Genomic DNA, 72,089 nt, shown 5'->3' with positions numbered 1-72,089 from the left:
GTTTTCTCTCTTTGACACAAATTGTAAAAGCAAGCTGTCTTAGAAAAAATTTTAAGTACCTATTTTGGAGAAATCTGTAAATTCCAGGGAGAAAAGTTGATCTATTTCTATGATCTAAAATTTCATTTATTGATACCCTCTTAAGACTTTTTAAATACTTGCTGACAATGTCTGTAGAACACCAGTTACTTTTAAAAATTTTGTCTAAATGTTCCATTTTTCTTTCTCAATATCTGGTACCACAGCGTATGCTGGAGTAAACAACCTTTTACCTCTTTTCTCCATCCCTCAAATGTTGTCTGTAGTGCTAAGAAAAATTCTTTTAAGTGCAAACAAGGTTGCCAAAACACTATTGCTTTGTTATTTTATTGTGGAATGACCTTTTCTTTCCCCCTTTCCCCCCCTCTAAGTGGCTGAAGCTGAGTGCAGCCATGGAGTGGAAGTCAGAGGTGTGGGAGATTCATAGCCTGATTCATAGCAGTTGGCAGTGCAGGGTTTGTAGCTTATGCTGATAGCCAGTCTTCTGGCTTCATGGTGCTGGTGAGGAAAACTAACTGAAACAGCTGTGAAGTTATGGATTATTATAGAGAGGTATATCTGTTTGTGGCTTTTAATAAATGTGTGACCCATTATGAAAGCTTTATATAAGCCTTAGTGTAATACCTTCCCTGGCCTTGAGGCTCTACCAGTATGCCATTAACACACTATTTTGTATGAACTCATAGAAATTCCTTCTTAGCTCCTGGGAAACCTTGTGAGCACTCCCTTCGTGCACTGTCCTCTTAGGTCTCATTTAAGCCAAAGAAGCTCTTCTGTTGTCTGATGTTAAGTGCTTGGAGAAATTAGATGCTTGGTCACAAATATTGTGGCAGGTCTGTAACCATCTCAGTTAGTTTACAGATCAGGACTACAGAAGACAATTACCATAAACTTAAATTTCTAAGGCAATTTGAAACAGTTAATACATGAATGCTTAATTTGAAAGCATCTGTGCTACCTCCAGTATATAAAGGACTATGAACTCTGATGCAGATAAACCACAAGTGATTTGCATTGGTGATTTGAGAGCAGCTGGGAAACGCCCGATTTAGAAGTATTAGTTGCCAAGAAGAGCTGATTTAATTGAATCAAGGCAAAAGAAATGGGTTTTGACCTTGAAGCAGCTTGTCAGGACAGACTTTATGTCCCCAAGGAGCTGTGGCCGAGCATTCAGCAGACAGAAATGATCCCAGGATCAGGTGTTGCTGCTTTGTGTGCATTGGAGCTGAGGGAGAGTGGCAGGGCAATGCCCAGGCCAGCAGCCACACACAGCAGAGAACTGTTCCAGAAATGGACTCAGAGCCTCCCAGACCTGTGATGTAAAACATAAAATAGTTAAATAGTTGCTTTCTATTTGTGGGAGCTACCCTGCTTTTTTGCTTTTTTTTTTTTTTTTTTTTTTTTTTTTTTTTTTTTTGGGTGGTTGGTTGTTTTTGTGAAGTGACTTTGCATTAATAGTTTTGGATTTCTGGTTGAATTTGTAATCTTATCAGGGAACCTGAGCTGTAATGAGAAATTAAGCCTACAGCTAGGAAATGAAGTAGAAAGTGCTTAGCCTTGCTGTTAGGCCAGCATAGATAATGGTTGTCTAAAGCAGGTATCAGTAGCAAGGAAGAAGCTGGTTCTTTATAAACTTTATTCAGAGTGTATGCCATGAGTCCTGTGCAGCTGTCAGTTTACATTATGGTGCACGACCAGGGTGTGCTTACTTCATGGATATGCTCTGTCCTGGAGCTAATATTTTGGAGAAATGTACCAGTATTACTACTAGTGGTAATTCCAAACTGTCAGCTTGCTAATGCACCAGGTCTGATGCCAGTAGCAATTAAACCAGGAGAATGACTGTATTTCCCCACTGATTTCCACACTGAATTTGTTTGGGCTAGGAAACAAGGAGCTCCTACCTGCCATGCTTTCCTGATGAGGCAGCAAAACATTCTATTTCACTTTCTCTTAGGTTAAAGTCTCCTGTGATATACTGGATATTGTAGTCACTATTTATATAATGTCATATAAGCCCTTCTGGACTCAATGAAATGCTGAGCATGTGAAATGGCACCAGCTCAGCCCTAAGCACAAGTGTTGTTGCAGATAAGAGCTCTCTTTCTTCTAGCTTTGGGATATGAATTTTTGTGTGGAAACTGGCTTTCCTGTGAGGTTCCAGATTCCAGTGGATTTCTTGCACAGATGATGTTAAATGAGGCCCTCATAGAGCAGTACCAACTTCAAACTTATTTCACCAGTCAACTGTGATAAATCCCATTCATTTGACTTTTGTGTTACTTAAGCTCCAATTATTTCAGCTTTTCACTGGTATTCCATATAAATGCTAGATACTCTTTTGCTAACAGTTTTCCACATCTCTACCACATCTGAAAGTCAGACTGCATTTAGCTGAACCAAAGATTAAGGACCGGGGGTAACCCAAATTTTGCACCTGATTGAAACTTCATGGAGAGTGTAGTTTAAAATCAGTACCAAGAGACTTGCAGACTTCTCATCTTTGGTGGGGATTGAGGAATGGGGGAAGGGTGGGGGAAAGTTTGAGGGTTGACATTTTATATTTGCCTGAAATGCTTTCAGAGAAAGAGCATCCAATATTCTACTGAGCAATCTGTTTGTAACATGGTTCAGTGTGGGGAAAATGCTACCTACCGATTTTTTTTTTTTTTTTTTTTAGCATAGTTTCCTGTATTGTCCTGACTTTAACTTAATTTTTTAAGCCAAGAAAGAGCATCAAGGTAGTCAGATTTAGAATGCAGCTTAATACAGTCTCATTGCATGGAAATGGAAGGATGGAAAAATTCTGTTTGATGCTGTTGCTGCTGATGTGAATGATTTTGCAGCCTTGCAAATAGAGTGAATAGAGATGAAGAAAATAATTAAATTGAGGGTTGCCATTCAAGCATAAAACAACATGTAGCTGAAATAGTGTGACTGGAGAAGGTGGATAATATTGTTTCTTTCTGTTTTGCAAGTTTGAAAACAGACAGTACTAAATAAAGCAAGTGAGTTATTTTTCCTTACTCCAGAGTTAGGATTTACAAGCTCAGAGCTTTCAGTCACTGCTTGAACAATCTACCTTCTGTTTTGGAACAGAGCAACTTCTGTTCGTTAGAAACAGTCAACAATAAATATGAAGAAATTTTCTGTAGTTTGCTTTGGAACTTGGTGTATCGGGTGTTATGGATACAACGTGGTTTCTTGTGGTTTTTTTTTTCTTTTTTTTTTTTTGAAGGCGTGGCAGAAAAGACATACAGTGGTTTTTGTTCCAGGAATGTTGCTTTGAAAGCTAACAGAGTGAAGACACTATTCAGCACAGATAATTGAAACACTGTTTTTAGGTGTCTTGTCTCATTGTGAAATTTCTGGTTTAGTAGTGTTAGCTGAGCAGTCATTTCAGTAATGATTAATGACGACTTGCTATTTTTTTTTTTTAACTGACTTGACCCTCCTGTTCTTTTGTTTTATTATTTAACTGTAATTACTTATGAAATGGCTTGTAGCTTTACCTATAGGTATGTTGGTAACTGTGTGTTTGTTTTGAGTTGAAGTGTAATTATTGGACTTGTGGCTCAGAGGTGTAAAACAACCAAGTGCCCGAAACTTGAGAATATACAACTGGGAAGACAGTGTTTCTGTATGGAGGGGAAAGAAATGAAAAAAAAGCTTTCAGAGCTACAGTAATCTTTCCATGAACGTGTAGTGATTTTTGTACTATAGCTATTAGAACAAGTAGCATGAGTGAATATGTGTGGGTGTTAAAAACGAAAGGAAAATCTGGGTAAGAGAGGCAATTAAGAGTTTTTGCTGCAGACATAGCAAACACGTTTAACTTTGCTTAAAAATAACACAGTGAGTACCTATTTTTAAAAACTAGTCCGCTTGGGAGAAGTAGTGAACTTCTAGAACATACATATGTTTAATTGAAGAGGAAGAAATGGAAAGAAACCTAGTGTTTTCATGACTGACAGTCTTTTGGTCATCTGGATGGCCTTGCATTACATCAGTTCATTGCTCTATTCAAAAAATTATTTTTCTATAGTGAAGAAACATTTTTTTTCTTGCTTATTTCTGAATATAGTTGTGGTGCTTATCAATGCCTTTAAGAAATCAAGGATAAGTTGTAATGAGGTGAGGAAGTTCCCGAGTGCATGTACTTATTCTTAAAATATTTCACTTAATTGCATTAAATAATTGTATTTTTAAGTTACTCATTTAAATTTGCAGATAAGTCTGTGTGTATGAGGGTGTGCAAAAATGATGTTATTGCTCTGCAAGAAGGAATTTTCAACTTTTGAACCAGAAATCTGCTGCCTTTATGTGGGCATTATTGGGTCATTTGTTGATGTAATGATGCTGCTGGCAATGTTTTTGAAACCAGCTGTCTCACAAAATTTTGCTTTTAGTAAAGTATGACTCTGGTAGCTAAACATTAGTTACAAATATGCTTTCTAAAAAGAGTTGACACCCACCACATTTTTGTTGACCAATGTACTTTTTACAGGCTTAGTATATTTGAGTATGTTGGGTTGATTGGTTGATGGCATACAAGAGAGATCCAAATTATCTCCAGATCCCTGAGCTGTAAATATGACTGAATTTAGGTTTGGAAGTACTCAGACACTGGTTTAGTGGTTTGGTGTTGTTTGATGGTGTTGACGATGTTTGCTGTTGAATTTTTTGCCTTTGTGTAGGTTTTTGTTTGTTTTTAATTCTTTCCCCTCTTTCCCCTTGGACCTAAATAAATGTTATTCTATAGCTTGATAAAGCAGCAGTGACTACAGTTGTTTGGGTGGTTGGTTAGCCTATATTCACTACATTAGTTTTGACAGTGCATTACTTTGTTAGCTGAATTCTGAAGCTAAAATTTCTGGAAGCAAACTGTCTCTAAGATACCAGCAGCACTTGTATCCTCACTCAGGGATACTAGGCTGCTGGGCTGTACACTCTTCAAAAAGGCTTCCTTAAACTTTTTTTTTCAATGTTTTTCATCTGAATTTACCTATAATGGTATTTGTTTAGCACATGTAAGCTCTGCTAAACATTCAGTCATACTGCAGAAAGTTGCTACGGGAAGAGTATTCCTTTTCCTCCTGCTGCTCTCATTACATAATTAGTACCAGGCTCTGGTAAGCTTTACCCCAGCAGTGTGACTCAGTCACTCCTTACAGCTGTGAGCCTCAGAGCACGAATGAGCAAGGCTGCTGAGTTTCATGCTAAAGCTATATTTTTGGAGTGAAAACCCCTCCAGAATTTGCAAAATAAATACAGGGTGTCATTCTCTTTCTTTTGTATGTAAGGTTGCTTTGTCCATGAATCCTTACCCTCAGAAGGATATACTTGTTGGCTTAATTGGCCTTCTTGTATCCAGAGAGCCATAGTTGGACACTAATCTGGGACCACACTAAAGGACCTTTATTTTTCCTTTTCTCTTGAATTTGTGACCTCTATGTTCTTTAAGTGCTGCAATCATCAGGTACTATTGTCACGAATTTTTCATAATAGTGATCTATACTATCTTCATTATTGTTGTGCTAGTGATTGATATGAACCACCACCAGTGAAATGGTGTTTCATACTTCTATGCATGAGCTTAATAGTCATAAAAACTAAAATATATTTTTCAGTAGAAACCTTTAACTTACAAGAATCAGTGCAGTTATAGTAAGAGGGACAGATCTAATACGCAGTTTAAAGGCAGTACTGTCCTTAATTTGCTTTGTGGATATTGGACTTGGTATATAAATATATGTGGAGCACAGCCATCAGATTGCAGACTGGTTGAACCCTCTGGTAAATTACAGTTTTAGTGATGTGGAGCAGCTATCCAAACCCATAGCCACAGATGGTTCTATTTCCCTGGGGTAAATGTTTTGGTTGCAGTTTCCCTTTATTGTGTATTTCTTGCATTGGTTCAGAAGACATTTCTTTGATTTCGGATTGGCCTTTTGGAGATGTTAGGTTCCCAGACCACCTGGGAAAGAAACCTGTTGTTCATGACAGAACCAAGTATTTGGGATGTGTCTGCTGTTCTGCCAGCTGTGGGGTGATATCCACAAGTGCTGTGTAAGGAGACCGAAAGCTGAAAGTGTCCACAGGGCTTTCTACCACTCAAATAAAAACTGAAATGACCTAGCACCTTCTGGAGTTCCTTTTTTCCCCTCTTATTTTAAGGGTGTTAAAGATTCTTGGGGATTGTATATTCAGAGTTAATCCTTAAAGGAGAGTTAGCTAGTGAGTGACCTGTTTCAGTGTATGTCCACATACTGCCATACAGCGTGGTGTCCAGACCTGGATCTAATGCCAGTCACACTGTACTGCAGCTGAGTGCTGTGTTTTATTATGCAGCAGAAATACTTGTTTTTGCTTCTCCTCTCAGAATGACTTGTTCTTGCTCCTTGATGGGGAGAGGAGTTGCTTCAGGCTAATCAGCAGTGGAGATCAGGTGACTGTGGTCCCTTTCAGCACCAGAGTGCATTTGACCCTTTCAGCACCAAAGCAGGTTTGACCCCTGATTGCTGTCATCGCTATTCTGCCACTTCATTGCATAATACAGGTGTGCCTGCTTTCCTATATAGTATGAAATTAATTTAGAGATTTACTTTTAGGAAGGTCTAACTAACTCTATCTTTCATTTCTTGCTCATAAACCATAAGTACTTCAAGTCTCAGTTCAGAAGTTATACTGTGCTGCATTTGCTTAGCTCTTGTTTTATCTTAAGTTATTGTATTATTATCTCTCCTCTACCTTTCTGAGAGAGGTGACATATATAATAATAAATGTCAAGGAAACCAAGTAGCACAGTAGAACAATTTAAAAAAAATCTGTTTGCCTTTGGAAAAGGCATTTCTGTTTAGTTCTATTCAAACTGCACTTGGATCTGGACGTGTGCCAGTCCTGTGCTTGGCAGGCATGTGGAAACTTATGGTAGTGCAGCTTTTCCATCAGAGATGACCTTTCTTGAACTAGAAATTAGCAAGGCCAGTACAAACCCTGCAATACAGTTCTCCCCTCTCTCTCTCTCTCTCTCTCAGTCAAATTTTTCTCAAAAGTTGTGGATTTGTTTGCTCACTAGAGAGTAAATTAGTTCACAATAAAACCACTCAAAGAAGGCTTGTGTGAATGCATTCTTTTATGTTATCAAGGAAGATGTTGGAGGTCTTCTAGATCTTCTGGAGGATCTGCTAGCCCTCCTGCGGGGGTGGTGTGAGGAAGGAGGCAAGTGGAGCAGTAGGAATTATATGAGAGCAGGCCTGGGTGTTTCCCCTCTGCAATTTCTGTTCTTAGCAAAATTGTGGGGCTGTGCCTGCCAGTGTGAGGATGCCATCTGCATTGCACAGCCTGCTAGGCTGTTACAGAATTACACAAGAATTAATCTGGAATCACACTGCTGAACTGTGTCCTGGCCTTGGTGGCTGCCTGGAGATACAGCTGTTGTATGGCTCTTCAGGAGCCAAGGCAGAGCAGCAGCCTGTGGAACTGCAGCAGCCTGTGGAACTGCCTCAGCCTGGCACTGCCAATGTCATCTCCAGCATGAACAGATAATTGGTATGGGAGCTGACCAGACCCAAGCTACTGAAAAGGGTAATTGTTTCATGAAATTAAATTTGTGTGTAAAGAAAAGGAAAAAAAAAAAAAAAAAAGAAAAATGATTGAAGAGTTTGAGTTTCAGCATATGGGAGAACTGGACAAATCTAATTATGGCAGTGGTGGTATATTTCCTTAATTTAATTTCATTCTAGTTTTCCATTTGTTGTTTTCTCATTAAAAGCAAACTGTAAGTGACAGCCTGCAGCACTGGAACAAAATATTGTCTGTGTATGTTTTTGAATAGATTTTTTTTGTTTGTTGGTTTGTATTACAGTAAGTTAGCTATTGAAAATATAATACGTCAGCCCACTTGCTAATTTTGTGGCTGATTTTGCTGCATGTTTTAAGTTAAGGCTTAATGGTCATATTTAATGGGTACACATGGTTGGAAGGGATGCTAATACCTCTTTATCAGTATCTTAATAGGACTTTGGAGTAAAATCTGGACCACGTAGATCCTGCTTAAGCTTTGCCATGGTCCTTTACTGCAATTTTTTTTTTTTTATATCCAAGGCTGTTTCAGGAAGTTTTATTCTCTGGTATTGTCAAACTTGTGTCAAAACGCCTTAAGATATCAAGAAGTTTTCAGGTACATCAAGTAGGTAAGTGTTAGTACATGTACAGAACAGGTACCTCACTTGTGCTTACCAGGAGGTGTAAGTTTAGGCTGAGTAACACCTGGGCTCTGGGCACATACACCTGCTGGCATCACTGGGCTCAGCACAGACTGTGGCAGCTTTAGAGAAACAGGGGAGGGAGCAGTGCCCAAATGTTATGTGAGAGCAATGGAGTTCCAGTAGTGCTCCCTGCCCTGGCTGCTGACTGCTGTGTGCTGCTGCCCAGGCACAGGGTGAAGCAGGTTCCTGGGAAACCTGGGTGCTGACCCATGGCAGGGGGGAAGATTTGGCCATGGGCTGGGTGGCTCGGCTGCTGAGTTGTGTCTCATGTGGTCACTGTAATTTGTGTGTGTATAATTGCATGTCCATTTTTCCGTTTTGATACCAGTACATGTAATACTGGTGGTTGATACCATTAAGATGGAGTTATACCATTAGAGATGCCTCTTCTCAGAAACTCTCTGTAGTTCGTGGTTGCTGGTGCAAACCTAAAATTTGTTCCTGCACCCTTTTTGCTGTGTTAACAGGAGATAAACCTGTAGTTTCTCATATGCCGGATCTTTTTTATCCTTAAAACCTTTTGAGAGGTGTAGTTCAGATGAATGCATCCAGACATTATAGTTGTGGTCTCATTTGAAAGTGTGGCTAATCACACAGCAAGATTCCAGTGTGTGCAAGCAGAAATACTGAGACATTTATGTAAGCCTAGGTATCAGATGTCTTTGAGATGAAACCTGCTTAGCTTTTTTTACTCCCTGCTTGCTCTGAAGGGAGTTTAATGGGAGTGATTTGATGAGTGTAAATTTAAGGGAGTAGGAAGAGGTAATTCTGATGCTGAAGTAAGAGTTGGAAGCTGTTTTTGTCTGGTTTTGGGCAGTTTTTGTCTGTTTTCCAGTTCATATTGCCTGCTGTGATTTGCTAAGTATTTTATTAGGTGTTTCTTAATTTAACATTTCATATACCCACATGTGAAACTCAATTGTGTTAAATTTAATAGGCTTAGTGAGTAAGAGAAGTATTTGAGAGCCCTGGGTTTACAGGTTAACTTGTTTCCTGCTCAGCATAGCACGTGGTTTGAATTTATGCTTTTCTGAGCAAGGTGAAAACAGCCCTTTCCCCACAAAGCCTTATTAATGAAAAAGAACTTTACATGGGGCTTCAGAGTAATCTTTTCGTACCAACACACAGCTTCTGGATAGTCATTGCAGTCTGAAAGATTAACCTATGATTATTTTTTCTGCTTTGCTTTCTGTAAAACAAAAATAGCTTGATTGCCCTTTTTAGATCACTCCTAGAAATTCTTGTGTGCCTATTGCTATTCTGTAGAGGTGCAGAGAAGGCATATGGTAAACACTTTGATTATTACCCTTTGTTAGTTTACAGTTCTTATGGAGATGCAAATTTAAATAAATCACTGGTCTTGTTTAGTATATGAAATGAGATTAAGGGGTGACGTGATCATATATGGTTAGAGATTGCTGAGGTAAAATTAAATAATGGAGAGGTTTATAAAAAACAGACACGGAGGTAAAACTTTAGTAGTTGAAAAGGAATGGGTGTCTATGTATATATACATCCTTATATATGCATGTAGTTATTTGTATAAAATATATTTAGATCACTGTGACAGCTTTTCATTCCTAGAAGTAAACTTAGGATACTGTTCAAAGAGATATTATGATATTATCTTGTTTAGGCATCAGTTCTGTAAAGCCTGATGTCTTGCATAACACAGGGTATTTCCCTGATGATGACTGTAGTCCCTGAACTGTATTATCTGAGCCTGTTCTAGCTGACAATACTTTTAGCAGAGACATTGTGCCCCTGTTCTACTGAGGGATTAGTTCCAGTACAATACAGTGCATTACTGTGCAACCACTGGCTGGTTTAGCACTCCCTAATTTGACAACTTGTCCCAGTGTGCTGAGGCAGGAGAGATTTAGGGGATTAAGTTTCATGTGTGTGGCCTGGAGGTGCTGTGAAGTACACATAAACAAGAATTGGGTGTGTTCATGCTTTGGAAAGCAGGAGAGGGAAGGATGTAAAGCAAAATGTTGTTTGGGAAGTTGCCACATCTAAGGAGATAGGATTGGAAATAGGCAGAAAACACCCAATTGTCTGCAATTAAGAGAGTAGCCTGAAAAACGGGTGGGGTGGGGCCATGTAGAAGACTAAATGGGTGAAGTCAAATTGGTCCTGGAGAAAAATCTCAATGGCAGTCTGCCAGACCTCAGGCTGGGCCAGGAGAGATGACCAGAATGAACTCTTTCACTTTTTAAAGTGTGGGCGCTGCCTGCTTTGCTGACAGAAGTGACCACATGAGACGTGAGAGTGAAAAATGTTTGGCTGTAAGCAGAAAGGAAAAAAAAATCACTTTTCCAATTCATGTGTGGGATGGAGAAGGAGATGTTCCTATAGGCAGTGCTGGAGCAGAATCTGACTTGCATGAGGACTTCTGTTTGCCGGATCACACATTCAGTGCAAATAGTAAGACTGAGAGTCTTGAGGTTTGGGTGATACACTCACTCTGTAAGTGGCCAGAGATCAGGTTGAAGGGGAAGATCTCTTGCTTACTCATTGAGACATCACATTAGCTTCATGGCAAACTTAACAAGACAGCTGCAGCTGTATGGATTTCAGAGCATGAAGTATCCCTTGAGGAGACCTCAGGTTGGGTAATGAAGGTTTCTTGTTTGCACATCTCTTTTTGGGAGAAGATGTCATTCAAACCCAATGCAGTCGTGATCTGTCTCTGCTACCTCTCAACTCCATAGCAGAGAGGGACATTGTTTAAGACCAGTGACAGAACAAGAAGGGAGTCTGTCTTGGGGATGAAGCTTCCCTGTTGTGGTGAGTCTTTGTTTTTCCTTTGTGTTGCATTAGTGCTGGTGAAATGCTGCTTTTTCTCCTAGCACTGCCTTCATATTTAGTGGCAAGTTGAGGAGGAAGGACAACATCATCAGTGCTGGATCTCTGAATGTTGTGTTACAACCCAGGGGAGGTGACTGAGCTGGTAAGAAGCTGCTGGCAGTGACACAGGTAGCCCTCAGCTCAGCTGGTCTGTGCTGTGGTGTCTTGCTCTGAGCTGATATGGAGATGCTTGCTGTTGTGCTGCACAGCTCTGGGAGGTGCTGCCTGCCTGCAAGGCAGGACCTGGCCACGAGGATTCCCATGGGAAGTCTCTGCCAGGCAACATCGAAACTGCTCACTTCACAGTCCTGTCATCACTGCAATAATTGTCATGCAAATCACTGATATTTTAGGCATGCTGTTCCTTTTCATGGTCACTCAGCCTTTACTTAGTAGTAGAAAGGAGACATTTATTTGGCACCTGTCATAATTGCCTCAGTTCATCAATGTAGAAAATTATTTTTTTTTTAAGCATAGAGTAAAAACATATGGAGAAAAACTTTTAAAAAAACCTTGTCAACTTCATTCTGCAAGTTGATGCTAAAAGCCTCTTGTAACTGGAGAGGAACTGGGATGCCCTAAAGCTTGCTTGATGTTGAGAATGTATTTTCCATCTAGATTTCTAGGGTTTTTTGCTCTGGAAGGCAATGAGACATACCTCTGGAGCTTTACAAGCCCTCAGAATTCCTTCTTGTAAGGACAGTTGATGGCCTCTGTACTATGTGGACTGGATTAGTGAAAGAATAAGAGTGCTTAGTCTGAAAAAGGAGCTTGCCCTCTGACTTCACGGCAGTAAAAGAAGGCAGCAGAATAACCTACTGAGTAGGCATTTTCTACATACTGTTTTAGACAGTTGGTTTTTAGCAAGCTGCAGTGTTTTACTTGCTCAACCTTCCAGTTGTGCAGAATGCTTTGAGAAAAGGCATATGATTAATTTTTCTTTAAAGACTTTCTCTACCTAGAAATAAAAGCTCTTTTGTTACCAAAATTTTCTTTAACTTAGAAGGAAGTAAATGTATTACAAGCTTCTGTACATATTTATCAGATTCTGTGTTTAGTTGACACAGGTACAAGTGGACCAAGTTGGTTCTTATTGAAGAAGTTAGGTAAACCCTGTACTACTTTCAGCATTCTTAGCATTCTTTAATTTAAAGAAAAAAGCTCCTTATGATGTTGTTAGAGATGATGTTGTTGTGACCTATATTACACACTTGGTGTCCTTAAATGCAAATACTTGCTGTAGAATATTTATGCCTATTTTGCACATCATACAATCTTTTCTTTAATGATATTTTTTGAACGTTTACTTCATTTTCACTTTACACTAGAGGGTAAGCTGACAAGGGTGGTACCTCCTGATCATTAATGAAGTTTCCATACTGGAATTAATGTGCAGAAAACCTTGCAGATAAATTAAGGTTAATTTCTAATGTCACACGTGGGATAGAATGAAAAATCTGAAAAATACTCATGTCAGCAATGCACATCCCTGCTTGAAAAATTCAGAATCTGCAATAAAAAGTAGGTGCATCATACTCTGTGAGATTTTTTTTTTTTTTTTTGAGCAGGGTATTTCTAACTTCATCTAACGTGTACATAATTAGTCTGCAGCAGTCCACTCAGTTGCTGGAAACGAGCTCTCTCTGTATCAGCAGATGTTGGCACAGTCACAGTAGATCAGCAGGTAGCTTTGGGCCCTTATGCTCCCATTAGATTTTGGAAGAAGTTTTGTGTGTTTGGAGTCGAGCATTTTGGCTTAGTTTGCTCTAAGGGCCAAATAAGTGGGGGGGCTATAAATTGTGCACACTGAAAGTTCTCTGTGATCCAAACCAACATGTGATATCTGAAGATGCTGGAGAATTTTCTTCAAGGCAGCACAGCTACTCTAAAGAGAGCATTAATGTGCATGTGGCCCTTAAAACATGGAATATTGAGATTAATATGTGCCTAAGTATTTAAGATCTGCATGCAGATCTTTGACCCTGTGTAACTGAAAGTAGCCACCCTGAAGCTTTTTATAATTTGTAGACCTATATAAAATATTCCATTATTTTATTTGTGTGTAGTTGTATTGCTGCTTTTTTATCATTCTTATGAGCCTTCCTTGTCACATCTTTTAAACTGCATACCGCACACATTTTGGTGTGCGTTTTGTTTGTTGAGTTTTAATTTGGGTTGTTTTTTGGTGCTGCTTTGGGAACTTGGAAATATTTTTTTAAAAAGGTAGCTTTGTAAACAAATTATTAGTTACTTACAGCTAGAACAGTGTGTTAAGTGGGCCAGAGTTTTTCTTCTTGATAGTTAATCATTAAAACCAATCGAATCACAAGCTTCTGCAGTCATTATTAGTCGTGAGGCCAGTACACAAATTCAATTTTGATGAGGCTGCAAGAATGTTAAGAATGCAGAGGAACTGATAAAATGATAGAATAGAAGAAGTTCAATTTATTTTGTAAAATAAGAAACTGAACAAACTGAAATAAAAGCTGAAATTTTCCTTAGAGGGGAAATAATGAGCAATGAGACACTCTTACCTCTAGAACTTGTTGAATATTGTTCCTTTCCTGTTGTCTGAAGGTATACTTCTTCTCTCAAACCAAACATTTCACAGAAGCGTTCTGGCTGTACAAAGAAGAAATGTGAGCCTTTTCCTTGCTGTCATTGCTCTCACAGCAAGGAGGCTTTCATTTAAGATAGTATCACAGAATATTCTGAGTTAGTAGGGAGCCAAAATGATCTTCAAGTCCAACTCTGGAGTGAATGGGCCGTACAGGAGCTGAATCCACAATCTTGGCATCACTAGCACCAGGCTTTAATCAACTGAGCTAGGTGTTGGTGGGTCCTTGCTTCCAAATTGCTATTTAAATTAACCTGTGTTTTTTTTTTTCACATTTAACTTGCTTGGGGAAAAAAAAAAAAGTAAAATCAGTGTTTTTACAATGAATGCATCCAGAAGTTTGATAAAACTGGAAATCTTGATTTCCAAGTCTGAAACAACGTATGGAAAGGACTCTCCAGTAATGCATAATATACATACAGAAACATTCAGTGTTCTGGGCAGGTCATCAGCTTGAAGTAGGTGAACCTTCAGAAAAGGTGGTGTCAGTTGCATGAGCAGTTTTATGTCTGGGGTTCTGATACAGTCAGTACTCTGGCTCAGACAACTGAGAACCTTCTGGCTGAGTGAAGAAAAATTCTGACTTTTCAGTCATTAAGGAATTCTCAGATCCTTATTTATATTATGTACCCTTCGTCTTTTTGATGATGATAATTTCTAATGGTTCTTTTTATCTATTCCAAAACAGAATTAGACCACAGTTAGCCAAAGAGAAGATTGAAGGATGCCATATTTGTACATCTGTCACACCTGGTGAACCTCAAGTGTTCTTGGGAAAAGATAAGGCCTTCACTTTTGATTATGTGTTTAACATTGACTCACAGCAAGAAGAGATCTATGTACAGTGCATAGAAAAGCTGATTGAAGGTTGCTTTGAAGGCTATAATGCCACTGTCTTTGCTTATGGCCAGGTAAGCTTCATTATTTTATTTTTAAGTGTTGATTTTGAAATAAACAGTTTTTTGCAACTAATTTTTCTCTTAAGTTTCAGAATGTGTTACTCTGGTTTTTAGCATCTTTGGCTTATTTTCAATGAATTATCCTGTAGGAGAGTGAGTTTATATAGATGTTTTTTTAGGCTGGCAGTTGAAACACAGAGTATATATAGGCCACAGATCTGAATGTAATAGTAATACTGAAAATAGTATCAGTCCATATAATTTCTGAGTTCACCTCAATGCAGCAATACAAATTATTGACTTAAACACTTGAAATTAGAGAGGTTGTACTGAGATTCTTTTCTGAGCAACTTTTCAACCCAGTGCATTTTTAGAGACTTTTGGGAATAGGAGCTTTTTTAAAATAGACCTTGGGGAACTTCAGGCCACGTTGTTTGCTTGTGGGCAAAATGTAGAGAACAGATTTCAAAGCCAGAGAACTTTTCATAGAGAACACACCCTCTTAGTACACTGGACACACTCGAAGCTGAGCACAATGCAGTGAATGTTTTGGTGTCTTCTGGAATATTCTCTCTACGAATTGATTGCATGAAATGTGGCCTTGGATGCTGAATTTCACCACTCTTAGGTGTTGCACCTCAAGTTAGCCAGGTGAAGTCTATTCCTAGTCAAACAAAGCAGTTTGCAGATCCAGTTTAGCAGATTATGTTCAGCTGTGTGATCCTATCTTTGTCTTAGACTTGACCCACTAATTAAGTGAAAACACTACACTACCTTGTTTTGTATTGGACTTCACATTTAATTAGATTATCTTCCTAGTGAAGATAGAGCCTGTATTCTTTAGTATAAAGTGAGAACAATGGGAATATAATACTTGAGATATTCAGACATCTTAATTAAGGGAGTCATTTGATCTACTTCAGTAAAGAATTGCAAATGCTGCTTTTACCTCCAAAATACATGCTTTAATTAACAGCCTTGGTTGGAAACATAAACTCATCTTTTGACCTAGAGGTGTTCACTCAAGGCTAATGCAAGCTGGTTAGGGAACCTTCTAGAGGAAGGGTTATGAAAGATTGAACTGCTCTCTGCCTTGCTGTATGTGATCTCCGGGTAAACAGTAGAGTTTGTCCAAATTCTGCTGTTTATCCATTTTTCAAAGCTACCTATTATTGTGTATGTTAATATTGTAAGGATGGCAGATTGATGTAAACACTAGTGTCACAAACTGTATTTCTATGATGATTTGCTATTATTAACATATTCTAGTGACTACTCCTTTCTTAAATTAGACAGGTGCTGGCAAAACATATACCATGGGCACTGGATTTGATGTCAACATAACAGAAGAGGAACAAGGCATTATATCACGTGCTGTTAAGCACCTTTTCAGATGTATTGAAGAAAAGAAACAAGTTGCTATAAAACAAGGACTTCCACCTCCAGATTTTAAAGTGAATGCACAGTTCTTAGAGGTAAATATGATCCACATTTCTGGGTGTAACGTTACATGGGTTTTTTGGTGGTGATTCTTGATTTTTTTAGAAAACCGGTTACATATTTTTTTTCTTGTTGTTCTTTTAAATTTTCTTTTTTCCCAAGATGTTTGGAATTAATCTTCAAGCTTTTCAAAAGAAAATTTATGGGATTTGCTTCAGCTCTTCAGTTTATGGAGAAGTCTTTTTATCTTATTCCAATTATTTTACTACTTCCCTTCATAGTGTTACATTGAAATATAGAAATTGTTATGTTCATCATAATTTGTCCCTTTCTGTTTGCAGGGCCTGTTGCTGTTGTCTGTTGGTAATTCTTGACAAAACTTTAAAACAAGAAATTTTAAAAAAACAAAACCCTAAGTGGGGTGGCTTTGAGTAGTGACCATGTTTTGCCTGCTTTTGTCATTTTGCCATAGATTTCTTCAGCTTTCAACATCTGTTCAGAAGACTTTTTCACCAAAGAGGAGGCCTAGCATGAAAATACTTTTTTTTTTTTTTCCTAGTTTAGGATTGGGCTTCAGTGTCACTCTTCCCTTATTTTTTAGACCCAGATTAAAAAACCCTGGTCAATACTGAGGCAGAACTGCTCCCCTTGTTTTCTGTGACACAGTTACTGGTAAAGGGGCCATAACATCTATAATCTTTCTGACTTGCAGCAGCTGTTGCTTTATGCCTTGTAGGTTTTATACTATGTCTCCTGGCTGTGGAACTGCTTTTAAAATTGATTGATTTGGGTGTAACATTTACTACCAACCTGCAAAATCTCATTCTTCAGGCAGAGGGAGAGGCAGAATCAATTTTTGGAAGAGCAGTTGTAAATTTGTTTTGCTTACCTCAGTATGTACAAGTTTATCTACTTTGGGGATGGAAACTCCCACTTTTATATTACCTATGAGAAAAGCTGTTGGTTTCATTACTGATGAAGTAAACTAAGTCCTTAAGTCATAGATTCCTATAACTGTTTTAAAGATTAACAAGTTGGCATTAGTTTTGTATTGGTCTATGTTTGTCACTGCTACCCTTATGCAGAACTTTTTGTTGCTCTGGCTAATATTTGCCAAGAGAGAGCTGGCTTGAGCATGTGCTGTGGGAATGCTCTACTCTGTGCACCAGGGAGCTGCAGCCTTGCTTAGGCAGTTGCAACATGAATAGCATAAGGAGCAGTGACTGAATTTATTGTGTTTTTTGACATAACACTGCAAATATGACTGAGTCCCAAAATACAGGGCAGTGATTAAATGTTACAGTGAGAATGGCATGCAAAATTGCAGCCATTACAATGTACTTAAGCTGAACTGTACATACTGAAACCTGTCTTGTTTATCTAATTTAGAGAAACGTTAAATGATGTCTATGATAATTTTTCCCTTCACAAAATGTCATTTTAGTTTTTTCTCTTTTTTCACTGAGACTTTCCCCAAAGGAGCTTTTTCTGATTAGTTTGATATTATACACAATTCTTGTATAAAAAAGGATCTTCTTCCTCCCGTCCTATCTGCCATTAGAGCTGGATTGCATAAACAATAATTTAGTCATTGAACAAGTTGAAGCAAGATTGTGTTTTTGAATAACTTTTGAAGTCTTACAGCTAGATAACTGTTGGGAACAGTGACTTCTGTTTGCTACTTTCTTGCCTTTCTTTAGTTGGCTGCAGTCTGCCTCTTTTTAACTCCTTGCTTTCCTGCTTTTTCAAAAGACAGGCATATGCAGTCCTATCCAATTGCAGGTGCATTATCAGGATCTGCTCTAAATTGTGGCATCAGTTTCTTTGAACTTATGAAGGTAAAACATTAGTAAGAAGATTCCTACATAGAATATCTATGCCTAATAATTAAATATAATCCCTTTTTTAATAAGTAAAAGATTAAAAGCATTATGTTCATAAATGCTGAACTTTTTATTCTCAGGCATGACTTTTTGCTTTTGAGAGGAGAAAGTCACTTACTTTCAGTGTTCTGAGAAAGTACCTTGTGTGAATCTGTTGTGGTTCTTTGATGGTTACCGAGGGATTTTGATCAGGAATTGAATTAGTCTGGGCTGAGCTTTGCTGACATGAATTAGTATAACTAAATTAAAGACACTTGATATGTTCCAGTGTACACAGGCAGAGACTTGAGTAATGAAGTTTCCAGTGGGATAGTGTTTTATCTGGGTGGGTTGTCTGTTTTTTGTTTTTTCCCCACTGGTATCTTCAGTTGGATATAAACACTTTGCATAAAGCTCAGAACATTCTTACAGAGTACAAAGCCCAGCTCAAGAAGCTATGCCATAGTATTTTTTTGACTCATACTTGCTGTCTTGAAGAAGCAACTTGTACAAAATCTATTATTATATGTCAGATTCCTTCCTGGGTAGGAAAAATTTATCTAAATGAGAGCCATAGAATTATGAAGGTGTGTGAGAGAGGAGATGAGGAAAGATGTAATAGCAGGGAGAGCAAGTGGAGTGAGTTGGTAGTGTTTGGAGCAGGGTGCAGCCAACTGAATCCACAAAAGAAAAGCCCAAGGTTAAATCTGAAGGCAGCAGCTGCCTGCCACAGAAACTGCTCTTGTTCTGCTGGTACCAAATTCCTCCTCTTCCCTGGTCCCACTAAAGAATTTTATCTCAGATGTGGTGATGTGGAGGAAGTTACTGCATCTTTGGGTGGCATAGGGAGTTGTGCAGGTCACTTAATTTGCAGCTGCTCTGTCACCTATTTTCCTTGTAAGTTTGGATGCTTCACATCTTTAGGGAGGTGAGATATTTGGAATTTTAAAACTGTTATGTGCTATGCACAGAGTTGTAAGTCATCGGAGGGATTCCTTCTAAAAATGATAGGTTTTGTGTCTTTTTCTTCTCCTCAGCTTTACAATGAAGAAATTCTTGATCTGTTTGATACCACACGTGATATTGATGCAAAGAATAAAAAATCAAATATTAAAATACATGAAGATTCAGCAGGAGGAATTTATACAGTGGGCGTTACAACCCGAACTGTGAATGGAGAATCTGAGGTGATAATTGGAAATAAATTACACTGTAACATGCCAATTAAGTTTCTAAAAATGTCTGTATGCTTTGATGAACCGTTAAAAATAGAGGTCATGCTAGCTAATGCCTATCTTCTGGGCAATTTGAATGTAAAAGCTAGCTAAAAATTTTATTTTCTTAATTCTTTGTAGCCTTAAATCTGATATGTTTGGTACTAAGTGCGTGTCATTTTCATTTAAAGCTAGGAATGGGCTTTTGTTCATAATATTATAGTTCTGCTGGGAGAGTTTTAGCATATGTATAAATCTGATCTTCCAAATCTTCTGTATGTTATTTTTTCTTTAAGGGGAGAGGTTTGCGTTATGGCTGATATGAAATAAATTGTTATTCATGTACACTGCAAATCTGAATACAAATGTTATCACACTCTTTTTTTGTTTTGTTTTGTTTTTTTTTTTACTAAAAGTACAAAAATAATACATTTTTTGCCACAGGAAAATGAAGATAGCTATGTTACTACTCGGGTACAGTAGAGAGAGGAATACAAAGATTTAAGTATTTTCTTATAGAACTTGCAAAAAATACCTTTTGTTTATTTAAGGATCTTAAGTATTAAAGTTTTTATTTTTTTGTTTTTGCTTTTTTTTAAATATAGGAACGTAATTCATAGCAAAGAGAGAAATTTTAGTCACATATCCATAACAGTAAATGTTACAGGAACATTTTTCCTCTGATCAGCAAGGGATACAATGTACTTGTTGCCTGTTTTCTAGATGATGCAGTGCTTGAAGCTGGGAGCTCTGTCTCGAACCACTGCCAGCACTCAGATGAACGTTCAGAGCTCGCGCTCACACGCGATCTTCACTATACACTTGTGTCAGACCAGGGTCTGCCCCGCATTTAACGCTGTACGTATTTTTGCTGTTGGTAAACATCTCTTTAATAGACATGTTTCAAAATGGGAATAGTTTTTGGCAGCTGCTGCTGTTTGAGTTGCACTTAGTAAGGATGCTGTAGTCATCATAATGCTTGATGAATTTGCTAAGCGCTATAATAATTTAATTTAATCTGTGCATATGTAACCATCCTCTAGCCAGAGGCAACCATAAACTGCAGACTCTTACAGGAACCTACCTATTCTCCTCTAGCGTTTTCTTCAGTATTTTGTTGCGACATATAAAAGTGCGAAGGTTAAAATGTAATTTGTCATTAATTGAGAAGCATAATTAAGTCTCTTAGCAGTTAGTGAGTTTAAACTTGCAGTCAGCTAACTGAAACTATGTTTGGATATTTCAGACTAATTGTTGCTATCCAATAACATGCAAGTAGAAAAGCATTAAATTCTGAGGCTCAGTGTATTTATCTTAAATAGCTATATATTCAGGTGCAGGTATTTTGTTAAATTTATGCACCTGAAATTCAAACTACGAATGAACAGTTGTTAGTTGCTGTTGGGTGTATCTTGTAAAGGGGAGAGTTCTGAATAAATCCACGTTACTGAAAACTACAGTACCTTCAGGGGGGCTTCACTTGAATATTCTAAAGGTCTTTTGCATATAATTTTTAAATATTAAGTACTATCTGGATAGCATCCTACCCATAGAGATCACATTTTTAAGCATGTGGAACAGCAAATTGGACTTGCAGTGCTTTTGGGGGATTGCTTTTTTTTTTTTTTTTTTTAATACCACAAATAGTCGTTTATGGGCAAAATGAGTGATCCTTCCTGGTCCTTGGTGGTATGTAGACCTGCTTTATACACCTGGTAAAAACACTGCTTTATGTTTTCCATGCTGAAACTGTGGATTTGGTGGTGTGGTCAGCTCGGGAGGAATTGGCGTTGCACTCCAAGCCCACACAGAGCACCTCAGTTGCTGCACGGTGACACTGCTTGAAAATTTTTGTTGCAGTCTGTCTATTGAAGAGCAAGAAGTCATCTGGGATGCTGCTTCCTGCAGGCTGTTGGCACAGCAGTCCCCCTGTATTGGTGCACTTGCAGCCTTCCCTGCCTGCTGAACTGCCCCAGGGGACTGTTGCCTAGCTCTGCCTGTGTTTTCACAGAGGCGTGTGCTAGAGGAAAAGTGGCCATATTCTGCCTTATGTCACACTGTTCTGTTGCTGCTTTTCTTGGGAGATACGCACAAGATAATCTGACTGTGGAGCTGGGCATTTCTAAATCCTTAATTTGTTAAGACAACACCCTGTTCTTTCCCTGTGGCATTTAGGAGAGTAGAGGATAGACCTGACATTGTCCTCTGAACGCTCCTGGAATCTAAATTAATACAAGCTATTATTGGGTGGCCAGGAGAGATGTAGCTCAAGTTTCTGCAGACAACAGTTTTGGGAGACCTTTGTTACTAGGGCAACGCAGTTTCTCCCTCTCGGATGACAGCCTTGGCTGTGCCCCCTCCGTGTGCAGTGGCCCGTGCCCAGGGCTGGCAGGCAGCCAGGGCTGCAGTGCACAGACATGCTCCTGGTGCTCTTCACGCCATCCCTGCTTCTTGGAAGCTTCTGGATGTACACTTCACTTGCTAAATGAAGGAGAGTGGAAGGATGCATTAATCATGACTTTGAGGGCTGGGAATGAGAGTGTGGCCCCCAGAGTATAAACATCAAAATAACAGAAATAATGATTCCTGGTCTTGTGAAAATGGCACAGTTCCCGTTCTCTTCTATTACTGCTACAAAAGGATGCATGAAATATTTAACTACCATGAGAATAGTTTGGTCTGCAGAGACCTGCATTACCCCTTGCAGTAGTGAAAGGAGCTCTAGGCTAGCTGGCCAAGGACATAAAGGTCACTGCAGAATACCTGAGGGTCTGTGTTTGGGTTTTAAATTGTTTGCTTTATTTTTTTAAAAGTTTTTCTGGATCTTCTATGCTTAATGTGATTAGAAATTCCTAATAAAGCTTGTAGTTTGGGCTGTGAGAGCTTGTTATGAATCCAGTATACACTCAATATATGCTTATTATTTGACACCATGCCAAGTTAGCAGAAATTGCCCTGCAATGGGTATCTTACCAGTAAGACCAAGAACTAAGTGATTTACTTTTTTTTTCATGGTGTTACATTCATGATGATAAATCTAACTACATTCGGATTAAAATAAGTCTACAGCAAATGGTAGAACTAAACTTATTGACAGAAACAGCAAATGGTAGAACTAAACTTATTGACAGAAGTTTGGGATCGTCTAATGGAAAAGGATGATTTCCTCCTGTGCCAAATTTGGGATGTGATGTGGAAAGAGGCTGAGGCTGTGGTACCTTCTCCAGTGCAGTGTGTTCCTGGGCAGACTCCCTGCACTGATAGAGGTTTGCAGCAAGTGCCAGTCATTGCCTGGGGAAGGAAGGTGGAAGGGAGAAAGAAGCCTCTTCATTTTCCCTTGTTCCCTCTACTGTCCTTATTTTCTGGGGGAGTCAGAAATGCTAGTGGAATGCTGGCTGCTAGGAGAAATGGCTTCCAACAATAATTCCTAAAGTAGGTTGAAAAATCATCCCACAGGGGAGACTGATGATGGGGTTTAGAGAGGTATAAAATCAAAATATCTTTCAGCTATTTGGCAGGTTTATGAACTAGGTGGTTCTGGTGATTTTGTGGGGTAATAATGTAGTTGAAGTTTTCTTATTAAATGATTTTCCTTTGACAGTCGATTCAAGACTGCATTCTAGGAGAGATACAAACTTGTTGCTCACCTTACTGGAGATTTGCAAATTTTAGTAGATGTGTCTGCTCATGTCTTCATCAGGAAGCAATGGTAGCTCATACTTTATTTGTATTCACATGCATCTGGAACTGAGTCTTCAAGAATATTTTAGTACATATGATTAAAATGGAGATACTACGTTTCAAAATACTGTTATAAAAGAATGGATAAGGAGATGGTCATGGTAAAGACGTAGATTTGTAATTAATTGTTGATTGAACTTTGCAAATGTTTATGTGGAAGATCTCACCAAGCCTTGTGGGTTCTTCTTTGCTTCAGGATAATGCCACTGATAACAGGATGATATCTGAATCTTCCGAGATGAATGAATATGAAACTCTTACTGCCAAGTTTCATTTTGTTGATCTGGCGGGATCTGAAAGGTTAAAGCGAACGGGAGCTACAGGAGAAAGGGCAAAAGAAGGCATTTCCATCAACTGTGGACTAGTAAGACTGTACAACTATATAATATAATATTAAACAACCCCAGGCAAAACACTTAAATGTATAACTTGTAGATTAATTTTTTTTTTTGTCTGTGTAGTGGCTTGCTAAATAATTTTTTAATTAACTGTATTGAATGTTTACTTAACACAAAAATGCATTGAAAAGTAGAGCTGGTGATTATCAGTAGAGACTGTAGTTTCATGTCTTTGTTTTGTGCTACATGGCTATATGAAGCAACCCTTTTAAATAAGACACGAAAATACATGTCTGTTATGTATGTGAAAACATGTCTCATTTTTTCTGGGCTATTGTGCAGTACCAGTTTTCTGGGGTACTGTGCAGTTAGAGTTTTCTCAGTGATTCTTGTGCCATCATGACATTGGTTATTTTCTATAGTTGTTCTGGTTATTTTATAGGGAAGAGAAGGAATATTCAGTTCCATTTCATTATTGCCATAAGCACAAAGCCAGCAGGATTTGGGGGATCTAGATGACATAGCTGTGTCCTCAACAAAGAGCACATAAAGTGTGTGAAGGTGAAAGTCAGTGTGATGTAACTAATACAAGATCATAAAACTTTTATTTACCGTAAAGTCCAGCCCTAAGTTTTGTGAAACAGATTGAAAGTGCTTTTTAAATCCCTCAAAGCAAGCAGGTACAGCATGGGGTTTATGCAGTTCTCCATCTGCTGGTGGCAACTGCACCATTTCCAAATCAAGAACTTGCAGTACAGGGCGCCACCTAAAGCAAAATCCTTCGGTTGGACTGAAGTGTGTGCAGTTCCACACAAAAATAATTTCACAGCCAAATGTTTGTTTATAAACATGCATTAGACCCTTTTAGTAATGAAACTGGATAACCATGGACTACAAAACTGTAATTTCAAGTCTTAAATGCACAAATCATCATCAGACATGTTTTGCTTTGTAACTGTAGAGCTACTAAATTCTGGGGTTATTTATTTTCTTCATATAAATGTGCCATTTTTTATTCTAATTATAACATGAAGAAGATAGATTGATAAAATTCATTTGGAAGAAATTATAGCTACTATTAGAGATAGAGATCAACTTTAATTATCATCCAAAGCAAATGTTTGTTAGATGAAGTAGTACCAACTTTAGTTTGTGACTAACATGAGATACTAATGGACACTGCATATGAATTGTGCTAAGCACTTTAGCACTTCTAGGTAGCAGACTGTAAGTCACCTGTGCACTGTTGATAACACAAACATTTCTAAATGTAAAATACAGAAATCTTCAGAAATATTTTTATAGTAACTTTCATGGATATATTAATTTTCTTGCAATATGCTGACTCCAGTTTGTAGGTGTTTTAAAATAAAACCACACAGGAGCTGATTCTGACTCGTGTTATGTGATTTGGTGTTTTATAGCTGGCACTTGGCAATGTAATAAGTGCACTGGGAGATAAAAGTAAAAAGGCAACTCATGTACCATACAGAGATTCAAAGCTTACAAGGCTACTTCAAGACTCTCTTGGGGGAAACAGGTATGAAAATTGGAACATTTTATGTATTCCATTGTGAATGAGCACAAATGAGAACATAATCTGCAGAAAGTAAAATTAACATTAAATGACAATAAAAATCTTATTGGAGGAAGGTTGTGGAGATAAATTACCATGAAGATAATGCTGTCAATGGAATGAAAAGATTTTAAAGAGGATTTTTGCTTTGTTATTTTCAGTGCTATTGTTATTTTACTAGACATGAAGCTTCAGGTTACTTAGAAGTGACCATTTTCAGGCAAGTTCTTCCCATGAAAATGGCTGTAGATTGTAGATGGTACAAATGGGAGGTTTTGTTTACAGCATATTTAAAGCTTGAAGCTGTGATGAGTTTCTCCTGTAGCGGTTGTTTTGGTTGCTTTGTTTTTTAAATGTCAGTGAATCATCTGCTCTGCCATGCACAGGAGCTTGGAGTCAGTTTGCCACAGTCACATCCATCTTTTTAGAGATTATGTATCTCAGCCTATGATGCATCTGTTCAGTTACCTGATGTTGGATTGCAGCCTAATAAAAACAAAGTAATCTTTCACCAGGGTTGTTTGTATCAATCCATTTGTATACATTCTGCACGTACAGTGAAGGACAGCTTTGAACTCTGAAGGCTTTATATAAGGAAGCATTAACAAATTTGTTAAAACAATACAGATTTTGTATTTGTAATGCTAACATGTACAAATATAAGAGGGGTCACAGCTGAGTATATTTTAGTAAGGTAGTACTCTTGGTTTTTTTTTGTGATCCAATATGCCTGGCTCCTATGTTTAGGAGAGTCAGAAGTTTTTCTCACAAATGAGTAGGGAGAACTAGAAGAAAATTCTCAAACTTGCTATGTTCTTCAGAGAGATAACTTTATTAACAAGTTGAAGCACTGCAGTGGGAGGGAAAGGAGAGGCAGAAAAAACAAGTAAAATGAGGGCTAGATACTTTCAAGAGTGCAAAAGGGAGGAAGAAACCAGAATTGCAAAAACATGAGCAAAAATCAGACAGCATTAGCTCTTCTAAGCTCTTTCTGTAAATAAATGCAAAAAACACTTCATTAATTTGTTTTTGTCAAATGCACCAGCTAGCGAGCATGTTTTTTTCAAACAGATCTTCTAAAACTGGCCTTTTGTAGAAATACTACTTTGACTCTGAAGTATTTCTGCATCTCACAGCTCCGTGTCTCCCCATCCTGTCCCTGAGGAGCAATCACAGACTTTAGTGTGCAGTGGGGTTGGGGACATTCCCTCCCTGCCCCCTGGAGAGAATCACAAGGGTAGAAGGCAGGAAAGTCAGGGTTTGACATAAGGATGCTCCATTAGGTAAAGCAAAAGTTGCATATGCAAGCAAAGCCAAGGAAATAATTCACTTCCCATGGGCAGACAGCCCCAGGAAAGCAGGGCTCCATCATGCCTTATGGTGACTTGGGAAGACAAATGCTGTCACTTGGAATATCCCCTCTCCTCCTTGACATTGTCCCAGCTCAATGTGCTGAGCATGATTCCATAGGGGGTGGAATATCCCTTGGGTCAGTTGGGCTGAGCTGTCCCAGCTGCATCCCCTGACAGCTCCTTGTGCACCCCACTGGTGGAACAGTCTGAGCAGCAGCTCAAACATATCTGCATTATGGACCCAGAGCAGGTGTTCCCAGCACAAATCCAAAACAGCCCAAACTGGCTGCTGTGAAGAAAATTAACTCTTTGCCAGCCAAAACCAGCACAAATGTGCAGGTAGAAAATGCTGTCCCAGAATGGTTTTAATGATACTTGTATGTATTCTTTGTCTTTTTCTGATTGATGAAAATTGTGTGAATGCCTTCCTTGCCCCCAGTTTTTTCATATGTTACATACGTGCTGAGACATCTCAAATCAGCACTTTGCTGTTAAGGAATATTTTTTCATATATATTTATATATAAAACCCTCACATTTTTAATGATTTCTAATTTGGCCTTTGGCAATCAATATGCATGGAAAAGCTAAATTTTAACAAATATGCAGGTTTTTTTCTTCTGGAGAATCAGATTTAGATCTTTAAGCCTGTTCTGTAACCTTCCAACTTCTACCCTAGGCATAACTGCACACATTATTGTTTGTCTCTTAACAAACTCTTACAGAAATTTGCTAAATGCAATTTACACTACATTTAGTAATGATTTGGATTAGTTTGTAGTAAATCTTGAGTTAACAGAAGACATTGCATCACTGTACTATTCTCAAAATAGTATTATATCTCAACAGTATTATATCTCAAAATACTTAGAATAAGTATAATGCTGTAACAGTTCTGAAGCAGCATTTAAACGCTAATGTTTCTTGAATTATTCAATGAAAAGTATGGAGCACTGGTGTTTTAAAAGGATATGTTATAATTTGTAATATGAAAAATGAAAACCTGCGTAACTTCAGGAGCAGGGGGAGCAATTTAAAGAAATGGTGACATAAAGGAAGTAGAACAGTGTCAAAAACCCCTAGTCCATTCTACAATTCAGATAGGAAACTGGAGTTCAAGTTGTTCAGTTTTCAAGATGGACACAGAGCAGAACCAGTCCTCTGAGATTTAGAAAAATCAGCACATTCTCAATGTCAGAATAAATGAATTTGTTCCTAATCTTGCATGGCCTTATCTTGAGGACTAAAAGAGCTTGGAGAACTGACACAAAGATATGGGTGAGAGCTGAGGAAGAGTTGCTGAATGTTGTTTGTAGCCCCAGGCTAGTTACTCTTTCTAGCTTAGTTTCCCGTATGTATGGTGAATATAATTATTTGCCTCACAGAGTGTTGCAGGGATTAATTTGTTTGTTTCAGTCGTTTCAGTCTGAAGTTACAGGAAGTGAAGACCAGAATGCAGCCTGCCTGGTGCAGATATTGCTCCTTTGCCTCAGAGACAGTTCACTCTTGCTAATGTAACTACTCAGGCTGTGGCATACAGGTTCATTGTGTGAAGCAAATTCTTTTAAAACTTGGAGGAGTGTACTCAGTCCATCAAATGCAGATGTTTTGCCCTTTTATTGGGAATTTAGGCAATGTATGCACCTTTAGTGATCTGCAGCTGGAATTCTGGTTCTGACGCTCTAGGCTGTTCTTGCCTGACATGAAATGAGTGTGCTCCAGGCAGTGAGGGAAGGAACCTGTTGAATGACGAAAACACTTGTTTGGAGTGAAAATTGGTTTAATTTTTTTTCCCTGCTTTTGTCCTACTGGTTCCTACTGGTCTGTCTGCTTGATCTTTCATTTGGAACATGGAATATGTTCTCATCCTGCAGTAATATCCCAGAATGGGATGGCTAGGGGATGTTGTAGGAAACTAAAAGAAGGATGGTTATTCATAGGCCTCTTGGGTCAAGAGCTCAGGTCCTGCTGCTTTTTGTTGCAGAAAGTTGCTCTAAGTGGTGGTGTTATGAAATGTGGTATAAATAAAGCTGTAGAGTGGTAAGTTCTAGTTTTGGGCTTCTTTTGGAGAGCAGGAGGTAATTTGCAGTGGAGAATTCAGCCAGTTTGGAATCTGAGGCACATTAGGCATGTATAGACAGGTAAGATGAGCATTTGGGCATCTTTCAGTTGAAGTAGGTAAGCAACTCAGGAATTACAGTAGACAGTCCTCACAGCTGCATGATCCAAATTACTGCCTAGGAATTTAGATTCACTATAAATTCCTTAATCTTAGTTTATTTATGATTAAGCAAATTGAATGTAATTTGAGAAACATTTCTTCAAATACCCGTTAATAGCTTTTGCAATTTCATGTGTGGAACAGTAATAATCTAGTATCTCCTATGCTATGCTTAGGAGATATAAGACATAGCACCTGCTGACCTTTGTGATTCACAGTTTGCAGTGAGCTAGATGCTGAAATATTTTCACAAATATTATGAAGTTGCTGTTCTTGTTTCACCTTCTGCCTGAGGACCTGTTAGCTTCTCTCTGCTCTTTTTGTTCTTGGTGTGTAATGCTGACCTGTAATGCTGACCTGTGTTTCTGACTTCCAGTCAAACACTCATGATAGCATGTGTGAGCCCTTCAGATCGAGACTTCATGGAGACTTTGAACACATTAAAGTATGCCAATCGGGCACGGAACATCAAGAACAAGGTGATGGTTAATCAGGATAGGGCCAGTCAACAAATAAATGCTTTGCGCAGTGAGATTGCACGGCTGCAGATGGAACTCATGGAATACAAAACTGTAAGTTTATCCTCTTAGAATTTCTTCTGCTTTAAAAGATGCTTATAATTCCACAGCTTTTTGTTTTTCCCTGTTGATTCGTTTCCACTTCATACACTAAAAACGTTGGAAAAGCAACCCTGACATAAACTACACTTAATCCCAGTGGTTACCAGATATTTTTAGAAAATGTAGAGCCAAGCCACAACTTAGATTGATGCATAAGTGAATGTGTACAGTTCCTGTGCATTGCTTTTGAAAACCTACTAGATAACTAAAACTGTTTATGTTTTAAAAACACAATTTCAAGTATATAAGGCAAATACTCATGCTCATTTCTTCCTGAAGTTTATACAGTGTTTTTGGCAATAAATATCATTACCAAACAGGATCACATTTTGCTCTTCTTCAGATAGTAGTCTGATTTGATAGAGTTATCTTCTTATTTTTACCTCTTCAAGAACTTGTATTTCAGACTTAAAGTGAAATTCAAAAAAAAGCCCAGATGCTATGGTGTTGGCCCAGACATCAGTCTTCTGAAAGCTATCCCTTTATCATAGTTTTAAACTCTTTGAGAGATTATCTTGTGCTACAGGTGTCTGCTTGGAATTCTAAGTCATGTGTGGATTGCATTTATGAAGTTAGAAATTTTTTGAAGTGTAGGTCAGCCTTGACTAGTAATAAAATATTTTTACTTTCTTAAAGGGTAAAAGGATTATAGATGAAGAAGGTGTTGAAAGCATCAATGACATGTTCCATGAAAATGCAATGCTGCAAACAGAAAACAACAACCTGCGTGTTAGGATTAAAGCAATGCAAGAGACTATCGATGCTCTCAGAGCCAGAATAACACAACTTATGAGTGATCAGGCCAACCAAGTGCTAGCCAGGACAGGTATGCTGTGAATGTGCATAAACTGCTTCATAAGTTCATGAAATTAAATTAATTATATGTTCTTGCTTCATTGATCTCTTGGAATGAAGCAATGCCTTTTTATTAGCAATGAAGGGCCTCCTTTGGCAGAGATGGGCCCCCATATGATTATGTCTTTTGGTACCTTGATTTGACCATCCATTTAGAAATATGAACGACAGGAAACATGAAATAATATTTTTGTATAGGGATTGTTTGTATGCTTGGCCCCTGTGTCAATTTAAACACCAAACCAAACAAGTTTGACTCCAAATTAAACTCTAGATGAGTAATTTTGATTTAAGCATTGTTAAAATGTGCTAATATGGAAAACAAGTTGCTGGTAGTCATATGGTGATCACATGAGAGAGGAACAAAAAGTGTAATTCAGTTTAAGAAGGAAAGCTGTTTTACAATTGAGTTAAGATGTACAGGTGTAGTCCATGTGACTGTTTCCCTTTGCTGGTACCTTGTACCTAGTAACTATAGACATTTATACTGTTACTGCCCTTTCTTAATCTTTCTCTCACCTCATTCCCCTTTTCTCTCTGTCCTTCAAAGGGGAAGGAAATGAAGAAATTAGCAACATGATTCATAATTATATCAAGGAAATTGAAGATCTCAGGTATTTGCATAATATATATTTGGACAATTTAAAAAAAAAGAATAGAAGTGTTAGCAATACTTCAGTTGTTTTCCTGTCTGGGGTTACTTTAGGAGAGTGGTCCTTCAGCTTCTAAGACCATCTGTTCTTGGACACAAAAATGTAAAATGGTAGAGATCAAATTGACAACAGAAATGAGAGTAACATGTTGCCTAAATTACGGTGATAACTTAATATTGTTGCGCCAAGTACGGTAACACTTAGATTCTTTTATAACTTTATAACCTCATATCACAATTATAGTACTGAGAAATTATTTGCTTAAAAAGATATGTTTTTTTTTAAAAAAATACTTCCTTTTAAAATTCAAAAGCTCCTTAATATTTTTAGATATTTTTATTTATCTATGTCTTGGACATATACCATGCAAAAAATTATCTGGCCTATCCTCAGTTAATGTTAGAGCTTTTGTGTAGCTTTCATATATTATGTACATTTATAAAGCATAATCAGGTATGTGTATATATATCTGTGTGTATGTTCATACAGACATATTTTCATGTTTTCTATCTAGGTTATATGATTTATGTACAATATATATAACCGTTGTAAAAAATAGTATTTTAAAGGAGTGTACTACATTGTATTTTTTCAGACTTCACCTTGGGTTGTAGTTTCTTTTCAGATTAGATGTAGTACATTGAAGTTACTGAGGCAAAAGAGTGTACATCTCATGTACTGTCAATGCTTGTAATTCATGGTCTACAATTCTTCCTTTTTTTTTATTAAGAGCAAAATTATTAGAAAGTGAAGCAGTGAATGAAAATCTTCGACGCAACTTGTCAAGAGCTTCATCGAGAGCCACGTTCTTTGGTGGACCATCAGCATTTTCTGCTTCTATGCTTTCCTCAGAGAAAGAGACAATGGAGATTCTAGATATAGCCAAGAAAGATCTAGAAAAGCTGAAAAAAAAAGAAAGGAAAAAGAAAAAGAGGTGGTGTACGAATTATAATTCTATTTGTCTCTTTCTTAGTAAAAAGGCCCATTTTTTTAAACTACTAAGACTTAAAAAGGCTTGTTGTATGGGTTTGGACCTTAAACTGCTTTTCCTTCAAACCCTTTTACAGGTTGAAGTTACAGTTTTTCTTTTGTATCTTTTCTTCCAGTGAAGTGTGCAGGATTTGTAGAATAAATGTCTCCTTTGTAATGGACTTTCCTATGTAATTATGCACAGTGATAAAAAAGCAGAGGTGCTCTCTCTAAATTTTTATACTTTTAAAAATTTCTTCTAAAATGCACCTGAAATTTAACAGAAGTTTGAAAAAATCATTTTTTTTTCAACTGTGTGTCAAAACTGAGCAAGCTTTCTGAGGAAAAGATATTCTGAATAGCTGGGGATTCTTTTGGTAGCTGTTGGAATGGCTTGTTTTGCTTTATCTTTTGCTTCTATGAATGTTTTTTAATTTGAGGTTTCCTAATTCTCTGCAACATCTTGCTTTGCTGGTTTTTTTGCTGTCCAACTTCTCATCTACTAAAATCCTCATAGACATTGACATAAATACCTATTTAGATAGATAGCACAGCAAGGCTTTATGTACTCAGAGAGTTTGTGTCTATTAGAAATCTCTCTGTTGTAGTTGAAATTTTCTACACTTCTAATCTGTTACTCTTTTTTAATAATGGTCCTTCAGACTTCTCTAAGTTCAGAGTAAAACTATAACAGTTTAAGTTTGAAATAGTCAAAAGTATAAAGTAGATGAAGGTCAGTCATATCTTTAATTTTAGGTCCTGTATCTATAAATCTGTTCACTACACAAATGTCTGGTACTTTTAGAGAACACTCACTTTAAGAACAACTAGATTGTTTGCATATCATTCTTCAGGACACTCTTAGATTTTTATGGGGATTTTGATAGATTTTGTCTCATTTTTATAGGAACTTGAGGGCAAGATGGAAGTATTAAATAAAATCAGCAGAATATTCTTTCTTCTCTTCAGCCAAACACTTCAACATGTCATTTAACTGTAAATGCAGGAACAAAGAGATTTGATTTTGTAGTTTTTAATACATTTTAATATCAAGTATACATTTAACTACATGCTTAGAGCCTCAGTTGTTAGGTTGTGTTTTTGTGGGTTTTTGTTTTTGGTTTTTTTTTGAAAGCCAGTCATACTTTCTCACAGCAGGATAGTAATATTTTGATGTTTACTTGGGATGTTTACTTATTGATGATTACTTGGGATGGCCGAGTAATCTGGTCCAAAAGTAGGGGCTACTTCTACTTACCATAAATTATTTTTCAGATCAGTTTTTAATCCTAGCATTATAGAATTAGAGAGCTATAGAAAAATTAAAGTTGGAAGAGATGTCTTGCTTGGTGGCTCCATCTTGAAGTGGGCCTTGTGTTCTATAAAATGGGGTCATACTGTTCAAAGTGCTGCTAAGGTTTGAATCTCTCTAGTGGCCTATCTGCAGACTTCTTCGTAATAAATATTTAGAAATTTCTGAGGTACATGTATTGGTAGGAAAATTCCTTAGATGCTAAGAAATGTTAGAATTTTAGGGACTGTACATTGTCATGACTGTTATCTGCAGAGTGCTTCTATCAAATTAGTGAAAAGGCTGTGTTGTTATATCTGGCTGTGAATTTTTATTCTATTGAAATTTCAGGAATTGGTGGTATGTACATTTATGTAATGCACAGACACTTTGCCATGCAGTTTGATGGGGATTCTTTGTTTTAATTCTGTCTTCTCCATTTAGTTACATTTACTCTACTATTTCTTTTTATGTTGCTGTTCTTTTAGAGTTGTCTAACTAGAGTTTTTCTATTAAAATGGGATTGGTAAGCCTAGCTACTAGTTCCGCCCCATCTCCTGCCTTTCTTGGTCTTTTGTTTCCTGGTTATGGGTCAGTACAACAAAAGCTGTGCAATTTTAAATAGATAAAACTTATTTAAATTGATGTGAGGTAGGGTGGAGGCCTAAGAGCAAGGCTCTCTTGAGTGGGCAGCAGGTATGTACTGTTACATATCTGTAGCCTTTAATAAGCATCTCTCATAGAATTTATTTGAAACAGTTTGCACAGCAGTAATATTTTCCCTACTGAAAAAACTGACCTGGTTGGAGTGTCCCACAGTGTGACTTAGTGTGACTTACCCACTAGAAGCCCTAGAGCAAATCTTCCGCATTCATTTCAGTTGTTTTGTCAGCCTTATTTACCTGTTTATACCTTATATACCTGCCATAAGGTATATACATGTGTTATACCTGTTTATAGCCTTATATACCTATTTCTGACTGTTTTCTTTTGACTCCCCTAACCTTTATTAAACTAAATTAGTGATGAAAGTTACACAGGGTTCAGCATACTAGCTCCTAGCTGATACCAAAGGAAGATGGCAGGCAGGGTAATGTGGAAAGGCAGAAGAAGCTCTTATTTGAAATTTTGTCATAATGGGAAATGAGGAATCTCAGTAGTTGATGAATTTTAAGCCATCTCTATACTTACATATGTATACATATTTATTCAATGGGTAAAATACAGGCAGAGATACTAACATTTTGTCCACCTCATTGCTTCTTGTGCATGTTTTTTGTTAATTTATTAAAAAATAACAAGAAATTATTGACATGTACTTTCTAAATCCCAGAAAAATAAGCTGCAGTTTTCTGTTTTATATTTAAAAACAAACAACAAAACCCAGACAAAATGTGAATGCAGTTTGACGATTTTTATATGAATTTTATTCAGAATGTATTCTTTAGAATATTAATACTAAAATGTTCTTATTCCTTTATATTACAATATGTTATCAGCACATGTAAAACTAGTGCATTGTTTTTTTTCATGATATGCTCCTGAGAATAGATAACTTTGGGTCAGTGGCAGTATTTGCAATTTTCAGTATTTTAGCTTCTATTTCTAAGTGGAGAAAGAGGAGAAAGCTTTTTCTAGAATTGAGATATTTTCTTAATCCATTATTAGAAATAATTCGCAAAATTAAATATATTGTCTAAAATTTCTTCTGTAGCGTAACTTGAATTTACACTTGTCAGTGGCAGATTACTTAACCTACATATGCTGCTTCTTTGTTTTCTATTTACTTTTCTACTGTCCAGGATGTATTACCTTTTTACTACTTGTTGTCTCTTGATGGTATCTTTTAAAATTTCATTTTAAATTCCACAAGCTCATATATATCATTTTTTTACCTTCTTATCACTTTTGCTTTTCACTGTCTGGTTTGTCCTTCATTGGCTTGGCCTTCCAATACTGTACCTCGTGCTTTTGAAGGCTACAGAAACTTGAGGAAAGCAGTCAAGAAGAAAGAAGGTTGGAATATTTCCCAGGTTTTTAATTACCTGTCATTTCAATTAACTGGTTGTCATACATGAAAAGAAGTTGGGCAGATTCATAGGTATTTCAGGAGTAGGTAATTTTCAGAATTCTTTCCTGGGTTTTCACTTTCAACTAGTGTTTTAACTGGAAGAAACCTCTGTTGTGGAATTGAGGCTGACTCTGGAGTTACAGTGTTGAGCAAGCTTTTGTGGGGAGGTGGCACCTTTGGGAATTCCTGTTGAATTGTTTTCTTTCTTGCATGGCCAAAGTGAAATGAAAGGCAGGAGGAAGGTGCGGTAGCACATATAGTGTGAAATGTCTTGCAGGCAGTATATGACAGTAATAATTTTGGCATATGAAATAGAGAGTGTCTTGGACCATCACATCTCAGTTGAGTCTGCTGCTTTGGTTTCTGAAACCATGTGATTGAAGCCTTGATCATTCCTCCCATTCTGTTTAAGTCAAACCTGTAGATGAATAATCATTCACAGAGTTAAGTTGAGGACTCTAAAAAGAGAACTATATTATGATCAAAAGTGAAACTAAAGGAGTTTTTATTTTTCTGCTGTCTGCTTTGATCCAAAAAAACCCACCCACTGAATTGATGCAGATGATGTGAATCCACAGACCAGTAGCATACACATTAAGCAGTACAGTTCTGCCTGGGAGAGCTGCTGGCTCTCCTTCCTCCTGTCTCTCCCCTTTCTTAGGCAGAGCACAAATTCTCTGTAGTGGTTCGCTCTGTACTGACTGCAGCTGGAAGGGAAACTGGGGGTTTGCCTCAGTGTGCATGAGAGTTGCAGCTAAGATCCATTATCTTTTAGGCTTAGTAACCAATATAAAACAGCACATGTTCTGGTTTGAGGGAGATGAGAATATGTGGAAATGAGATTGCATCATACAATGTTCCCTGTTAGGCATTTTTTTTGTGTGTGTACAAGTCTGCTTAGATTTTTTAATTCCATTGTCCCCAGCTGCTGCATGGATTCATATGGTCCAAGCAAAAACTTTCTGCCTTGTGCATGGTCAGCTAGTAACTGGTAATGAATGGGGCAGAAGGGAATCAGTTAGCATTGAACAGATTAAAAAGTAGTACAACAGAAAATCATGTGTAGACAGAAGCACTGTGTTACTCAACAGGCACTTTTTAAATTTGAGCTCTGTTTTAAAGGTGTCACCAAATTACAGTGTCTCGAATCTACTGTATATTTCTTGTCACTTCACTGAGTATTGGGTTTGCCCAAGAGTTTATTGAATCTGAGCTCTTCTTGGTATAAGTGGAGGAAGATGTGCATTTCTAGTTTCTGTGCCTGATCAGTGAGAGGGCAACTCGCCAAACTTTTATGCAGCTGAAGTTAGTTGAGGTGGATTCCACATTATGCAATCCTAACAACCTTTTTTCATTATATCCCCTATGGTGTCTAGCTCTATTCTGTCACAGTTTCCCATCCATTGTAGCTTTGGGTTTTGTACATGTAGCACTAGAGGGACTGATACCTGGTCTGTGACAGTTTGCAGAGTGCCATTGATTTTTTGTTTTCTATTTGCATGTGATGTCTTAAATGTGCACTTACAAATGTTAAAACTTGCCCTAATGGGTAATAAACCAAACTTTTAGAACAAAACAACAACAACAAAATTCTTCTGTAAGCCCTTTTTATTGTTGTATCAATGCATATTTTTAGCATTCCCTTTATGTCAGAGTAGATAACTAATCAAAAGAGTGGTTATAGTACGATAAATTAGGATATTGGTTAATGTTTACGCATAAATTTTAAGACTATCCTAAGTACAGTAGGGTCTGTTATGGTTTGATAGTGTAGGAATACCTGTAATGTATGTTGTACTTCCACACAATGTTCTTTTATTGTTTTTTAAAAGCTACTCTGGGTAAACTGCAACTTCCATGCAAAGTGATTATTGCTGTAGTATATGGAGATGGGTATTCTTATTGTCCCAGTTGTGCAATATGCTGGAACAATGTACTAATCATTACTATTACCTTGCAGACCAAGATTAAGAGTAGCTAGGCATTATTTTATTATCTGCAGAAGCTGTGTTTTACCCATGCCCAACACCTGTACGTTTTTCTAACTACACTTTTTCATCTTTATTTGGAATTGCAACTTAGTGGTTTGGGGGGGGGATGGGAAACACCTGCCATTTCGGATTGTGAATAATTTGTGTCTGCCTCTTCTGCTAGTGTTAAAGAGGATAACACAGACAATGAGCAGGAGAAGAGAGATGAAAAAGGCACTTCAGAGAGAGAGAATAATGAATTGGAAGGAGTAAGTATTTTTAAGTGTTTGGTTTATTTGTTCATTGTCTGTTTAAATATTTACAAGGTTATGGAGGGAAAATTAGGAATGTACTAGGTGGATAATGCAGTTTTACAGTGATAGTTACAAATGATTGAGGCATGGAAAAGTGTGAGGTTGCTTTAATGTCTGTTTTGTAGGAAGAAATTCAGGAAGTCAGTGATCATGATGATGAAGAAGAAGAAGATGATGAGGATGAAGATGATATGGAAGTTGTTGAAAGCTCAGATGAATCAGATTCTGACTCTGATGAAAAAGGTGATGTCAGTGCAACATTCTGCAGAGTTTTAAATAATATCTGTCTAATATCTAAGATCTTGGTAGGCAGGAAAAATGTGTTGTCAACCATCTCTCTGTAATTCACTGTGATGAGTATTTCCAGTGAATTATTCTTTTGGTTATGGTGCTAAAACATGTAATAGACAGCTGATCAAATGTCCCTGTATGGGTTTTGAATTGACCAGAGGCTATCCGGTGTTTGAGAATGTGTTTCTTCCTTTATTAAGACATCCAAAGTGTAAGGTTTAAGTACTGGTGTATTTTTATGTCTCTGGACTACTACCAAGGTGATAGCTCCTATCAGCTCCTTTGGAAATGGCAAAATTTAATTTTGAAAGGCTGGAAGTCTATCAGACTTTCTCATTTTTATATGGTGAGAGTCAGAAACAACATTCTCTCATGTGAGCTGGACCAAATGGCCAAACCAAGTCTCTTGGTTTCTTCTGTTTAAGAGTCACACAAACCATTAGGAGAAACCTGAAAAATAATAATCCTCAACTAATATCTTCATTCTGAAGCACATAGTCCTAAAGCAAAAGCAAACCTAATTGACTAAAGAAGTTAATTTAACTTGCATGAATTTATCATGTGGGTTAGTACTTTTACCTTGCTTTTTCCTCCTACTTTTTCCCTTGACCATTCCACTTCCATAACTGAGATAGTACCTCTCTTCTGAGGATTCTGTCTATATCTTTCTAAGAGTTAGAGAAGGGAGAGTCTCCATTTGGAGTCTGCCAGCAGTCATTTTTTCCTATTATAACTTGCTGGGTTTATGGATAACAGTTATTCTTCAGCCCTGAGATGTGACTGAAGTCTTGAAGCCTTTTGGTTTGGGAAGGTCAGATTGCTGATACTGCAATTTGAGTTTGAATAGTTACAGCATAGGGGCAACTGTGATCCAGTGTGACATCTTTCCCTATCTTTTTTCCAGTTCTAAGACTGGGATTGTTTAAGAAGGAGACTTTACCATGAATTGCAGATAAGAGGGTTGTGTGGTGCATTGTGATTTGTGTGGAATCCTCCTGTGCACAACATGTGTTTTCAGTGACCCTAAGATTGCACATGTATTCATTCATGTGGTCCTTGCTCTTACTTTAACCGAAATTCTTCTATTTTAGAAAATTATCAGGCTGACTTGGCAAATATCACCTGTGAAATAGCCATTAAGCAGAAACTGATAGATGAGCTAGAAAACAGCCAGCGAAGGTTGCAAACACTGAAAAAACAGTATGAAGAGAAACTAATGATGCTACAACATAAAATTCGAGACACTCAGCTTGAAAGAGATCAGGTCCTTCAAAACTTGGGTAAGAAGCACAAAATCATTGTACCTGTATAAGCTGTTCAAGTTGAACTGTTTTCTACTTCTCTCATTTTCTTCTTCAAATTTGAAGAAATTTGAGAAATTTGCAAAAATTTGCAGAAAACAGAAATACGGTTTGTACCCGTAATGCCAGTGAATCATTCTTTATTCATTCTAGTTTCTATCAGAATTGAGAGAAAAAAAAAATTTAAATGTATTGCTACTGATAGGCATTTGATTTGGGTGAATAAGCATTTTCATTTTTCTAAGAGCTCTCATAATCCTGGAGATAGTTCCTGAATTAAGAAGTTTTTTTCATGTTCTTTCCTCCCCACTTTCTTTCCATTTCATAAAAATAAGAACAAGGATCAGTGGCCTTTCAGAGGTGTTTCACTGACCAAACCTTTTTGAATGTGTATTAGTATTGAGATGACAAACCATCTATGACTCAGGAGTCACAAGCCACAAATAACTGCATTTTGGAAGTGCTGTAGAAAGTATTTTGTTTTTCTTTTTGAAACATATACTATATATGCTTTATGGTTATACACTGTGTAAGCTTTTGCTGTTCCCCTCTTATTCCTTAGACCTTCCCCACTGTTCAGTGTCAGAAGAATACCAGGCTTGATGGCTTTTAGGAGTGTGATTATACTCCTGTGTACATATGTGTGAATGTGTGTATTTGTGCTTTCAGGTGCTCAGATTTGTTGCAAAGAAGTCAGAGGAAAGTGTTAGTACTTGATCTCTTATCCCAGAATGCATAGGTGGAAAGCTCAAAGCAGTTCAGGTGGCAGGAACTAGAGACAGGTTGTTTTAAAGGTACTGCAGATAATGTTAGAACAGAGAAAGTAGTTATCTGCTGTTGCTGGCAGAGTGAAAGTACCCTGAACAAAAGCAGATTATGAATTCCTTTTTGCTCTAGGTTCTGTAGAGACCTATTCAGAAGAAAAGGCAAAAAAAATCAAGTCAGAATATGAAAAGAAACTCCAAGCCATGAATAAAGAACTGCAGAGACTTCAAACAGCACAAAAGGAACATGCTCGATTGCTTAAAAATCAGTCTCAGTATGAAAAGCAGCTGAAGAAACTGCAGCAGGAGGTGACAGAGATGAAGAAAACCAAGGTATATTTCAGTAAATGGAAATGTTGCACAATGAATGTTTACTGAAAATTGGGTTGAAATCTCCTGTGTGTCCATCTACCTTACATCTCTGTTCTTGCTGTTATCTGCTTGAAAGTCTGAAAACAGAAGAGATGTGAGCACCAGGCTGTTCCTGGGGGAGAGGGTTAGCTTTTAGTCTTAATGAACAGAAATTAAGGTATCAAATATACATAAGCTTGCACATCTTATTAGCTGTTATTCAGCACTGAGTGAAGAAGACCTGAGATGGAAGAGGTAAATGGCTAAAAGCATGTAAAATACTGGAAAGTTACAATTTGAAGAGAAAACTCTATATGGTTGGGGACAGGGAGCAGCACTTCAGTGTGAACAACTTTTCTAAGTGATGACCTCTTTACAGGTTCGCTTGATGAAACAAATGAAAGAAGAGCAGGAGAAAGCTAGGATGACTGAATCTAGAAGAAATAGAGAGATTGCACAGCTTAAAAAGGAGCAACGCAAACGAGAGGTGATTTGACAGATAAAGAACTTCCATTTGGAAGAAGCACCTGTCATTATGATGTGCCTCTGCTTGCAGGCATGTGCCATGTATGTGCATTTACTGAAGCAGGCGTGTACCTGTATATTTTCACCAGTGAAAATGCACAAAATTTGGTTTGACTTCCATGCAAACACAAACAGTTCCTAGCTTCAGGTGATAAGTCTTCTATTTCCTGTTGTCTTTATTGAGTATGTATATCAATGTTATCAGTGAATTGGTGATCAGTGAATCTTCACAAAGTTGTCACTACCACCTTACTTGCATAGAATTATTCTTTTTGATAGAATTGATGTAGTGGAACACTTGTTTTTGTTCTGCACAAGGAAGATCAAGAAACAATCATGACTTGAGTCTTTATGTCTCAGCAATTTTGCAGATTTGTATTAATGTGTAGAAGTCTTTTTTTGTTTGTTTATACAATGCAGTCCTTATGTGAGATAATGGAAAAAATATCGTTTGCTGTTTCTCTTTTTTCACAGCATCAGCTCAAGCTTCTGGAAGCTCAGAAAAGAAACCAAGAGGTTATCCTACGTCGCAAAACTGAAGAGGTACTGTGGTCAAACAGCAATGCATTTCTGAAAACAGAATGATGTTGTATTGCTGTAAGTTAGAACTCAGTTTTGGGAGAGTTAATCGTGTCTTTGCACTGTGTTTCAGGTCACAGCCCTTCGTCGGCAGGTAAGGCCTCTGTCTGATAAAGTGGCAGGAAAAGTGAGCAGAAAGCTGAGCCTGCCTGAGCATTCCATGCAGGAAGCAAGTTCTAGTTTGTCAGGTGAGCATGATGGCTCCAGAACAGCAGCACAGCAGAAGATGAGAATTCCTGTTGCAAGGGTTCAAGCATTATCTGTAACTGCAACAAATGGAGCAGGGTAAGGGTTAAACCTTTTTAGGACTCTCTCTTACAAGAACTGAAATTTGTGTGGACTTTCTAGCAGATACTGCTGTGATGATACATGTTGCAGGAGCTGTTATTTGTCAAATTGTTATCATGTAATGCTCATAAAATGGCCATTTTACCATTATCAAATGCAATTTCAGTTTTCTGGGTTTTAAGACAATAATATAAAGGCATTAAGGGGCAAGTCACATAAACTGGATTTTGAAATCTTGAGTGTTTTAAAATCTGCTCTTCAAGAGAAATTGCCTTGGTGGCCCAATGCCAGCACTGTTAAATTCACAGAAAAGCTTGCTGGAAAATGCAGTTTAGTGTATCAGGGTTTTCACTGTGCTTTTTCACTGTGGTTTGAAGCAGATCTCCTTGTTAATAGGGAACAATACCTGTGTGACATTTGAACTCAACAGTGCATTATGAAAGATGCTGCAGGGGTTGACACCTGTTTTTCAAGTGCAACATGTTAGAGGGCAGTAGAGTTTGGGGCTGGGTAAAGGCAGCTGTCTGGTGCAGTAAAAACCTACAAGAACTTCTTCATGAAATTTTTCAGTTGTTTGTGAAAAGTATTCCAGCTTGATCATTTCCACATTGAAACTTGTAACTGGACTACTTTAGACTTAGCTGTATATTTCTCTTGAATGTATCACAGGAAGAAGTACCCGAGGAAAGCAGTGACAAGCAGAATCTACTCCTCAAAGGCAGCCAGGATGAAGTGGCAGTTACTGGAACGCAGAGTGACTGATATTATTATGCAGAGGATGACTATTTCCAATATGGAGGCAGACATGAACAGGTTGCTTACGGTGGGTGATCTGCTGTGCACTGTTGGCTGTATCATTGTATTAAATAGGGAGTACTGCAAGTATGTTTGCAGTAAATTAATTCCTGTTATGCAGCATTGGCAAAGTGGGTGGAATCTACTGCAGTCAGTAAACACACTTTTGACTCCAGCAAGTATTTGAACCATGGGGTTGCTGTGCTTAATAAGAACTAAGAAGCACATTAATGGCATCATGTGTATATAGATTACTGTATTCATCTGTGTAACTTCTTCCTATGGAAATCATGATATTTTAGTTAAACTGTAGCAAATGAAGGAAAACAATAAAGCAATGTTCTAAGGGCTAACTAATTCCTTTTCCTGTAATAATATGTCTTTGTGGAAAATAGCAACGTGAAGAACTCACCAAAAGAAGAGATAAGCTTTCAAAGAAAAGGGAGAAGCTCATCAAGGGTGGGAGTGGTAGTGAAGCAGACAGAAATGTCCAAAACATAAATGAGGAGATGGAATCAGTAACTGCAAATATAGACTACATTAACGACAGCATTTCTGACTGCCAAGCAAACATTATGCAAATGGAAGAAGCAAAGGTAGGTAAAACATTATTGCAAAAATGGTAAAATGGGGACAAGAAAGCACAACTGTGATAGCCTTGAAGATGTTCTCATTTAGAAATTAGTTTTTGTTTGTCTGTGTAATTATTGAGCCAGGAAGTGAAAATTGGTGAAAACTTTTATGTGAAGTTTGAGATGAAGATTTATACAATTGATGCCTGACTTTTAGTGTCAATAGTGTAATGCAAGTTAAGATTACAAAGCATTTAAATGTCAAAGATGATGCTTTCTAGCATGCTGGCAATAAATTGATATAATTTTTGGGACTTTTTCACAACCTGACTGGGCTTATTCTTGCACACATAGGAAGAAGGAGAGACCTTGGATGTAACAGCAGTGATTAATGCTTGCACTTTGACAGAAGCTCGATATTTGCTTGATCACTTCCTTATGATGGGTATCAATAAGGTAAAGTGTTAAGTGAAGCATGTGTGTGCCAGGGCTATGGCATGTGCCAGGAGCATGTGTGTTTTCTGACATAAAGAAGTGACTAATGTTTGTTAGACAGAGCATAGCTGGTCAGCATTACTGTCTCATGCTGATTCTTAGTGTGAAGGCCCTTGAGATCTGTTCTCCTCTTCAACTGTTTTCCAACTCCCAGTAGAGCTTACTTCACTGTATTAGTTAGCTCATGTTGTTCTTATAAAAGCACTAGCTTTTTGTAATCATATAAATCTCTATGATTTTCTACTCCTGAAGAGAGCTCAAGATATTCTTTTAAAAAGACTGGCTCAGCCACCTTTGTACAATTAAGAACCTCAAAAAATTTATTTTAAGTTATATGTTGATTCGTGACATATTTCAGTCTGAGTATAGTCACAGGGATTCTTCTGAAAGTCTTGGGGACATATGTTTTCTTTCATATTTTCAAAGTAAGTATTTGGCAGCTCATAACCCTGTACACACATGTATTGTATGCTCTTGCTGCTGCTTTTCTTTCTGTCTGGAGGACAGTGGTCAGTCTCATGGAGTCAAATGAAAGATTTCAATGATACTGAAACTGTCTTTGGGTCAGCCTCCCTGACCAGTTCTCTGGGGTTTCTTTTGCACTCTTCATTCATCACTATGCAGGATATCCAGAAAGTTTGTGGAGAAAAAAGAAGGGTAAAGAAAGTTCCCACAATCACATTGGCTTCTGGAAATTTCAATATTTTAATATTTTTTCAGCCCTTGGATGTGTTTGAATGGATCTTGCAACAGAGTTAATGTGAGAAAAGTGCCTCTGACTCACTCTGTTAACAATTTCTCTTTATGATGATAAAATGTTCCATTATGTGAAAGATTCTGTAATCCTTTTGCTTAGTAATTTTCACATAGAAAAGCTGAAAGGATTTTTTTAATGCAAAATTGGTCATGCCTACTGTCTATTCTGTTGTTTGTTTTCACCTTCAAAATGTGTCTGTTGATATTTAGCATTAGTTCAATCAGAATGTTGTGTGTAAATTCATAGGGCTACACTTATTCCTCAAGCACTAGCACTCAAAGTCTGCTGTTGCCCTACAAGTAATTTTTCCATTCTGTATTTTTTGGAATTTGGAAATCTCTTTGGAAACCCTTTCCTGTAAATTTCTTTGGCTATATTTTCTACAGCTAAAAAATTCCCACCAAACCATGGATCTAGGGAAGTTCCCTTGGAATGAATTCTGTCATAAGTTGGGCCATAAGATTTTTAATTGGAAGCTGAAAATTCACTGAGTGACTGTGTAGGAAAGATTACAGTTCTGGGTCCTGCTCTGTCCCACTTCCACCTCCCCCTTGTTCTTTGTCATAAGGTATCATAGGTAATAATTTTTTAAAAAGTAGTTATTTGTGAAAGGTGGAGGTGTTGATCTTTCAGATGCTTGCTACTCTTAAAAAATGTGAAGACTGAATTGCACTTGGGAGTCATGTCCCACTTAGCCACTAGATGCATATTTGCAAGCAGTCTGAGGAATGCAAGTTAAAGAAATACTTAATGAGTCTCTTTAAAAGGTGAAGGAAAGAAAAAGACCCTTTGTTGACACCTGATCTTCAGAATCTGAGAAGGCAGCTGCAATATACACCTTGCTTGTGTTTGTAGTTTTTTTTTAAATTTGACAATTTTAATTTTGTAAAACAAGGGTTGTGGTAAAACATTTGTCATCTTTTTTTCTCCTAGGGTCTCCAAGCAGCTCAGAAAGAAGCTCAGATCAAAGTTCTTGAGGGACGCCTTAAGCAGACAGAAATTACTAGTGCTACTCAAAACCAATTGCTGTTTCATATGCTGAAAGAAAAAGCTGAATTAAATCCTGAACTTGATGCTTTTCTGGGTCATGCTTTGCAAGGTAGTTTTTTTAATCTTTTTTTTTTCTGAATAGTCAGCTGCATGTCATGTTTGACTTTTGCGCATGCTGTACTGGGCATTCTAGACTATTTCTTTTCTGAATAGATGCTGTATTATAACATCTTGTACTTCACAATTTGATATGCATGTATGACATTTTTAAGTAGACCCTCTTGGCAGTGAAATGCAGGAAACAAAGTTTTTTATTATTGAGATTTTTTAAAATTCAAATAATCTGCTTGCTTTTTTTACAATTTGGAGTTGTTTGAACTTCTCAATGTGAAATTCAAAAATTTAAACCTGTTCAGTCATCAGTAGGGATTTTGGATTGGCATTTTATGTCCTTACGGCATCTATTCTACTCATGAGATGATGATACTAAGAAAAATTTAGAATACATTTGGGTACTTTTGTTTTATTTCTTTTTATAAATGGATATGTTTTGATTGGAATGTTGCTTTTTTTTCCTTGTTGCTGTATTTACACAGACCTAGATAGCATACCACTGGGTAAGTATGTTTAGCTTTCTGTGTACTGTACAGCTGCATGAGTTACTAATTCATTCATATTCACTAACTGATGCATCTTAGAATTTGTGAGTGTGTGAAGTTTGCATGAACTGTTCTGTAAATTTACTCGTTATCATGGGCTTAAAGAGCATTTCTTCCTTTCTGAAACCACCCCTAGCTGTTGTGATAGTAGCCCTTGTGGTAGTTAAAAGTGAAGACAGTAAGCAGAGCTGTATTTCAAATTTATAACTTGGTGCTCAGAACCCAGAGTATGTTCAGACTACATAAAACTATATTGTGATACAGTACTGTTGTGACAGATTCAGCTCACCTTTTAGGTTTGAAAAAAGGCAATTCTTAACTTGCAGCTCATTTTTAACCTTTTGCTAAGAGCTCATTTGTAATGTAGACACTATACAGAATGCAGGATCATATCTCACTTTTTCAATTGGCTTTAAGTTACTGACTTCACCGATTTTGAGATAAGTCTCTTGCTGCTGTTGCTTTAAAGTTATTCCCAAATGAATTAAGCTTATTTTCTTCCCTCAAAAAAAAAGGCTCTATTTGGAACTTGAGAAAAATATTCCTGTTACCAGTGGTAATTCCTTTTGTGTTGTCTTGAGCTATTTTTAATCACATTATGCTTTCCTGTGCTCGTTTGCACAGCATTTCAAAAGCACAAAACTACATAGAAGTGTATAGATCATACTCTAGAGATGATGAGAATTTTGCCAGCTTCCTGTCAGGTGAAGATCTGTGTCAGGGGATTTTGCTGCATGCAGCCAGTTTTTTATTCAGGAACCTCAGTGGTTTGTAGTATCATAGTGTCTCTAGAACAGGCCTTTAATGTGTATGCATGTTCACCCCTGCTGGAGCATTGTTTCTGCTGACAGCATTGCATTTTCTTTAGCTCTGGACAGGCTTTCACCTATTAACAGCATTTGAAGCAATGAAAAGCCACTTGGTAACCGTATTGAAACGGTAGCTAAGTCATCAATTTTTTTGTGGAGTGTTATCTCATTAAAGAAGCTTTTTAACACTTTGCAAGCATGACCTGAGGCTTTTAGAATATCTAAACAACTCAAGACTCTGCTAACACTTTATAGGAAAGAAATGCAGTTGAATATGCTGCACTAACCTAGGTCCAAGTTGAAATCCCCACAGTTGGTAGTCGGTGTTTTGTGGATCACTAGTGACCAAACCTTCTGAGGTGCGGGGAGTTCAGACACCATTCTAGTGAGGCTTTGATACTGGGATTGCCAGCTGGTTCACAAGGACTCTTAGTGCTGGGCTGACACAGTTCCTGTAGGTAGAAGTGTGAGTGGTGGCAGATCCTGAGATCAGTCTCACCAGGATGCCTGATGTCTCAGTGGTAGAGCACAGTGAGCCCTATCTCAAGCAAAGGGATTGCACTTCCAGAGTGTTTGTGATTCTCCTTCTTGATGTCTGCTTTCAGATCCAGTACCTTCAAAAGTTCTTAGCCATTTCAAGACACTTGGCTCAGAAAAGCTTGAACATTCCTCAGTGTAGTTGTGCACTTCAAGTGCAGAGAAGTTTCAGTCTGCAGAAAGGTACATCACAGGTTTAGGTTTTGACTTGAACGGATTTTCAGTGCACATCAACCTTGGTGGATGAACTAGCTGCCATTCACTATCCATCTGCTCATGTGAAGAGTTAAAATGAGCATGAAATTGATTTTTGAGTATTGCTGAAGTGACTCCTCTTTGAGGAGTTGTGGGAGCTGCTTTTGCTTCCCACTTGAGACTATGGACATTCATGGATGTGACTCACAGCCATCTATGTGCACATTGTGAGAGGGCTGGTCAAATGTCATTTCCTCTGGGTGAACTGTGCTGGTGTATGGCATTGTTCTGGTACCATCCAGTTGCCACTGCACGAGGATGAAGATGAATAATCAGAAAATTCTCCACCTGTTCTGCAGTCCCTGGTTTACTAGCAGCTATCCCTGCAAACATTACTGTCCTTACTAACTTTATTTCTCCTTTCATCTCTTCTCAGTCTTTCAGAATCTTGCTCTTTCTACCATTTTGTTGATTCTGTGCACTGGTTTCTATCTCGGGGTTTTGGGCAGTCTTCCTGTGTTGAATTGCAGGCAAACTGAAGAAACTCATCAGGTCACATGAGAGTGAGCCTACAAATAAAATCCCATCTTTTGTGGTCCTTCTACACCTTCAACTTAGTTACCCATAAAAAGAAATCACAAGTTCTTTATGAGAAGGGGATGAAGTAACATAATTCTGACAGGAATCTTATATTTTTTAAAAATGTGTTTATTTTATGCTGCTTTTGCCTTACTGAAAGGAGCAGTACTCTAAATCCCCACTTTTGCAGAAGGAATATAATAATAATAGTAATAATAACAACACTAATAACAACAATAATAATAGGTTTTGAAAGGTTTTAATCTAGCCTCAAATCCAGGATAAAAAAAAAGAAAACAAAAATTCAGAGTGCTATTCCTGTGACCCTGCTTTCTTTATAATATTGTTGTATTTCTGATAGTTAAGATTACATTGTTAAGATTAATACAGCAGTTGAGTAACTCTGAAGTGCATTTTTGGTGTTGTTTCTAGGTTAATGGTTTTAACTTTTTCAGGAAACATGTTTAGATGCAGCATACACAAAAGGCAGTATATTCCTTCTCTTTTTTCCATTCCTTCTCAGAATTCAACTGGAAGCTGCATATCTTTCCTCCCTTTCTCCATAGCATGAACTTTCACTTAAAACATGGACATGGACAAACCTGTTTTAGTATGGGTTACAAATATATTGGTTCTACACAGTGCAAATTGTATCTGCTTTTTGGCAGAATTTAAGTAAAGTAGTTCATTTTCTCTACTAGTAAAGAGGAGGTGTAATGGAATGTCATTACAAAGTTATTTAATCCTTAATATTTTATGAGAATGTTCAAAAATAAGGAACTTTGCTTGCAGAAATGTGTTGCCTATGTCCTTGATCTATGCCTAAAATGTGTTATTAGAATAACATGCAAGTTAGGGGATTTGCCTTCCCAGCAGTTTGGAACTGATTGTACATGTGCCCTTGACTCATTGTCTCAGCTCAATGTTTTGCACCATTTGCATGCAGACATGTGAACTGGATGTTTGACAGTGTTAGTGTGTGGCATGCATGCTGGTTTTGTCTTCCATGGACAGGTTTGTGTACCCATTTTTGCTTCAGGAACATCTCTACTGAACAGCTTGCTTTAGAAATTAATCTCTTTTTAGGAAGCTGTTCTATAGTATTAAGTGGTAGCATCATCCTCTTTTGAAATGAATCCTTATATACTAATAAAGTGCTTGCTTCTTGTTAGCTCAAATGGTGGCATTCTATATCAGAGGAGGCTGAGCCTCAGCTCACTAGCTAGTTAAAAATATTATTTTCTTTTTCATTATAGCCAGGCTGATTCTGTCTTTGAGAGCAAGAAGATGGAAAAAAAGAGGAGAAAGAGACATTCTTACTGTCCATTGATTTACATCCCATATCTTCCATGTCTTGCAGATAATTTTCTTTGCTTTATCTGCTTTCTTACAGATTTCCTTCTAGAATTTCTGTTTTTCTATCGTCTCTGTTGCTCTGCTACAGTAGATGGAGGACCACATTTAGCCAGTATGCCTAGATGTATGATGTATTTAGATTGTATGAAAAAAATTAGGTGTCAGTGGGGATTGGATAGAAAATAGTCAAGATATTTTGAAAATCCCTATCTTTTGTACTCTGTTCATCTACATTCAACATTGTCTGAGTTGTTTTGTATAGCACCTAAAATCTTCACATCCTGTCGTAGAGGGACAGACTAATGTTATTCTTTTGGAAATTTTCTAGAAAATTTGGAAGATAGTACTGATGAGGATGCCCCATTGCATAGTCCTGGAATGGAAGGAAGGTGAGCACAAGTCTTTGTTACTACTGATTCTAGGAAGAAATACCATCATTTCCTCCTCTTGTAATGCAAAATCATGTATCCTTTAGAAAATATCTCTGACATTGTTTCATTATACTTTGCCCACAATTTCAGGGGAAAGAAGAATAAAATAAAAATACATATCTGCAAAGAGTATGACCTTCTAACTGTGATGCAATTTTTTCTTTTAGTTCATTATCTTCAGATCTCCTGAAGCTTTGTGGTGAAGTCAAACCCAAAAGCAAGGTAGGATGGATGATGATGATGATGATTCTTTCGCATGTCTTTCTAAGTGATTCTACGATTCTATAATAATTCATAATTTAATGATACCTTCTGGAGAATGCTCTTGCTTTGCCCAAGAGACTTTAATGAATGAAGACATGCAAAAGGTGAACTGATGTACTTTTCATGTGATTGCTGTGCAATATGATTTTGTTCGACAGTCCTCTCTAAGAAGTGATGAGAAAAATAACTTCTTCAGTATTTTGGGGTTAAGTTATTATAATTCCAGAAGGAGATGTGTTCTTGAAGTTACTTGCACTCCAAACTGGTGTCGTTTGGCAGATTAGTATTAGTAAGGCTACAGTTAAATGCTATTGCCAGTGGGAACTGTGAACATGCTTATTGTTTGCAATTTGTCACAGAAATCTTCAGGAAGTTTATGAAACAAATAGAAGTTTGACCTCCAGGGTTTTAATTGCAGTTGACATTGGAGGACTATATCTAGGCTGACTATAGTTGAATATTAATGGCAGTGGGAACTGGAAATGTGCACTGATGGCAATTTTGCTTCTGTGCTCACAGGAGCATAAACCAAGTTTGCAAAGTAAATAGGAGCTTAGCCTCCACTTTTCCAGCTGCAATTGGCTTTGGAAGAAAACATCACTGTTGGCTGTTGCATTATTTAGTAACATTCCTTGGTGTGCAGCCATTTGGGTAGCTTAACTAAATGAGTTTAGTCTGAAAACGCCATGAAATAAACATGTCATTTTTGTAATGGCTCTTTTCAGACTGGATCTTTGTCTTCCCCATTGGTCTTTCTTTTCCTGAGGAATGGATCTTAATTTCACAGTAAAATCAAACCTAACATGCATGATCCATTTTTTACAAATTACTGTGTTGCACAATGCTTGGGTCCTTTGTTAGTTTTGGTATTGTTTTCAAATCGTTGAAATGCTGAATGAATCTTAATTAATGTAGACTTTTGAGGTGACTTAAACTGAGTAAGAAGCAGAGTTTGTATATGAGAAGCATTGATGTTAGAAGTCACACCAGTATAATTGTAGCTATTTAAATTTACACTTTGCTTTATTCCTCTCTGCTTTATAACATTTCATTGGAATCAACCATAGGTGAGTAATATTGTACTCGTGTAGTATTGACAGGCAGCTGGTTGAAAGGATATCCTTGGAAACCACTTGTCAAATCAGTGTTTTATACCATTGAATTTGAATTGCCTTCTCTGAAATCATTGCCTAAAAGCAGAGGTGAGCTTCTTGATTTAGTTTCCAAAGGCAGTTGCCAAGTGTTTGAGGGGGATGCTAATTGCCAGCTAATGATAAGTTTGAGTGTAGGACTCTTTGACACATAACATTGCATGGTTAAATGGCAGTGTGATTTTTATCTGTCCCCAGGCCCGAAGGAGGACCACCACCCAGATGGAATTGCTGTATGCAGCCAGCAGTGACCTGGTCTCTGACAGCAGTGCTGCAGACTCTGCCTCTGGCTCTATCACATCAGTTGCAGAAACCCAAGAAAGTGGGGTGGCTGCTGACACACATGATACTTCTGCTAGGGACAGAGAGTTTATACCCCCACCATCTGGCTTACCTTCTAAGATAGGCAGCATGTAAGTTTGGCCATGCTGTACTAATTATCCTTTGCTTTTAAAATGTGCATGTTGCCAATTTCTTGTAATCTATTATTTTAACTTTAAAAATTAGGTTGATATACTTGAAGCTTACTAAATAATACTGACAAAGCTCCTTCCTTTCTACCATCACCACTCTAGAAAGTATAAGTGCAGAGTTGTAAGTACTGTGGTTCTTACTGAAGATATAAGTTCTGTTAAGTTGCTTTGTTGTAATAAAGTTATTGTAACCATGTTCTGTGTGGAGGAAAAAACCCTCTAATACCTTGAATTTGCTGTATTAATGCTATGGAAAATGCACATTCTAGGGAGGTAGTGAGAATCTGCTTAGAACAGCAGAGAGATTTTAAAAAAAACCCAACAAAACACAACCCAAAAACTTTATACAACATGGTATTTATATATGGTCCTAATTATTAGGAAAAATCTTTCTGTGAGTTGTCTTGTGTGGACCATGCTTAAAATGAAGAGGTCTCTGCAACAATAGAGTATGCAAGTAAAAAAGTTGAAAGGAAAATGTTAGATATGAATCCTCAAAAATCCTTTCTGTTTACAGGTTGCATTTACCTGCAGAACAGTTTTACTAATTGAAAGTATCTCTTGATTCTAAACAGAACTAAAAATATTTTTGTCTTTTTACTTTGGGACCAGCAGATGTCTCTCACATGCACTTTTTTTTTCTTTTCATTTGCTCTTACTGTTCTTTTTATATCTGCCAATATCACTGCTGGTTATTAGCCATTCACTGCTAGAGACCCTTTTCTTGGCTTTTTAGGTACTAGCTCCTGTGTGGAACAAGCACATGTGTAAATTCAATGCACTTCCCACATTCTGTGATGTGGAAATCAGTGTCCCATAGCTATCTTCATGCTACGGGTTCTAGAGTTAAGCATCTTTTAATATTCATCTGTCCTATTTGCATAATATTTTTACAGCAGTCTCTACCTAATGTACATTTGCAATTTGTGTTTTTTACTATGTATTTCTGGCATGTGCTTGAGGTGGCAATCATGAACAGTAAAACACTGCTGACAGCAATTATTAACCCATGCTGATGGCTTCAGTGCAAATAGAATCTGCTTGGAAAGAATGCTCTTGAGGGTGAGCATAGGTGGAGAAAACCCACTTGTTTCAGCAGTTAGTATGAGATGAGTAGAGACTTTTGAAGCTTCAAGATCTAAAACATCAAGTGTTATGACCTGACATCCAGGACTCAGGTAATACCAACTTTTGCCTCGCCTCCATCTTCTAGAATTCATTATGAAAGTGACCCAGCAAAAAGGCAAAACAGGGTTTTCCCAAAACTCTGTTCTGCAAGCATTTGAGAGTTACATACTGTCAAAAAATCAATTCAGTCAGCAGTAGGCCTCACATATTGAATTGTTATTGATCATGTTTTAGTAGATAAGTGACAAAAAATTCCCATAATCAATCTGCAGTAACTTTCTCACTTGTAAGTGTATATGTTTTTCCAAAACTAGAACTCTTGCTGGTTTATCTGGTCACAGTTGAAGAAAGCTTGTCTTTATGAGCCTTCTGACCTTTCCCTATGGGCCTGTGATGCAAGTATATCTCTTGTAATAAAATATATTGTTCAGAAGCAGATTGTGATCTTTCCTGCAATAAATGTTTTCTCCCTTGTGCCGCTTACTTAAGCAACATTCAGGGATGTAGAGGCTGTAACAGTAATCCAAAATATGGATTCTCCAAGTGACAGAAATTAATTATATGTTTAGGTGCAAATTTAGGTGTCTGCATATGTACAAAATGCTCCGCTCTGGAACCCCCTCAGTTTTCTTAGGTCTATGGTGATTTCATGGTCCTTGGAGAGGGACTTTTTACAAGGGAATGTGTTGATAAGATAAGGATCATGGCATCAAACTGGAAGATTGTAGGTGTGCATGAGATACTGGAAGGAATTCTTTACTGTGGGAGTCAAACACTGGAACAGGTTACCTAGAGGAACTGTGGATGCTCCATTCCTGGAAGTGTTCAAGGCCAGGTTGGATGGGGGTTAGAGCAGCCTGGTCTAGTGGAATGTGTTCCTGCCTATGGAAGGGGGTTGGAGCTAGATGATCTTTTAAGTCCCTTCCAATCCAGACCATTGTGTGATTCTGTTGCTTAGGGGGGAGCCTAAATGCATACGGCCAACAGTTAATTCAAACTGGAATTCTGTTGACAGAGTTGGTTAGTGCTGTTGTCCTTTGATATGCTCAACTCATCTACAGCAGCTTTTTCAGAGTATAGTTGTCTACTGTAGAGCTTGTGTCAGCTCTGTTCAGATGTCTGATGTCCTGGCAAATGGAAAAGGGCTCTGGAAAGCTCAAAGTAGTATGTGTCCTGCTCCTTTTCTGTTAGGTCATTGACATCATGCACCTGGCTTTTACACCTGTGCTTAGGAAGTTCATTCCAGCAAGACAGCTTTATTTTTATAATATCTGCATTCCCAGGCTTTCCAGAAGAATTCAGAAAATGTTGATGCTATTTACACCCTCTCTAAGGATGTTCCACTGTGGAGTCAAAGATGGAAGACTCAAGGGCAGGTAGAGAGTGAGCAAGCAAAAGTTGCCTCCATGTCTGAGTGTACAGGATGCCAGTGCAAGGCAGAGGAGCTTGGGTTCCAGTTCCTGGTTTGGTTTATTTAATTGAGCAGCTGCTCAGTAGACATGTAAGCAACCCTGGCAGTAGATACTCTAGCCTGTTTGTCGTCCTTGCTGGAAGACCTGTCAGCCTTGTGACCTCAGGATTTTTGCATTCCTAAATGCATATTGGTCCAGCATAAAGAGAGGGAAAGGAGTGTGTCCTGTTCCACCTTTTTTTTGTGTCCTTTGCACAGTATGCCTAGAGGTAAAGGAGCCCGACATAGAAATGAGTGTTCTGGCCTTGAGGGAATTGGACTCACTTTCTCCCCTTTTTTTATAACTTAACTGATAGGCTTCTGTGCAAAACCAGGCAGGTTATTGCTTGTCCTGTCTCTTGGAGACCCCAGGGAGCTCTAGGGTTGACATGCGGTTCTTGGCACTGGATCCTACAGGATCCTGCACATTGCAGTTAGGGTTTGTGATGACTTGAGACTGTCTCATCTACTTGAGTCAAGTAGCTGTTTGTGGTTGTGCTGCCAATGTTAAATCATGGTATTCTGCATTCCAGTCTCCAGGTGGATTTCATATAGCACAGACTTCCTCTCAAGGGAAACCTGTGTAGAAGTTGGAGCTATGCATATTCAGAACCTGCAGAGCTCTGAGACTGAGGTGGCCTGCCAAACAAACTTTATCGGCTTAATGACGTTTTGTGGAACAAAAGCACTTTTAGAATCTGCTTTCTTGCTTTTAATGAGTGTTTCATATTCAGAGAAAAAAAAAAATCCTTCTACATGCAAAGACATATGAAAAGCCAAAACAAATATTGCTTTTGTGATGGCTCAACTAGTGAGAAATGGAAGTTCAGAAAAATGTAGACCACTCGGATTCCTTTCTTTTTTCTTTTGTCTGACTGTGGTGAAATTGCAACATTTGGGTGTCAGCTTTAATATTGTCCTCTTGATATTTTTGCTAATTTTAATGGGGAATAAAAGCTTGGGAGAAAGACCACAGTGGCTGTGAGTAGGAATTGTTTCAGAGGAAGAACTGGAAAGACAAATGATGGATGGGAAGCAAAGGAGAGGGGAAGTGGGGGACAAAGAGAAGCCATGTTATAATAGTCAGGTTGTCAATGGGAAGTACCTTTTCTCACTTCCTAATTAACATGAATGTGTTGCTGCAGAGTTTCATTTGTGTGTAAGAATCATTGTGATTTCTCTGTTCTTCATGTCTGTAAATAATCTATTGTAGATGCAAATGTGGAATCTCAAATTTAAGAATTTCAATGATCTTAATTTGGGATACATACTCCACTATATTTCTTTTAGTGAGTCTCTTTTATGATTGAATTACTAAATATCCTTTAAGTATTCAGTATTTGAGTCTATATGCTGATCAACTTTGAACATTAATAACTTGGTATATTTTTATATTCAAGTGTGAGAAAAAGTTTATAATCTTTAAATTCAAGACAGGCAATAATAGATTACGTACATTCTAAAATTAGAAATCACACTGAGAGAATGGCAGGTATTGTAAGAAAAGCAAGTTCTGTGAATGGCCCTAGAGTGAGATAATGATTATTCTTGTTTTAGCTCGAGACAACCATCTCTTCCAGAGAAGAAGATACCTGAGCCTTCACCTTTAGCAAAGAGAAAAGCCTATGAGAAAACTATGGAAAAGACAAAGACAAAAGAACAAAAACTGTAAGAGTCTTTTAAATTTATTTCCTCTGACATAATTCGAACTTCGAATTTTTTGGAAAAATAATTCTGCATTATTCTATTTCTTTTCTTTCAGAACAGTTAGTAGTGTTGTCAGTGCTGATATTCATTGCTCAGCTTATGTGTGGTTGTTTGGGGCTTTTTTCCAGGTTGATTTTCTGTACAAAATAACTCAGAAACAGGGCCTCTAGAAAATGTCCTTTGGAGCATTTGCAAATTTTTTTTTTTTTTTAGTCAAAGTCAGCAATATCTCTAAGAGCCTTCAATTTTATAAGAATTTCTTCATTTTACATGTGTGTTTTCTGCCTGTAGCTTTCACTTATACCACTTAATCTTTGAATGTTGTGCCATCTTGCACTCTGCAGCCTTAAGCTTTTTGCCTTCTACAGAAATATCTGTAGCAAGTATTACAATCTTAATTATTTGCTTAAGAAAAGAGCATCTAACATTTGAGGCATGTTGCATTTAACTTTTCTAGCCGTTCATAACCTGTTAAAGATGTTCTTTTTTTTTTGTAGCTCAGATTCTGGAGCCCCAGAGGCTAGTCTGTCACCTCCTACTTCCCCACCAAGCCGGCCCCGTAATGAAATGAATGTTTTTAGTCGTCTTACTGTTTCTCAGGGAAACACATCAGTTCAGCAGGATAAGTAAGTCACAAAGGGAAGCCTCAGCCCCCAACCAGGGAAATGCAAAGTGTGCTCAAGTTTTCAGTGTAGTGTCTGGTAGAAATCTTGCCCTTCTGCAAGACAGGAGGAAATATTTCTCATGTTTTTGTGTAGTTTTCAAAGGAAATACTTTAAGCTACCATGGAACGGCTGTAAAAATTTGAGAAAAGAAATTTCCTGCTGAACCTTGTTTCCTGTTTTCTAGGCTATGTCTTGTATTTGTAGTTTTAAACCCAAAATAGAAAAGGATGGTAGAATTTCTTAGATGTTTGTGTATTTGTGTGTGTGTTTACACTCAAAAATAGATTTTAGGTGGTAATGTAAGTAATAGTGCTTTTGACAGTTACTCAGTAGCTCCAGTGTTGCTCAGAGTGCTCTCACAGCAGCACCTCAGAGGATGGGACATTGAAATGGCTAGAACACAGTTATTTAGGGATTATCTAAATTATTGAACAGGCTGACTTCAGGAAGTGATCTGCAGGAGTAGATGATATTTTTATCTTGTTTAGAAGAAGTAGAACAGATTTTTCTCACATTAGGCATCTGTTTAGGAGCCTTACTCCAAATGGCAGTGGACTTTATTTGACTAGAATCTCTGTTGCAGGTTTCAGTACTGATACAAATACCATGCAGTGCTTATGAACTGCAACTCAGATGTAAAATAACCTTTTTTCCTAACTACGAAGATAAGAAATTGCTGTTTTCTGTTTCCACTGTTTTTTTAATAAAATGGTTTTTTTTCAGAGGTCTACAGCCACCACATATCAAGCAGTGGCTTGCAGGGCTTTTAGTAACTGCTTGTGACTTTTTTATCTTAGCCTAACTTTCTTATTACTAACTCCCACCAAACTCTTAATTTTCTCTGAACTGACTTTGAAGTCAAATAGAAACTGCTCATTCAGTTTGAGTTGAAAATGAAGGACATCTTAAGACGTACTGAAAATCATTACTTCTTGGGGAAATATTGTCTTGTATATTTCCTTTTTTATTTTTAACCATTTTTTTAAATGAGGGGTGAAGGATTTTGAACTTAGGATGGCTTGCAAATTGCTTTATTTATTTGAGTGGGTTATCATATTTAACATTTCTGTCTCTATAACTAATATATTGCATGTCTCTTCTACATTTAGCAGGTATCGATGTCCAGAATATTTCCTTTCTTTGTATATTCTCAACAAGCCCTATCTTATGGAGGTTAACTTGTACATCTATCTTCTTTTAATTTTTTGCCTTTACTTCTCTAAGAAACTGTTGGGGAAATAAGAAGTGGCTCAGCTGCTGTTACTCATCTTCTGGAGTGGAAACAGTCTGCTGTGACTTACTGCTGAGAGTGATATTTTAAGATACCTTTTCTTTCCCCCACCCCCCAATAACATCATGGGTTTGATATATACTTGAGCAATGCTGCATAGTGGATGTGGATTTGCATTGCTTTTCTGAGTTGGCCATGCTGTTGTTTGTTCTTCTCATATGGAGGCGTTCCTTTGCTGATACTCTATTCTTTCTCCTCACAATTCCACCACTGTTGATTGTAGGTCTGATGAAAGTGATTCCTCTCTGTCGGAGGTACAAAGGTACTCTCTCTTTCTCTTTTCTGTTTTCTTGGCATCTCTCACCAAAGTTATTCCAGTTCTTAAGACATCTCATGCTGCATGATTTTCCCTGATACCTGTGCGTTGTTTCTCTTGCTTTTGCCAGAACATTAAACATCTGAGATTTTGGTCAAGCATGTCTCCCTCTCTCCTTTATTTTGGGTTTTTTAAAATCATTGTTGAGCATGTCAGGATTTTCATTATAAGTATGGTGTAAATATTTCTTTAGACATATTGTTTCTGTTTTCTTTGAAAAAAGAATAGGACAAGACATTTTCTTCCATTTTATCTCCTTCTCTCTTTGTTTTGGTTTTCCTTTTCTTGTTGTATGCTTTGATCACTAAAAACAAAATCCCAGTGCAAACAAAAATGAATAGTTTTTTGTTACGTCTTCCTGAGAGAATGTACAGTGGCTTAAGAGATGAAAGAAATGTCACCACTCGTGTCCCTGTGGGCTAGGACTTTGGTAGTCAGTGAAAAATTAGTTTATCTAGAGAAAGGCAGTCAAAGATCTGCTAATCATGTGGTGGTGGCTTTGTCTGGTCATTGGAGCAGTTGCAGTGGCTTTTTGTCTGTAGATTTTAGAACACTGCACATAGGTAGATAAATAGCTCCAGGACATGTATTTTACATGGCTTGTCAAAGGAGTGAGTGGGTGAGAAGAACAGGAGGAATAACTCAGTTCAGAGGCAGCATGATCCACTAGGGAATACTGCAGAGAAAATCGTGTTAGTTTAGTGTGATGCTAGAAGTGTAAAGGCTTAAACTAATTGAAAACATAAAACAGTGCAGCTGAAAGGTGAATGAATGCCTTTCCAAAATGAGGAAGATAATGTTACACAATTTAAGTTGCTATTAATATTAGTAAAATCTATAGAAGGTTTGCTGAGGAGTAACGAGTTATATGAAGATGTCTTGAGCTGTAAAAATGTTCTAAATTATGAATTTAATGTAGAAGATCATCTAACCAGTTGTCACTAAGTTAGCTTGTATCAAAAAGGACTTTTTCCTTTCTATAGCAAACTTCTGAATGATACTAAAAGTTTTTTACATTTTCCTAAAGCATCTGATACTTTTTGATTTTGTTTTGTTTTGATGAGATGAGGCTATGGTTTAGTTCCTTTTCCTCACAGTTTTGTGTGTGGTTCCCAAAAGAACATGACTGAGTCTTAAAACTGCAAACTGGCCAGCTCACAACTGTGTTGCATGTTTTAGGCATTACCTTGAGGCTTTTCTCCACTTCACAGAAATAAAAAGGTCTCTGTGTGTGCAGTGTATGCGTGGGGTTTTAGACTGCTAGTAATTTTTGTTTGGTAATGAATTATGAGGCCTTTTTTCCAAGTGGGTTAGTCTTTTGGCATCACCACAGAATTAGCTGAAAGTGCCCAGGAGCATTCCTCTGGAGTGTCAGCATTCCAGTCCATCTCCCATTTGGCCATTTGAGCACGAGTGTGTTGATGGGTTCAGGGTGCAGTGGGAACCTTCTTCAGGCACAGAAGTTAACAGCAGTTCTCTGTGTCTACCCATAGAATGCAGATGATGTGAAATGCATGCTGAGTTTGGAATTGGCAGTGCACATTACATTTGTTCCACTTCTCAGACTATGCTGTTTAGGCTAAGATGTCTTATGGTTGATCTTGGGCATACAGAAGCTTTAAGTGTCCTGGTTTGTTCAGCATTATGCAGATTTTGGCACGTACCCAGCATTTAGCACCTTGTTGTCTTTTCATTTGTTTGTTTTTGTATGTGATTTCCTTTAACTGATAATCCAGAGATGACATGTGTTGAGGCTAAATAGTAAAAATCCTTATATAGTTTATCAAAGGCATTCAGCTGTTCTGCCTTCACATCTAAGAACACTAGGTTGTTTTTTTCCCTACATGCAAGTAAACTTATTTTATCTCTGTCTATTACTATGCCCAATTCACATTCCTTTTTTGTTCTTTAGGGGGATAATTAACCCATTTCCTGTTTCAAAATGCATCAGATCATCCCCGCTTCAGTGTATCTATACAGCTGAGGGACATACCAAGGCTGTGCTTTGTGTTGATGCAACTGATGATCTTCTCTTCACTGGATCTAAAGGTTGGGCAAAGTCTGGCACCTCTGCTGCCTGCAGAGGCTGCTTTGACAGCTTGGGGTGTTGTGAAATTCTCAATTTGTGCTTAGTGTTGTAAACACAGTGGAAAATTGTAAGGTTCTGTTTCTCAACATAAGCTGAAGAAGGATTTACAGTAATTATCTACAGGTTTCTAACTCCACTGTGTAATATTTGGCTGCTTATTTGTAGTGGAAAACCACAAAAAGCAGTAACATTAACATTTGTTGAGTGATGTGATGGAAGCAGTCATGGCAGCATGTACACACATGATATGCAATGCAAGGTAATAGCTTCAGGGTAAGGGTGGAGGTGGGAATTGGCACATGTTTGGCTCTACTGCACAGAGTTTGAATACCCTTCATGCCATAGTTGGTTCTTCGAGCTATCTTCTTCATTTAAGGGTGTCTTCTGCTTCCTCTGTGCATCTTGTTGCCTGTCCTTTGTTGTTATAAGAACTGTGTGGCAGTTGTGGGAGGGCCTGGAATTTTTGTAGTCTCTTAAGTTGCTTACTGGATGCAGTCACTCTATAAACTTCTCAAACTGATAGAAGCACAGTTTTGAAGAAAACATTTTGCTCCTGTCGTGAATTTTCATTGTCATTGCTCAGTTTGGCTTGAAGATACCACCAGAGGCCACCAGAGCTCAATGTTTACTTTTCACAAACACGTATTTTGATGTTGCTTAAAAAGTGATTTTTGTATGCTGTGCTTTTTCTCCGGGCCTTTTCACATAAAGCACTTACGGTAAAAAACTTATTACATCCTTAGTTATGCAGCTGAAGTTATGGCAGACTATTTTTTTCTGAAAGTATCAAAGCTAAGATGAACTAGAGTGGCTGGGAAGAAGTTAACACCTGTTGACAGGGAGACTCCTCTTTTCACTAGTTCATTTAATGAATAAACATTAACATTTCAGGACACCCCTTTTATCCCCATATTAGCATAGGTGACAACCCCATCAGATGCAGGTATCCCACTGCTAGTATTCAGGTATGGTTTCTGTGCCTATTCTGCTAGCTGGCTGTTGAAAATACCAAATCACACACTTTCAGTGAGCTGGCAAACCTTTGATCTTGCAAGTTTTAAGCCAACATTTCAAAATTTGTGTAAGCATGTACAATTGCAAAAAAGGACATTGATTTAGATTTTGTAAATAATACTTAGTTGATTTCTGTTGAGATTTTGAATTTAATGGCTATATGAGGGGAAAAAAGGGGCATGTTTAAAAATTTTATTTTACATTTAGATTTGTATTCCAAAGGGTTTTGGTAATTTTTTTTTAAATGGATGTTTGCAGATGTTGCAAATATTTACTTTTTTGAGGTCATATCCTAGCTTCTTAAACTTATGGGAGAATTTTTCCTGTATATATTTTTTGAGGGGAGTTTACCAAGTGTGCTTTTACTCAAGAGTGTAGACAGTTGATAATTAAATAAGGTTAAATCTTCTGGAAATTGTTGCAGAAGCAGGAAGTCTCAGCTCACTGACACCAGATAATACTTGCAGATAAATTAAAAAATGCCAGTAAGCTCTCATGTGCATTGCAGATCTTTGATCTTGGTAGTTGGTGTTTAAAAGTGGCAGACAGGTCCTGCTTTACTTACCTTCAAGCTATCATAACTGGGATCTATACATGAAGCTTTCTCTTCATCCTTCCAGTACTTATTTCAGTATAAATGTATGTCTAAAATACATGGAATGATACAGGCATGGTGTAGCATGGAGAGTTTCCTGTTCTTGCCAGTAGTGTTACAGATTTCTTGAAAACTTCTATGCATTTGGGATTTTAACACACAGAAGGTTGCAATATTTAAATTCCTTTGTTGCAGAATCCAAACAGTGACTAAAACACTCTCTGTTGGGATTTTCAGAGGCCCCCAATACACTGAAGAGTTTGGATCCCTTCTCACCTTTGTGGTTTTGTTGTGGCAGTCAGAACTCGGCCATTCTAAGCCTCAAAACTCATCCTGAGCTATGTTTTTGATAATGAATTTTTGAATTAAAAATTGGATTCTTCATCTATCATCACCCACACTTTATAGCCTCCAAATCATCTGTAGTTTCACTTCCCATGAGATTTTTATCCTTTTTAAATGTTTCAGGAGCTAATATGCAGATCTCAAATGCACATTTAATGATTAACCTTGCTTAGTTTTGATGTTGATGATAGATGGATGGCTGTGTGTATTTTTTTAAGACCTACTTAATTTAGCTATTTTTCTGACTACAGAAATAGAGGAAAATGTATGAGTGCAAATGAATGCTTGCACTTTTAATTTACTGAGTTTAGTAAAAACGTGAGATTTTTCAGGGTTTTTTAAATTATTGTTAATATTTTTCCCCTTTTTGTTTGTATTTATTTAGATCGTACCTGTAAAGTCTGGAACCTGGTAACTGGACAAGAGATTATGTCTTTAGGGGGTCATCCAAATAATGTAGTTTCTATTAAATATTGCAACTACACTAGCCTGGTCTTCACAGTTTCAACCTCCTATATCAAGGTGTGGGATATCAGAGATTCTGCAAAGTGCATTCGGACATTGACGTGAGTATGCTGAACCTCAGATGCCAAGCATTCAACTGAGTCTTAGTCTTAGTTTTAGATACATTTTATTATATTTAATTCAATACTGTGTAATACAGTACAGTGTAATATAAGTACACTGTTGGGAATATAAGCTTTCTTTCCGTGTTCAGACTAAGTCAGTATGGGGAACCAGTAACATCTGGGAACACAAAACAATTTGCATATAGAATTTTATCAGATGTTCAGTACTCATAATTGTCTTATAGCCTTTTTTGCTCAGTGAAATAGGTTTATTTCTAGAGATTATGCAAAGTATGGACAGCAAACTGCAGAATTTGGGGTTTTTTTCTGTTTTATTCCTTTTTCTCCTTCTCTGTACTCAGGTCTTCAGGCCAAGCTATGCCTGCTGATGTGTGTTCAGGAAGTACTAACAGAACAGTTGCTATCCCAGCTGGAGAGAACCAGATCAATCAAATTGCACTAAATCCAACTGGCACATTCCTCTATGCAGCTGCTGGAAACTCTGTGAGGATGTGGGACCTGAAAAGGTACTGAACACCAGCCAAAGAGAATCTTTAGGTGGTTACATGTGCATAGGCAGCAAAATTGTGCACATGAAACAGACAGTGACGTGTTTCTTCTATATGGTAGTGCTCATACCTGGGCAAAATACAGTATCAGTTACAGATCAGCTAATCCATCTGTGGTGGTTACTGAGATAATGATTTTCTCATGTGTTAAGGTTGTGGTGAATCATTTCAGTAAAAATTACTGGAAAAACACAAGGTTTTGTTTGACAGGCACTACAAAACAGACTCTTGTCAGGGGAGTATGGGAATCCTGACTAGTAATTGTTGATGAGATGATGGAAGCCAATGGAAGTAATGTAATATAATATGGGATTATGATAGTTGCACTATAATTACGCTTTTCCAAACAGAACCTGCTCCCAAAGACTGCATTCCACATACAGAAAATACTTAATGAGGGGACTGATTAATTTTTACTTTAAAATGTTTTAATTCTTATTTTGCATTAATAGAGGGGTTTTGTTGTATTTAACATAGATTTAATAATTATCCATAGACATGAACAATAGAATATAGATAAACCACAGGATGAGTACTGAAGACATAGGGAAAATAAAAAGATCCATTCTGTCAGAAACTGTGCTATGGACTGTGCTGGATATATGAAAAATTAACAGATCCTCATTTCTTCTCTTATCCTTAAAGATTTCAGTCTACAGGAAAGCTGACTGGTCACCAGGGTCCTGTTATGTGCCTTACTGTTGATCAAATTTCCAATGGACAAGATCTTATTGTCACTGGTTCAAAGGATCATTATATAAAGGTAAACCACTAGTATTTGCTTATTTTAACTTGGCACATCAGCATGGGATGCAGGCTGCAGCAGAAGTGGCTTACATCTGCACATTCAGAATGTCATAGCCAAGATGAAAATTATTTCACCAGCCATGGATCATGAATAATATTCAGTCATAATAAACACTTACTGCTTCAGTGCCTTTTTTGTTTCACCAAGGAAGATGGATGCATGGTTGTCTCCAGTTAAGTTTTTCCTTAATCCCCATTAAATTGGATGTCAGGTGTACAAACTCTTGGAGAAATATTCATAACACCTATTTTAGGTAACATTTTGCTCTTTAAAGTACCTTAAGTCAGTGCCTCTATTTTGGAGTGCAGACCTAATTGTTTCAGCAGAGACTCCCCTTGTGTTCCTGACATAAAAGAGTCCAGGGTTTAGCCTAGGCTCTTTCTGAAGTGTTACCTGTGTTCTGAAGTGAGGAAGACAGCAAGTTCAGCAGTTCTCAGCCAAAGTGAAGTGCTTCTGCTTCATGGAACTGTGATTAATTCACTCAAGGATATGTTTTGGGAGGAGGGGGTGGTTGTTGTATTTTTTTTTGGTGGTGTTTTTTTTTTCCTTCTCATCTCAGCCAGTGGCTATTTGAATCCACAAGCTCCTGTTTCTCAGGGCTATACACAGTTCACCAAACACAGAGAACTGTAGATCATCTGTAAAGCTGGCCCTCACACTGCAAAGAGTGGGTGATGCATGAGGCCAAAGAGAGAATGAGCAAGAAACCCTAGCTTGTTAGGAGGGGGAGGCCTTTTGTTCTGTTCTTCTCACATGCTGGAGAGAAAGTGTATGAACGCAGCTGGGTATGGAGCAGGATCCAGAACCTGTGTGTGCTTTCTCACTGAGCTGGACTTCCTTTTTTTCATATTATTCTACAATTCTTGGATGCTTGGCTGTGCACTGTGCCAGATACAAAAAGCTGCCTGAGAGGTTGGTGCATAGTTTGACAGGTTGGGCTGTGGATTTGAATCCTGTCAGCAGTGTACCAATAGTTAGAGGCAATGGGGAGACAGACCCTCTGAGAATTACTTTTCTGCACAGTTCAGAATATTGGGTTAGTTAAGAGCTGCCATCCTTGCATGGTAATGAGTAAAGAACCTCAGTGGGAGCAACAAGGTGTGATCATGTAATGCAAGTTTGTCATGCTGTGAACTCATGTGACAAGCAAGGAGGTGGGAGAGCTTTTGGAAAACAAAGCTGTCAACAGTCAGAGAAGTTTATCTGTCCTTCTTGTGTGTTCCTTTTCCATGGCCAGGCTACATAAGTCCTCCTAAGTCTGCCTGCCTCTTGACTTACACCATTAGAATATCCAGGGATATTTCAGCCATTTCTATGTGCTTCAGAGTAGTGTGTATTCTCCAAAGTGAATGCCTTCAGAATTGTCAAGCCACTTTGGATAGTATAAATGATCTGTATGTACATAGTCAGTGAAGGTATCTACCTATTCTCAATGCTTCTGTTCAACCTGGAAAAGAGAAGGTTATGTGGAGACCTCATAACTTTCCAGTATTAGAGTGGGGCTTACAGGGAAGCCAGAGAGCCACTCTTCATCAGGAGCTGTAGAGACAGAACAAAGAATAATGGGTACAGATTGAAAAAGGGGAAATTTAGGTTATGATATTAGCATGGAATTTTTGAAACCGGTTGTCCAATGAAGTTGTGGATGCCCCAATGCTTGCAGTATTCAAAGCCAGGCTGGATAAGTCCTTGAGCAGACTTGTGTAGTGGGAGGTGTCCCTGCTACCGAAGAGGGTTTGGGACAAGATGATCTTTAAAGTCCATTTTAACCCCTTAACAATCTGTGGTTCTCTGCATGGGTAGGTCTGTTGGACTGCCAGGTCTGGTGACAGATACTGTCATGCCACAGGAAACTACTGTCTTGTCTCCTGAGTCAGTAATATTAGTCATCTCTAGGTACCTCAGTTTTCTGGTTTATCATTGATTTTTTTGTTACAGTTGGAACTGATGAATGTTAAATGAATGTGGTAACTTTTAAAATACCTTTAGCTCACAAGGTATTATTTTATACTGCCAAGCTCCCCCTTTTCTACTGTCAAGCTTATTCATTCTAAAAGGCCAATAAAGAGTAAATAATAAAGGATGAAGTTTGACATTTGCTTGTGAAACAGAACTGGTGGTTTAAAAAGTTACAGCTCATCTGTTCTTTCAGCTCAGTCTCACTGGGTGAGTTCTGGCTCCCTGCAATGCAAAATGAATCAGGATTGCTTACACTGCAGCTCTAGCAACAAAGACCTGATGGGATTGATTATGGCTTAAATTGTTAAAACAACCTTACTTTAAAGAATCTGTTCTAACACCTGGTTCTTGGAGCACAAGCAAGGAGAGAGGTGTGTCTAGTCCATGAAAAGCATCAGTGTGTAATAGTATATAACCCTTACCAAAACAACTTGTCCAGAAAAATATATTAATGCCTCTTTCTAAAGCTACTTACCCGTGCAATTCTCCCAGTGAGAGTTGTTTTCCAAACTTAGTCATGATCTTTGTTTCTCTAGCCCACCACACAGGGTACATATGTGAAGCTACTGGGGAGAATATGATATTCAAGTAGTAGTACTTCCCAGAGCAGTCTTATCTGAAGGCAGTGGAGTATTCCCACTTCAGGCAAGAGGTGGAGGAGGATAAAGGAGTGGTTCTGGTAGATAAATTCTACATACATTCTACATTAATATGCATCATGATACAGTGGCCTGTAATTAGACTTACCAAGTTTTTTTTCCCTAAAGTGATTTGCTGCATGACTTTCAAGCAGGTTGGATGTCAGAAAATTTCACATAACATATTTTATTATTTATTTTAGATGTTTGATGTGACTGAAGGGGCTCTTGGAAGCGTAAGTCCTACACACAATTTTGAACCTCCTCATTATGATGGCATTGAAGCGCTTGCTATTATGGGAGATAACCTTTTTAGTGGATCAAGAGATAATGGAATTAAGAAATGGGATTTGTCTCAAAAAGACCTTCTTCAGGTAATGAAAAAAAATAATAAGCTGCTGTGACAGTCAGTGCTGTAGAACTGTTTGGAGGCTTTATAAATGTTCAGGCTCATACAATGACTATTCACATAGACACTCATGCTTTTAATAGGGAAGGCATAGAGCACTGACTAAGAAAGAAATCAGTAATGTACTTGATCTTTACATGCAATTGGTTTTCTCTTCTGTGCATGTAGCGTCAGGAAATTCTGATGAAGTGGTTATCCTGTTTTAGCTCTGGGTATGTGGGGTTGTTTTTCTGCTTCAGAATAAAAGCAGCACTTGCCTCATCTGTGACTGGCATCATTGGATACTTGTCTTTGACAAGTTAGTACATTTTGGATTGGGAACTCATTAATGAGAAACAATACTTTAGATCAGGCTACAAAATACTTTCTTGTGAAGAGGCTTTATAGCCTATCTCACTCCACCCAGTCTTAGAGCTTAGATTCATCTCCTTGTACAGTGTGTGTGTTATTTAATATATGCAACACATTCATAATAATGCTTGCTGTCAGAACACATTTGCTGTATGCTTTTCCTTATGTAAAAAGGAAAAAGAACCTCAAGTCCAGGAAATTTACATTTTGTTTGGCATGGAGAACTTCGATTTTTGCCTCCCTGCTATTAGCTGATCTGTTCTTTTAGGTCTTATGAGAGGTTCTTTAGGTGTGGTTGTGGTTGTTTAACGTGAGACTGAGTGAGAACTGGAAGGCAGAAAAACAAATACTAGAAGAGAGTGCTGATTTTTGCAATAATTTTTTGGAAAAGGAGGAGCATGCATTTCATATGCAGATGATAGCAAGTAAGCAAATAGAATTTTAAAGTATTGGGACATGAGAAAATAATGGACCGGCTACTTGAAAAAGAAAATTTCTGTGTGGCCATACTTAGTATTCTATAACTATATAAATTTTCTTGACCTTCATTCAAAACCACCCAGTTCAGTGCCAGTTCCTTTTCAGAATACTACAAAGACTTCACAGTTAAAATAAGTATTCATAAATTTAGCTTCTTACAGAAAATCTTCACTTGGCCATATTGGGACATCTGCCCTCACATCTGTCTCTCCAGAAAAATGTACTAAGCAGCTTGTACCAAAATCACAGGCACTTGGAAAGATTTTGTATTCTCAGAATGACTTCATTAAAGTCGTAAGAAGTGTCTTCACTCTTGTGTTTTGGGCTCATTAATATATTATGCAATATGCATTTTTGGTATTGCAATTAATTTAACATCAGAAAGAATACAGGATCGGGGTGAAGAAGTATGTCAGTTGGACTAGTTATGTAACTTTTCTTGTTTTCCTTTTGGTATATGTGCATTTCATAATTTCTCTACTTTGCCTTCCCCTGTTTGTTGGTTTTAAAAGTAGAACTTGATAAGAATAATCTCACACTCCCTTCTTTATTTTTTTTTCTATTTCTGTGAAATGCTGTATGCTTTTGAAAGAGGTGAAACTGAAGCATTTGACAGAATAGAAATAATTTTTATTCATTGTCTTTTTTTAGGGAATGAGAAGTGCTGTTACTCTGCTAATTATGTGATAATTCAGAGTGGAAGGGTTCACTGGAGGTTACACAATGTGAAGTTGTCCTGCTGGTCCAAGCAAGGCCAACTTTGTAGTTTGATCTGGTTTCTCAAGGCCTTGCCCAGCTGAGTTTTCAAAACCTCCAAGGTCACAGATTGAACAGCAGTAAGTCTTGATCTATCCAGCAACCAAAACCAGAAATCCCTTAACAAGCATGCTGTTCAAAAGAATTTTGAGATCATCTACTTCACTTGGTGTTACACATCCCAAGTCACAAAACCCTGCTGTGACAAAACTGGGATTTATAAGAACCACAACCACCCTCTCCCAGTTTCATGAAGTGCTGCAGAACCAGACTACCAGTGCTGTGGTAGCTGGGGATACTACAGATGAAACACCAAGGTGATCCTAGAAAGCTGAATGTACTCCATTATGAGTAATACAGCAAAGCAATTCTTATCAAAATGACCTGGAGAAAAGCCACTTTTGGTATCCCCAAAATACAGCAAATTTGGATTATTATTTCCCCCTATTCTTATTTTTGCCCATGTATTTATTTGTGAGAACAAATAAATTTGTTCAAATAAATTTGAGAACAACAAAAGAATGTTGTTCTCAGCTGGTCTGTGCAGCATTTTGCTTTCTGAATTAGAACTAAAATGCTAGTGCCCTTACTCAATAAAGAATTAATGCGTTTCTATGAAGTGCAACATCACAAAATCAATTTATAATGTGTAGTGGAAAAAAAAGAAAGAAGGCAAATACAGAAACAGTTTGGTGTATTTTGGATTTTCTTTTTATGTGTTTTATAGCAGTTTTACAGACTTGAAACATATACAGAGATCATATGTTTAAAAATGCATTCAAATATACATTTGAAAACATGCTGACTTTGCATTATCCTAAACTGATTTCTGTTCTACGTTAGGTCATTTGTGCATAGTAGATTTTCTTCTTGTTTTGCAGTACTATTTCACAAAAAGAAACACTCTTGGAAGTCAGCACTCTCCTTTGCTCTAAAGATGCAGAAGCCACCCAGAGCTTCTATGTAGCAAAACTGGGATTTTTCCACTTGTGTGCTTGTTCCTCTGGAATTTTTTGCAGCCCTATGAGACTTGTCTGGCTTCTCTCTTTCAGCAAGTTCCTAATGCTCATAAGGACTGGGTTTGTGCTCTTGGCCTGGTGCCTGGTGTGCCAGTTCTGCTCAGTGGCTGCAGGGGAGGCACCCTCAAGCTCTGGAACGTGGATACCTTCGCACTCATTGGGGAGATGAAGGGACATGACAGCCCTATAAATGCCATCTGCACCAACTCCAGCCAGATTTTTACAGCAGCAGAGTAAGTTCTTCTCCGTGAATCTTTCTTTTCTGATAGAATTCTGTTCATGCATGTGTGTTTAGGACATGTGTAAGTCACTTCATTAGAAAGCATCAGGTGACCTTGTCCAGTCTGTGCCCCTCAGTGCTGATACCTATCACAGCCATCTCCAAAGTGGGGTGCTGGCACCCCAGGGGATGCACAACATGACACAGTGGGGTGCTGGAATAAATTACTATAATTCAGTGGTATGTGTATATAATTAATAAATATACACAGCAGTGTGGGCTTAAAACGTTAGTGAAAGGGGTGCATGATCAAAAAAAAGTTTGGTGACCACTGATCTACAGGGTGGCAGGAAGAATTTGGCAGCACTTGAGAACTTTATAAGCTTGTCTCTACAGTTGGACTATTTCCTGATAGGACTCATTCCTGACCTGTGCAAATTCTCTTAAAAGCCATGGCACATGGCTGTTGGTTTGTTGGTTGGTTGGCTAAGTGCTGGCATACAGCAGAAGCTTTGCAAGCCATCCTACTGTACTGTAAACACCTTGATTTGAATATTTTTTACCTCTGTAAAAGTCAGCAAATTGAGGACCTGAAACCTCAGGGGAACTGACCAAGAAAAATACCTTGTTATTGACAGTGTGCAGGAGATGGCAACAGAGCCTCTTTGTGGTGTAGTCTGAGCACAGGAGCTGTGAAAGCTGTTACATTCTTGTGTCTGTTGTGGAAGCTTCTGCATTAAAAGCAGGTCTATGAGTCACAGCAGGATTTCAAAGTTGCCAAGTTCTCATATTTGGTGGTCATATCAAAGCTTATGTCTATGCCTAAAGATTATTAATCCATTTAGAACATATATGCATCTGAAATCCGTTTGTTTTTTGTCATTAAAAAAAAAAATCAGCCTATCTCTAGCAGTGGGCTTAAGGTCTAAAAAACTTGGAGTGTTCCTAACAATTTACAGTGAAACAAGGCACAAGTCAGAAAACACTTCTGTCACAAAGTCTGCCCTGCCTGCTGCTTTCTTTTGAGGGAGTTGTGAGGAATATATGAATCAATGTTGGGTAGACACTCAAGTTAATGTTTATGAGAAATTAATAACTTCCCTTTCATGGAATAAATTCCCATTTAACAAGACTAAATTTATTTTACTTCTTTTTTTTAAATTCTAATTTATAATAGAGTTTTGTAACATATTCTATATGATATTTTATTTACACATACTTTAAAATTGTGTAAATAGTGATTTTTTTTTTTCCAAAGTACAGAACTACAGTCTGGGCTTCTAAGTGCCAGCTCACTGGTATATACTATCCAGCACCTTGCAAATGGGTTTGGGCTTGTTGGGTATTTTTTGTTGGAGAGTTAGGACTTCATATTGTCTTGTGGTTCTGTGGTTTTTTTTTTGCTTTTTCTTATAATAGATTGACACCTCTTTACTTTTCTTTAGGCATAAAGTCTTTATACTTTCTTAGGTGGTTAAAGGGTATAGCCAGTGCAATGATTAGTTAAGGAATCTTCAGTGTTGTTCATGTTAGATTATAAAGTCTCCTGGAGGTGGAATAACCCTTGCATGTCCATTAAAGAACTGTTATTTTGCCAACGATATCTTTCTAAATAAGACACTCAAACTTTTAAGGAAGCTTCCCCTGCCCCCCCTTGACCCTCTCTCCTTTCCCAGTGTAATTACAGTGCTCTAATACTGCTTTGTTTTGGTTTTCAGTGATCGCACTGTGAGGATCTGGAAAGCTCGAAATATAATGGATGGACAGATCTCAGATACAGGAGATGCAAGTGAAGATCTTGCCAGTAATTGAAATTATGGGAGATAAAGGAATATATTGATCAATTGGAAGTGCACTCTATTTGCTGCATGTTTATTAGTTAAACACTGATGACTGGAATGGACTGAAAATGTGTGAACTCTTCCACTAGACCTGCTGTCCTTAAAATATGTACTGTATTTAATAACCTCTTGGTAACATGCTTGAGTCTCAACAGTCATGTGTATCTCTATATATAATGGCTGAATTTGTGTGTAATACTTGCAGTTTAAACTAACTGGAATTCTGTCTTCTCTAAAGACCATCTCAAAATTATAACCTGAAATATATAACAAAAGTGCTCTGCTGTATTTCACTCACAAGTATGATCAGCTGTTTTGCATTTTAGGGTAACAGGGGAAGGAATGTGTCCCAGGAATAAGCCTTTGATTATGAGAGGCAGTTTGAAGATTTTAAAGGACACTACACTGTTGTTAGGAAAGGAGTGAATAATAGATGGGAAGAAGCTGTTAATGATACATCTACCTGACATGGCTGTATCCTGCTAACAGCAAATGCCATATGATTTGTGTATTGATAGCATATAATCTGTGTTGACCAAAGTTGTGC

At 37.7% G+C, this 72,089-nt stretch overlaps 1 protein-coding gene across 1 annotated transcript; it reads left to right on the top strand.

Annotated features, from left to right (window-relative positions):
• The first annotated feature begins 19,116 nt into the window (after nt 1-19,116).
• On the top strand, nt 19,117-71,876 carry KIF21A (kinesin family member 21A). Its single transcript, XM_062490787.1, has 32 exons — nt 19,117-20,049; nt 23,129-23,296; nt 24,695-24,810; nt 28,795-28,990; nt 29,675-29,864; nt 30,444-30,507; nt 31,277-31,480; nt 34,784-34,822; nt 37,032-37,116; nt 37,287-37,404; nt 38,544-38,732; nt 39,651-39,850; nt 40,248-40,355; nt 40,868-40,936; nt 41,046-41,257; nt 41,930-42,083; nt 42,451-42,651; nt 42,982-43,083; nt 44,813-44,978; nt 45,466-45,486; nt 49,333-49,393; nt 49,603-49,657; nt 51,049-51,263; nt 55,459-55,569; nt 57,788-57,826; nt 59,793-59,929; nt 62,309-62,489; nt 62,855-63,019; nt 63,707-63,824; nt 66,670-66,840; nt 69,515-69,714; nt 71,420-71,876. The coding sequence occupies exons 1-32, from the start codon at nt 19,915-19,917 to the stop codon at nt 71,511-71,513; spliced, it is 4,284 nt and encodes a 1,427-aa protein (XP_062346771.1). The 5' UTR covers nt 19,117-19,914; the 3' UTR covers nt 71,514-71,876.
• Nucleotides 71,877-72,089: the final 213 nt, after the last annotated feature.

Source organism: Cinclus cinclus, chromosome 4, assembly GCF_963662255.1.
Source record: "Cinclus cinclus chromosome 4, bCinCin1.1, whole genome shotgun sequence".
In the NCBI taxonomy this organism is placed as follows: Eukaryota; Metazoa; Chordata; class Aves; order Passeriformes; family Cinclidae; genus Cinclus; species Cinclus cinclus.
This window is presented reverse-complemented; position numbering and strand designations above follow the sequence as displayed.

Coding starts and splice junctions, on each gene's coding strand:
- KIF21A (XM_062490787.1), top strand. CDS start 19,915: ATGATGCAGTGCTTGAAGCTGGGAGCTCTGTCTCGAACCACTGCCAGC. Junction 40,937..41,045: donor TACGTCGCAAAACTGAAGAG/GTACTGTGGTCA, acceptor ACTGTGTTTCAG/GTCACAGCCCTTCGTCGGCA. Junction 41,258..41,929: donor ACTGCAACAAATGGAGCAGG/GTAAGGGTTAAA, acceptor AATGTATCACAG/GAAGAAGTACCCGAGGAAAG.